The sequence below is a fragment of the Strigops habroptila genome, chromosome 11 (genome assembly GCF_004027225.2).
Source record: "Strigops habroptila isolate Jane chromosome 11, bStrHab1.2.pri, whole genome shotgun sequence".
Taxonomy (NCBI): Eukaryota; Metazoa; Chordata; class Aves; order Psittaciformes; family Psittacidae; genus Strigops; species Strigops habroptila.
Window position 1 is genome coordinate 29,684,333 of NC_046360.1, and position 72,089 is coordinate 29,756,421.

The window sequence follows — 72,089 nt, forward strand, 5'->3', positions numbered from 1 at the left end:
TCAACATTTTAGCTTTGGAGTCTAACTTATTTGATCTAAACTTTGAACAATTTGGCTTTGATCCTAAGAATCTGCTGAGCAACTACAAATCCTACTGAAATCAACAAATGTAGGCTGGGTAGCACCTCAATAGCAGATGCTCTCAATAAAAGGAAATGTCACAATGTTGGCTAGTGTCTCAAAACAGTTCTGTCCTCCCAGAAGCATCACTTCCATGTTATGATATACTGCCAACAAGTACAACTTCACTCAAGTTTCCTTTCATCTCTGTGAAACAGCAGCTGCAAAGACAGTGCCCGCAGCATGTACAGGAGAGATGTATATTTAGTTTTCTGTTCTCTGCATTGGGTTCATTTTGCTTATAGGCTTGGTGGAAGCATTCATCAGAAGTGGAAGCATTTACAACGCTTTACAATTGGTCTCTTTATAGTTGTACAGCTACCACTGACAAAACATTTGGACATTCAATTACTTCTTGTGTACTACGAAGAACATGATTCCAAGTTAAGGGGGTTTGCTCCGGGCAAGGTGGAGAATACCATTATTTGCACAAATCACCACAATGATCCGATTATAGCTGGTGCGGGTGTGTTGCTATCATTCAGTTAAGTTAAAGCTTTTGCTTTTTCATTTCTGCTATTGGTGGCTGAGTAGATTGATTATGTATGAGATGAAAGAGCACGTAGGAGTATGCTAATGCTGATGTTAAGAGCACGCTTTTATCTTGCAGCATTAAGCGAATGGAGGAAAGAATGACAGAACTGGCTGCTGTGAGCTTAGGAAAGGTTCCTTTTTTCTTTTCTTTTGGTCAGTCTAATGTTTGTAACTCACCTCAAACATTCATAACAGACAATTCAGACTCAATTCTAGTGTCCAGGGTACAGCACCAGGGAGCTCACAGCAGCTGTACCATAGCACACACAGTTGAAGGCTCCCTTTTTTCCTTTGCTTTTCTCTTTACAGACGGGATAGTACAAATAAGCTACAGCAAAAATGAAAGCCAAGTCCCATTGCTGAGACTATGAACGTTCATAAATTCATTTGACTCCAACTAAGAAGCCAATTCTCCATATGCTTTCGCACTTACCTCACCAGAGCTAATGGAACTAATCCTAACGCAGAAAGGCAAATAAACGCATTAATGCGTTTTCTCTGCACTGACATTTCCGTGAGACCTGGGCAATACATTCACAACGAATCCTTGAAGATTTTCACGTATCATCATACGATCCCTCCAATTAAAAGGACGTCGTGGCTTCATGAAAAACACACTTCCCATATTCTGAAACAACAGCAGCATTTCTATGCATAACTTTTAATTAGACGGTCTGTGTGGGAAAAGAAAGAAATCAAATACACTGTTTCCCAAGTTTTCCATTACCTCCCCACGGCTCTCCAGTTCCCACCCACACCGAGTAGCTATACGCATACTGAAGGGCAGTCATTTGGACAAGGTCTGCTGGAATCCTCCCACCACTTTGTTCTCCTCCAATAATTCAGTCATCATAAAACTAGGTATGAGGCAATTTATCACAGGAATGGAGCTGCTTACTCTTCTTTAAAGTTCAAAGCAGTAAGAAGTAACTGGGAATATAGAGCTTTGTTTTTCAACAAGGTGTTAGAAACATTACATGGCATTCTAGCAATTTATTTCTAATGGCAGAGGGAGGAGAACTTCACCCAAGCATGCAGCAAGCTCTCTGGAGTTGCTCTGAGTACCATGCAAGCACGTAGCTGCAGGGCTGCAGCCTCTACCACCTTTTAGTTACACTTCAACAGCAGGTTTATGCTGTTATCCCAAGATGAGATAAGTATCATAAAAATAATTTGCTGATATTCAAAACCATAAGCAGCATTTGTAATCGCATAAAATAGATATTTGATAAAGCATAATACAGAAATATTTATCTCTTGACAACTAGAGAAATTTTAAGCACAACCATAATAAATGAGCTTTTATTTCAACTTAAGATACCCCCAAAAATTAATGTGATTTTTTTATCTACCTACTTTCCAAGGAAAAGAGCCTGGTTTAAGTTTCAAAGAAACATGAGCCATTATCTCTAAGCAAAAAATGTCTTTGTCCATACAAAGCTTTCTTTAAAATTCTTCACAGCTGTGAAACTGCAGAGATCACTCTGACTGATGGTACTTTATGGTTTCTGTGGTACATTATAATCTGTACACTCTCGTCTTCTGAGAAAGCTTTAAACTTTCGGAAGCAAGAACTCCTTTTCTGCTTTATCTTTGAAGCTCCTTAGGATGTAAGCTCTGTGACTGCAACTCAAAATACAACACTAATACAAATAAAAACACTTTGTCTGAACTGTTTCACTGCTGAAGTAAACCTCTTGTTTTCAAGCATCTTCTAGACACTGGACATGAGCTGAAACAGCTAATTCTGAGCAAGTTAATAGTCTGCTGGTGGTGGGGTTTACAAGAAAAAGAAGTTATATCCATTCTGGTTATCTATCAGTGGCACTTGTAATGCTCAAGTTGTGGCTTTCTGTTCATATTTTCTGATAACAAGTATGATAGAAGATGGAAGCCTTTCCTTTGGTTTCAACCAGCAGAGAGGGCAAAAGAGATGCAAAGCACACTCTGTCACACTGATGGAATACATGAGTTATAATGGAGGACATGAAGGTTATAAGAAATCTGCAGAAAAGGATAAAGGACATAAACTAAGCAAACAATAAGAATATGAAATAAGGAATTGTATTTTTGAAAGCAAAATGCAATTTATTTGGAAAAGAATTCTATAGTGATGGGATGAATCACCAGAGAATATTTTACCTACAAATAAATAGAGAGGTGATAAATTGGCAAATACTGGTCTCTGCAGACTTATCACTGACACTGGAGCTTACAGCAGGGAATCTAATCAGCAGGTGTAAACAAAGATACTGGAATTCATTCACTCAAAACCTGGGAAGTTACTATGTTGTGTTGGGTGTGGGAAAAACACAAAGCTTAGGGACTCATTTCAGTGGCCTCATTTGGGTTTGGATTCAGGTACACACCAATTCAACTGCAATAAGCACTTCTCATTTAGTTATTTCGTTTGTATACCTTGATAAGGCTTTTCTCAGCCATCACTAGAGGGAACACTTGGAACTGTTTTTTTCTTTGATTGCAGAATACATCCCTCACCTGCCAAGCCCAGGTCCTACAAGATGCTAAGATGACCATGAGACCCGAAGGCTCTGTTGCAGCTCTCTGGCGCTTGTTATGTTAAATTTCTCTACCTTGTTCCACTTCCCCAGCTAGGACAGCATTAATGACACAAGATTTAAATTAAAAGAAAGGAAGAAATTGGCCCCTCACACTGTTTCATGCTTCTGCAGTGACATCGATTCCCCTGCATTTACTCAATGCTCTGCTCAAGCGCATCTCATGAGGCCAACTTCTGGCTCCTGCTGCCAGCAAAGATTTATTGTGCACTGTGTTTTATTTCTAAACGTGAACCACGATGCTCCCATAGTTCAGGAGCCAAAGCATTAAAATAAAATAAAAATAAATAAAAAAAAAAGACAGTAAATAAAAATCACAGGGATCTGTATTGTTGGTTTGCAGGATGGGCACTGAGATCAGCATCAGCTCCTGATACAGCTTTTCAGTGCATCACAGGGTGCCAGCTTCGGACTTGTAGTTAATACCTTGCCCTGCAGAAGACGTTAGCCTTCAAGACAGGTAGCACAGGCAGACTCTGCATGTCCTTTCTCTAGTTTTTTTTCCTTGGCAAGCGCTAAGTTTCATGCACAGTCACTCACTGGGTGTCTGCTTTTCTTCAACACCTCTCAGCAAGGGCATCCAAACTCCTCACCTATTGACCAGAACTTGTCAGCAAATCACGTGCTGCATGAACAGCCCTGAGGAACCGTGACACGGGCACTGCAGAAAAGGCATGACAAGCATGGAAAGAGGCTTCACACCCGCCTGCTCCTTCCCCCAGAGGGTTTGGTCTCTGTCAGTGGGGCTGGTGAGATGCCCACAGGAATCGCCACGCTCAGACGCATCAGTAAAAGAAAGCAATGCTAACGAGCATTTTAATGTCTTGGAAACGAACAAAGCAATAAAAGAGCTAAAAGCTAAGCAAATTCTTACATAATTAGTTAGAGCAAAATACCCTGCCCTGTATTGAGGGAAACACAAAATCCCATTAACCTCTCGAACATGAGCCTTGCAACCCTGGAAAGCAGAACTGACTGGGCTCAGGTCATAGCCCAGCACCCCAAGGCTGCCCCACCAGCAGTGTGGGTTACTGCAGAGTGGGGAACAGGACATTTTTAAGACAACTCAGTCCACTGCATCAGGCAGAGCTGATTCAGACCTTGGCCAACTCAGCCCATCCCCACAGGAAACAGTTACTTAAAGTGCTCCATTTCTCTCCCTGATGGATACAGATCCCATCAGCTCCTTGGGCCAGGCCACGCGCAGCACAGAACAGGCTAAATGTTGTAGTAAAGCCAAGATGTGGGCACATGGCAGACAGGGCTCTGCCCTCAACCCCACAGCACTCCAGACAGTGTGGAGCCACAAACTCCATCACCAGACAAGGGTTAGTTGCCTCCAACCTCCACTTCTTATTGCAACTTATTCCACAGGACTGTAAATCATTTCATGAGCCAAAGCACAATGGATTTTGCTACTCTTCATGTTAGTTGCAGCATCCCACTGAGGGGAGAAGATGATGAATTAGTTAAGGCGGGTGCAGTGTCCCAGACTGTACAACATTATCACTTAGCAGTTTGAAAGTAGCATTACAAATAATACACATTTCAGAAGTAAATCTCTAAGGCCAACAATTCAGGGCAGTGTGAAACTGGTCTGACCAAAAGGCGCCTGGTGGATTTCTAAAAGAGAGTAGATTCACACTAGATATAAGGAAGACAGATGTTTACGATGAGAGTGGTGAAACACTGGAACCGGTTGCCCAGATAAATTGAGGATGCCCCATCTCTGGAAACATCCAAGGTCAGGTTGGACAAGGCTCTGAGCAACCTGATCTAGTTCAAGATGCCCCTGCTAATAGCACAGGGTTGGACGGGATGACCTTTACAAGTCCCTTCCAGCCCAAACCATTCTATGGCTCTATGATATGCACCAGCCGAATCAGTGTCCCTTTCGTTTTGCTCACCTGCCCTCATCCTGCTCAAGATCCCACCCCACATCTCCCCAGCGCTGAAATTTAACCTGGCAACCACTCTTAATGCCTGGATTTGTTTTGTAATTACAAGGCAATAGCATGATAGAAGCCATTTTTGCTAGCCACAACCTTATTTCTTCTCTAGGGCTGCTCAGGGTTGCTCCTGGTTTATATCAGGATGGCTGGAGAATCATGCCCCATTGACCACATGACAAATGAACCCCAGAGCACAGGCACAACAGCACAGAAATCTTAGAGAAAGCAAACAAAAATATGTTATTACACTTGTAAAAAATTAATAATATTAGATGGCATTAAAATATTACTCATGAAAATGTGAAACAGTAATACTGTGTGAAGATCAAGAAAATATACAGAATAAATGAAAAAACAATCTCATCTATCCAGACACTGTTACAGCATCAAGGTTGTGTCTGTAGAGAATATAATCTAATTCACCTGCTTTCATTTGTGTGATCTTTCACATTTCAAAAGAAAACAACAGATGAAAAATTCGATGCTGCATTTACTTTATAAAAGTGAAGAAAAGGTCATTTATTGGCCTTTTTCATTATTAATATCTGTCTAGGCTTATATTTTAAATACAAAGAATCTTTGCAACAGCCATTTACATTCAAGGCCTCTAGCACTTTTACAAGTGGTTGCAAATACATCTGCTAAGTTGAGACAAATCTCATCCTTTCAAATTAATCATGCTTGTTTCAGCTTTTTGCAAGTAGGAAAAAAAAGAACACTATCATAACACAATGCAGATTTTCCAGAACTCTACACAGTAAAAAGAGCTGAACTGAAGCAAATGAGATGGCAAAGGCAATACTGAATCCAATACAAAGTGCAATTTGGGGACTAAGCTCATATTCTAGAGCCTTTGAAAAACTTAATTATCAACTATTTCAATTAGCATTTATTGAATTTAGGCTTTTTAACATGATCCAGATCTTACTCAAGTTAATAGCAACAGTCCTCATTACCACAAAAGAGCATGGATCAAGTCCAAACAAAAAAACTTGGAAAACCACTGATTTTCAAGCCTAAACGTTTGCCTCACCTCTCCCTCCAGCCACAGGCAGAGCGAGTTGAAGCTCTACCCAACCAGGAGTGCCCAGGTAGCACAATCCTGCAGTACCCTATTTTCATCTCTCAGTGTTTCCTTCCTGCCTGTAGCATTGATGTCAACATCATAGCTGAGGGAAACAGTACACACAACAGGGAGTTCTCTGAGATGTTACACACACTATGGCCTTACTAGTCAGAATATCTTACAAACTGCTTAAAAATTCACGAGTGTGATGGGAAACCCCTCTCCCTCCAGGGCTGTTTGCTCAGTACCACAAAATGTGTCATACAGCTCAGATGGTTGTGATAAACAAAATATAGAGGTAACAACATGACATGGGAAATGGGAAGGCAACCACCCTTATAAACAGTCATGCTAGCACAGGGCAAATTTAAGGAGAAAAACAGGAAAATGAAAGAGGGGAGAAAAAGATGGTCAGCAGCAGCAGAAACAGAAGTCCCTCATCCTATATAAATAATTCAGTAGCAAGATTAATTTCTAAAATACCTATTTACATTAATGCATTGAAAGACACATGCTCCACCTCGGATCTGGCTTTTATTTTAAAGAGGAAGTTTGATTGATCGTAACATACAGACTACTGAAACTCCTTGTATAATTTTGGCAAGCACAAACATAAATCTACAAGCTGCAGAGCTCATGTATGCATATCTTCAGAAATAAAGTCATATAAAAAGAAACTGTGGATTTTTAGGAGCTGGTTCAATAAAATACCCCTTCTTTTTGGAACAGAGTGCAGTCACGCAGCAAACAGTTGAATATCTGTGGGGTTTTCTATATGTATTTTTTTGCATGGGATTCACATTCATATTCATAATTTCCAATGAAAGTCTCATTAATCAGTGTGCGAAAAGAATGAGACAACTTTGATTTAAAAAACTTCTGCATATTACAATAGTGCATATAAACATAGTACGTACTGTCATTTTAATACAGAACCAGTGTTTGCTAATGGAAGTTCATATAACTAATTCATGTTATATTAGATCAGTCCATAAAATAAGTGAAAAATAAACTTCAAATTACACACACTATAATAACAATATAAGACAAATTTCTTCCAAGATATTTGGAATCAGATGGAAGTTAGCAGTTTTGAATTTGCAGGATTCCTGAAGACAAACAGACTAAGGTGCAGCCTTCCTAGCATACCATTAGCACCCTTAATGAACAGAGTGTAATCTGAAAGATGTGCCATGTTGCTATAATTTTGTTTGCATCAAAATCAGTGGCTGTTTTCTGTTACCTTTGCAAATTCAAGGTGCAGAGACCAGTTAATTCTCACTCAGCTCTTCTTTACATTAGCAGATTTTTGGAAAATGAAGGACAAACATGAAAGAAAAAAAGTTAATAAAACTTGGCCAAAGTCAAGCTAAAGGAAATAATGCCGGTTTTTTCTGACTCTGGAACACAAAAAAACCCAACAACTAATAACCCACAACTCCAGAATACACAAACCACAGAAATTTATGCTCACTCTGTTGTGAAGTTGAAGAAAGTGAAAGCTGATCAGTAATGAATTAGCTGGTCACGTACACCCAAATAAACTTCCACCTGCAAAATATATTCATTATGATAATACCAACTGCATACCTAAATGGGAGATTTCCTAAGGTTCTAAATCAAGGACCACATTATAATCAGGAAAAAAATTGCCTTTGACTTTCCTGAGTATATGACCACATTCTAAAAGAAATTACTAAAGTAATTAAGAGACCATTGCCAGAAATGTGGCTGCTGAGCATCTCCCAATGCATAAGTCCCCCCTGAACTGGACTGAAGACTTCCACTGTATTTAGTCAGATATTTTTGTAGAAACTAATATTATTTTCTTCTTTAAATAACTTGCTCAAAATAAGTGGAGCCATTCACAACATAGAATACACATTATGTTGGATAAGGAGTCAAAATCTTGCCCTTCCAGATAACTTAAAGTTTGGATTTGCATCTCTCATCAGGTAGTTTGCTCAGCCAGATAAAATCTTCTGTAGATATGGGGTTTTTCTCATTGCCTTTCTAGTAAGTGAATCCATGTAATAGTACATAAAACCTAATCATTATCCAGATGAGTCCCTACTTATCAGGTCATTTGATGACATGCTGCCTAAACGAATCTCATTTGTAAAGTCTTCTCTTATCCTTTCAATGATGTGCCTGAGTGTGCTGCATTCATAATTAGAAGTCCATGTACCAAACAATTCCCAGATAAACTGAAGAACAGGGAAGTGCACCTCGTGCGATTCATAGAATCACACAACAGGAATGAAGTCGTTTTGTTTGTGCTGCTATTATCTGCTCAATGGCAACAAACTCAAGTACAAGACTCCTCTGTTGCACCAGACATTTTTATGACACAACAGTAATGGCAGAAAGTCATCACCTCTCATCATTGGACAGGACCCTCCTCAAGCACAATAATATCAAATATCAATCAGGGATGAACTCCGAACCAGTAATTTACTGAACCATTTTTTCCCCTTTTTGTGGTTGTGAATTGCCCATGCACATATTTGCCATAATCTCAGAGGGATTCATCATTCAAAATATTTCACTTATATCAGCAACAATGAATTTTGATCCATCAATAATTTTCAAATTACAAGTATTCACAGTCAAGATCTGTTCTGTATTTGTAAGAGCTCTAAGTTACATGAGACACGACACAGAAACATAGAGCAGTCTACCTTCAGTCATCTAAAAAGCATCATCTATACAGCAAAGTAGTACTTAGATTCCTCTCCAGTTCATACACACCCTCAGTACTTTTCTCCAGTAGAGATTCATCACATCTTGAAGACAGACAGCAAAGGCATATAGGGAATCTCCCCCTTCGGAAGTTCCTCTTTCTCCGCTACTCACCGAGGACGCATAGATGGCCAGTTTTGCCCAGGTGCCTGTATTTTGGACAGCTAAAGCTAAATACCAGCCGTATAGTTTTGACCCTTGCGAACAATCTTGTGTAACAAACAACTGCCATGAAAAACACTATAGTCAAATGTAAAATGTATTCCTTTCTCAAAATCCAGAAACATAATGATTCTATCTGCCCAGCAGGAACAAAGTGGCTCACTCCAGAGCACAAATTGCTCCCATACATTACACTCAGAGCTATGACTACGTTCTACCTATTTTAATTCCTTTAAATCTCACTTTAATGGAACACAACTACCATAAATAAAGATTTCTGTTTCTGACGATACTGCATACACATGTAGGTCTTTGAATACAATTGGGTCAGAATCTTCAAACCTCTCTACAACCTGAATTTGCTGTGAACATTACTGATTAGAGCATAATTCCTTACACTTTCCCGCTATTTGCATGTTTTTCCAGAAACATACAAATTTCTTTTTACCAAGGAGAGGGCATTAACAGAATTCTAACCTAAAAGCAGTTTATTTAGTAGACAGTGATGCTCCTTTCCTTGTCCAGTTGTGCAGAACTAATCTACAACACATCCTTTCATTTACAGAAACAGATATTCTTTGTCATGGGCATAAAATATCACTTTTAGAAAACCTAACCTGTTTTTAAGAAACTCTTCACATCAACAGACATTACCATGCAAGTCTTGTCTTGATTTGCCACCAAGATGAAGCACCTCTGATAAATATTCCTAAGGGGAGTCTTTGCATCCTTATTTTAATGCCTTTTTAGCATTGCCTTTAGAGATGCAGAGATGATGATATTTACTCAGCCATCTCACCTTTCCCCTCTACTTCTGTGAGTGGCTCTGATAAATACTGGTAATGTCAAGATTCAATTTTGAGCCACTCCTCCCCTAACAAAAATGTTAATGTCATCATCCACCCCAGGGAGAAGATTTTTGCAACAATATTATCTCTTTCTCTTTTGAGACAGAAAGGCTGTTTGCACGTTGATAGTAAATTCTGTTTAGTATTTTATTATGCACAATGAAAAAATATTAAATAGATCAATAGGAAAATGAAGCTGTTGCAAGTTGATCTCCATGGAGTGAGGAAAAAATGCTGGCGAAATAAGAATTATTAGGAAAAAAGAAAATTGAATTTACACATTTGAGATAATAAGGCATGTCGCTTATCCTCAGTGGTTTCTCTAATCTAGCTTTACTTAATTGCATTCTTTGTAAAGACATATTGTTTCATTTCTTTCCCCGATGGATCTTTTTTGTTGGGGGAGTATATAGTGTAATTACTAGCTCCCAGCATTATCTCTACTTTTATTATAAAATGTCATGATTCTGAAAAGAAAAATTTCATGCGCTATATGATGTCAATCATCTGTCTTTATGAGATGGAACAGCATTCACTTTGTTCAAAATGGTTTTTAAGGGGGGGGGGAAACTGCCTTTCATGTACGGTCATTTTTTAAAAGCTATATTCCAATCTGCTTAGCATAAGAGTAGAGTCACAGTTATCATCACCCACTTTAAAGGAGATCTGTGTGTGCCAATAACAGCTTTTAAGTCTGGACGTACAAAGTCATGCTGGTGAAGAAACAGGAGAGCAAATTTTAATATTTTCCTCAAACTTCAAAGCTCTGTTTTCATTTTAGAATCTTTGTGATTAAAATCAAAGCCACTGTTGCTGCGCAGCATCTGAATTCTACTTTGGAAAATCTGACACTTCCTTCCCTCATTATTTCACTTACCAAAGAAATTCCAAAGACAAAGCTAGCACCTGTTAACAGCTCTTCAGCCTTTAACCCCCTCAAACAGCAAAGACTTATTGTGTTGATTGGGCATTCCGACCATACGTGGTGTTATTACACGACATAAAGGAGGATGATGCAGAAACTAAGGTGCAGCTTTTATTCAGGCAAGGGGCAGCACTGACATCCACACGTGGGGCTTGGCCACCCTCCAGAATTCTCTGTTGTTTAGTAACTATTTCTGGAAATGCTGTTTGGCTTCAGAGAGTTGATCCTGTAAGCTATACTCAACTAAAACTCCCCCTGAAGCCATGACATTTTGTAACAAAAATGCATCAATCATCGGGAGTTCTACATTTACACATCGACTAAAATGGGCCCCGAAATGTCACTGAAAAGACAGAAATCTCCCAAACCAAACAAGAGAGCAAAAAGATAACAGATCTTAAGAACCGATATCAAGCAGAAATATTTTGGTCTTGAGTCTGTGGCCTTCTGAACTGGATTAAATCACACTACAACCTGATGAAGCTAATGGAATAGCCATGACTTCATTAGAATATCAGGAAGTTTTTTGAATACTCACAAAAATAAGGGAAATATCTATTCACAACTGTTTTAATTATTAATATCGTAAACCTACACTTGTCACATACTCACAAACGCATATTTATGCATAATTCATAGTATAATACATTTATTATATTTGTTTTAATTGATTTACTTGGATTAAAGATATTTCTCACTGTATTTTCCGGGAATTGTATGCAGAGCCCAGAACAAAACCCACTGAAGACCACTGACATTAACTAAGATTCTGCAGCAGTTCCCGTTACATTCCTGTGATGAAGAGGACACTTTAGTAGTTTTACTACATACAAGTTCTTTCAGGCCTGCATTACCATATTCTGAAGTTTAGAATTTCACAATTTTAACCACAAATTACTATGGGAAACAGCTTCATTTTAAGAGCTCTCTGGGATTTTCTACATCCCTCAGAAATTTTCATGCTATTCCAGGTCCTGGAAAATTATTTACATATTCTTGTATGTACTGCTCTGTAAACCTGGCTGTTAAACACCACATTGCAGACCTGAGCTTATTCTGCGAGTGGTGACTGTGTATTCGAACACAGCTTATGCCAGATCACACATGTGCTCCAGTTAGCACCGAACCCTCCTTATGAGCGGTTTTGAAAATGGAGAAGACAACTAGGGCATAAGCAGCTCGGAGATAGCCTGCCAACAGTTAAAAGCTTTCACCTATTATCACATCATTCAAAAAGGTGGGATTATTATTTTCGGTTCTTGAGCACCTGTATCATACAGTTAAAAAAAGGCAACTCATGCCTTTGGATACAAGACATTTTTTGAAACTCTCCAATGATTAAATTCAAATCTGATGGGAAGCTTACCATCTGTAAATTAGCCTTTGGGATTTTATCCTAAATCTCATAATATTGCAGCACCAGTTGCTCAAGACAAATGATTAACTGCAGAAAAACTATGTGAAAGAAAGATTGCAGTCATTTCCCACACACCTGAGCGGAAAAGATTAACCTAAGATGAATACTGAAAAAAATTAGAGAGCATCTAGAATGGCAATATAAAGGCATTCTTCAGACGAGGTATTTTAAAGGAGCTCACTGTGCTGGAGAACATTATCTAACAGTATATGCCTGGAGTGATTACACTTCAGACAAGTCACATTCCTGGGAACGAGGCATCCGATTCTTCTCATTACTGAGGTTATGCCATCTTACAAAAAGTATTAGTCAGGCCTGCACAGCAGTGTGCCTACACCTTCTGTTTTCCTGTTGGATCTGCCAAGAGATCACGAGTTTCTCCTCTTATAGGTGACAGCGTGAGTTTGAGGGTCACTGAATACAGGTATTTTTCAGTAAATCACAATTAAAGGCCAGTGCTATACAGACCATGTCACAGGGATTTGACGAGAAACTGCCTAATCATTCTTACTTCATTTGCTTCTCAATAAAGGTGTCTAAAAGTTAAATCAAATTAACTTAAAAGTTAATTATTGTTCAATGAGTTTTAGAATAATGTCAAGATTAATATTTACATGCAGGTATGCAAATGGGAAATACAGGGAGTTTAAACCTGTAAACACATCTGTTTGAGTTTAGGAATTGACTTGTGTTTCAGCATGTCATAAAAGTTGTTATTCTGCTGATGGAGGTGAGGAGGAGGAGGAGGAGGAGTGCCCAAGTTGGCACTGTGGGATGAGAGCAGTATTTTGTTTTCAGACATTTAAGAAAAGCCTCATTGCAGGCACAAGATACATAGACCACATACCTCGCCTCAGTAATAAATCAGTACTAGATCAGTATTAAACGAGTCTCTGGCCTACCAGAATACAGTCCTGACAACTTGCAGCCATTAAATATCAGACAGTTTATTCCCCCGAAGATCCTTCGCTCTGTCTATGGAAGGACAAGGCATTTTGCTTGCCAGCTATAATTTAAATGGAGCAGGGTTAATCTTCTGTTATCAGTGCCTCTTTCTATTGGAGGAAGCAAAATACCTGCCCACCCGAACTAAGCGTGCAAGGAAAGGCAGGATGGGCAACTGCACATCGTTACTTTCCTGTGAAGTCTGCACTAGTCTCATGAGGTAAGACAGCAACCGCAGACTTTTATGGCAGAAAAGTCCAGGCCAGGTTAAATTCTTAGCTGGTCTAAAGGAGTCTTATACCTCAAGTCAGTAAGGTGGCCTGATAAGCACTACCAGAAGAGCTCCAGTTTTATATCTTGTCAGGAGGATTTGGGTGTTGTAAAACCAGTGATCTGCACAGACTCCAGGGGCATGAGCTCAAACAAGCCAAGTTTAAGCTTGACTTTAGGCTGTCTCTAACACCAAGGAGGCATCTGCTCCTCTGCTCCACACTGGCAAGCTCCTCTGGCCATGTTCTGCTATTTTGCCGCCTCCACTCAGTTATCATTGCCAAGTGAGCTGGCCAGGTAATGGCTTGCCAGTGCACAGCTCTTTTTTTATTTAACCTTTCTGCCTCTGTCCAAAAATGGGTTATTAAGCTACATGCAGGAAAGCACGACTTGGTGTCTTCTCCAGTAACATTAGCACCAATGGAATTACTTTGATTTTCCCAAAATATTAGAAAAACGACATCTGAGGTACACAGTGTGTCAGCCCAATTACGTATTTTCCTTGGTTGTTTATGAATATTATTTACAGGACTTTTGACCTCTGAATTTCTGTGCAATCTCTGGGGCTCTTTATACATTACTGCACTGTAGTTTATACAGTTCACCAGTGGTAAAATAACTTCCAACTATGATTCAATCACTTGTGGCTAGAACATGATTTTATTTTATTACATAAAAAAAGAATTCTTTCACTTGAAGTACTCATTCCCTTGCAGATTTATGGCATATTTAATTAGTCATTTGGAGTGCAGATCACTACATTCACTAAGAATCAATATATACTAACTGACTGCAAGCTGGTAAGAAAATATGGTTGAGTTTATAAGGATAGCTGAAGCTCAAATCTAAACTGAGAGGGTACAGAGAGGAGACATGGGAACACAATCTGCCCCCAGGCATCTGCTGTTGATGCCTCTAAGTGAAGCAACCAGTTCAGCCCAGCAGCAGGAAGGCTGGGTGATGCTGGGTGATGCTGGCCAGCCTCGCCAAGCAGAAACCACACATCCTCATGGAGCAACTTGGCTCTGCTGCCACTTTCTGTTCCCTCCAAAAATGGTAAGCAGCTCCACGAAAGTCTCCACGCGTTCCAAGAGGATTGCAAACCTCTGTTTCTCTTCCTCTTTAGTAACTTACATATTTGGATTGTGGTCTGCTGCACTTAATGTGACAATGGAGCTGCGACCACGTAGAATTCATAGCCACAGCCATCATCATAAAAACAAACCGACTACTTTATTAAATACATTTTTGAGTATTAGCATGGATTATCCAGTATATGAAATATGACTGAAAAAGAAACCTCAGCAGAATATTCTCCTTCCAATTGCCTACGATTCCTTATAGTGTACAAGAAACAAAAGCAAAGTTTAACACAAAATAAACTGTATTTATGAATGCATCCCTAGGAAGAGGTTTTTTTTTAAGGGGCCAGAAGTTAAATTGCATTCTAATGGGTAATAATAAAAGCTATATACTGTAGTTCCTGGTAATACTGGCTTAGATTTAGACACACAGCTAAGGTAACCTTCTACTTCTTTCATATGAAAAGCTACTGAGAACACTAGAGAATAAAAGAGACTGTGGTTAGTTGTCATACTGTGTCTATAATTACTTACTTTGTTCCTGAAGCCATCACCATGATAAATTTGCAGTTTTTCCCCATCTGCCAGAAGTAGTAATGCGCAATACATTTAACAACTAAATTTGCATATAGAAAGTATCATTGACCTTTGAATTTAAAAGGACAAAGATTTACAAGGACACCCTTTTGAAGCAAAGTGCTTAGTTTAGGAAAAGTGAAACAGAACAAGAGGAATAAAACACACTTTCTCCTACATGTAGGAAGAGTTGCAGTTTTTACAAATAAGGCATTTGAAATCTCTACGAAATAGCTCCCTCATGAGTGGCCACGTAATAAAGGAAACAACTGTCAAATATAAGGAAAATATTAAGGCAGGATTTGGAATGTGTTTAGCATTAGCTAAATTGGATGCTGCAGTGCAGGGGACTTTGCTGAGAGGCCACATCTAGACTGGTGACTTGAGTGAAGGCAGAGTGACAGTCTGTGCTCTGCCTGTTAGGGTTTATTTACAGGGCTGTCTAGTGACAGAGGCTTGCTCCACTCCTGTGCCGAGCTGTGCGGACCTGCAGAGATGCACACTTAGTGCAGGGAAACGCTGAGCTTCCTGCAGTGCTTCCCCCCGCCAGCTCATCATGCTCTTGGTTTAAAGCTGATCTGCACCCAAACAGTGCAGAGCATGGGCAAAGCAAGCTCAGGCCAGCAAGCAGCTGGCTTCCTGAAGAGAATGTAAAATGCACTGGGGTGAGAGAAGGGGACTAAAAAGACTACTAGCTGCACCAAGGTCTGGGAAAGCCCTTTCCCAGTGGAAGCAGCTCTACCACGCCAGACTATTACACCCATTGCAAACTCACTGAACTGCCCCCTGAACAGCAGCATCCCACAGGCAGCTCTCCCGATGCCAGGTTAGCCTCGGCACAGGCTGCACATCCACCCCCTTCATCCCAATACTTCCAGAGAGTTTTCAGAAAGTTTTCAAGAGTGTTTTCCTTACTGTCTATGTAGGGGCATCTTGCTGGACTCCCTCTCTGGTCCCCTGTAGTAATGTAAAAGATGAGCTGGATTTGAAACCCACTTGTGAATCAGCAGGGCTCCAGCAAGAACTGTAAACCCTGACTTAGAAAAGTACATTTGAAGAGAATTTAAATTGATACTGATTCCAGACTTTAACATGAAATCTGACCTTCATTCACTCTCTAGCTTGCTTTGGCACCATGTTATTAAGAAATGGAGGCAAGCAGTGTCTCAGTATTCACTAACACCCAGTTGCTTATGCAGTGACACAAAGGAAAAGTGGAACTTAATTAAAACAGAGTCACACCACCTCAAAGTTAGCCTTGTGACTTCAGCTGAGGTGTTATGCGTAATGCACATCCTACTTGTTCCCTACACAGAAGCCATTTGGACCCGTGATGAACACTGTCCTTCCCTGAACCTTTCAAATTCCATATTCTTTTTCTTAAGAAAGGACCAGCACTTCACACAGCATTCAAGATACAGAAAAAACACCAAACCATTATTATGCCACTGAGTAAAATCTCTTTTATTGTTAATTCTGTCCTAATAATTTCTACAGTTTGATTTGCTTTCTTGACTGCTGCTGCCATTGAATTAATGTGTTTGGGGAACTAGTTCCATTCCCAAATCTTGCTCCCAAGATCTTGCTAATTTTGAATTTAAACAAAGAGATTCCAAGTAATTCTCACTTTAGCAACTCAGCCCTTTTGTGAATCTGTTACAGGCAACCAGTTGTGAAGCTGGCACACCTGGGATACAGTACTGCATTCAGATTTCAGAATGTAGTTAAGGGGTGGGGAAGTTTTGGAGGAATATAAAGTACATTTCATATTCTGGGCAATATTCAAATTAATGAAAAGTAAGAAAAAACTATAACTCCCCAGATATTCCCAAGAGGCTATATGCAGACTTCCTCTCTCTCTTCAACCACTCTCTACTGATGTCCTTTTGCTAACATTAATTTTCATATTGTCAATAGCTCTTCCAAATAACTCTTGGGAAGAAATTGCTATAGTTCTGCTTACCATGTCATGAATAAATTATTCATAAATGCCACTTTGTCTCACAAAAACTTAAGATATTAGTTCAGAACACAATCATAAATACAACTTTAACACAGACTGCACATCCCTTAACTCCCACACTACAATACTTTCCCAGGAAGCTACAATGATTCAAGACAAAATGACACTTGCAAAAGCAACTTAAATTCTTAGAGACAAAGAACTGTTGAATTAGGAGTTTCTTAGAACATTGGTTTTTTGTCATTCTTAAATGAGTTTGCATCTCCTTTCCATCCTCCCTGGAGCACCATGTGACTTCAATGGACAACCGAGCTATATTTTTTCCCCCCTCTCTGTTTACACCAAAGAAAGCAATCAATGCACTATTTTCTTACAATATACTCCCTTGTGACTCAAACTGCACGTGTGGTTTTTTGTATATACTTTAACAGTGGCTCAGCAGGCTGAAGAGTGGCATTAGCTGCATTGTAAATCAGTCCTGGATAGGAGATAAGAGCAGCAAGCGGTGACTACCACAGACACTGAAATGGTTTCTGTTCCCCAGCAGTGTAAGATACGCTGCAGATGCAGGGTATTTCCATTATTTCATTTCCACACACTGACTGAGAAAGAACCCTTCCTCCAAAAGGGCAAAGAAATAGGAAAAAAAAAAAAAGAGAGAAAATAAAGGGGTTTTTTTTAAAAAGACAACCTGAGAAGGAGAACAAGGTGAACAACAACCAGGAATTGCCGTCTTCTCTCCAGCTCTAAATAAGCTGCTATGAGAAAACAGTTCCTGTAAAGAGAACATGCAGTTGAGAACTTCCTGGAGGTATTACATCTGGAAAAACTCAGTGCTCTTTAGCTCCCTACAATTATTTTAACAAAGTCTACCTACAAGCATCAGCAGATACGGGAAAGAACAGACAGCCTACCAACTACTCATTTAATGTTATGCTTTCAATTGCTTTTCCCATGCTTGCTTTTTACAACTTGATCTCAAAAACTCAAAAGATTTTACTAATACCCCACACCCCCACCCCAAATTTCATTAATAGTTTCAGCAAAGAAATCTTAGGTCATATATTCTTAATCCAGTGGAGTACCTATACATTGCCTCAATTTGTTATCCGCTTTGCTGTCCCTCAAAAGATTACATTGCATTAGCACTCATGTTAGGTTTTCTGGCACACATTGCATTGATCCATTCCTACAGAAAGATTGCAGATAATACCTGAGCAGCATTTCAGTTTAATTAGACCTGAAGACTTTCCCAGATCTAGCAATTTTTTTTCTTAATCCTCATATTCAATAACTGCACCTGGTATAAACCACCCTCCCCCCCCCACCCATACTGAAATCTACTGTTCACTATTTCTCTAATGCTTTCTGCATTAGTAAACATCTGCTGTGAAGAGTGTTTTCTGGAAAGCACACAAGAAGCAACAAAAGGGACAAGAGTTTATGACAGGAGGAATAATCAGGGAGAATTGTCAGAGGCATCTGCTTAACTTGACAAAGCAAGACAGGACTGTGGAGCAATGGATTGGGTTGAGTAACGCTGGTAGGTGTAGTTCCACTCTTATCTTTCACCAGATGCAAGTTTGGCCCACTGACTGGAAGATGTGTCATGGCTTGGGCTCATACACTGAACATATGGTGGAGTTAGATTACAAGCACTGAGAGAAACTCTGTCTCCACACAGTAACTGTGGTCCATTTTCCCTAAATCTGCCTGCTATTGGCTCGTTAACAAAAACAAAATCAAACACCTGTGTACCAGATATAGAGTTGTTTAAGCGCCAGCACTGATCCATCTGCAAAGCACATCATTAGCCAACTTCTTTTCTTTGGGTGAGATGCAAGACAGATTCATCAGAGCAAACCCACAGCACCACTAAAGGAACATTATGTGTTCCCAGCCTACCGCTCTCCACTTCTTTCTTTGCCTTTTCATGCAGCCGTAATGGTGATGAATAGCTATAAAATATTAATTTCCCTCCTCTTCATCAGGTAATTCTCCAGGCCCTGGACCAGCACACTGTGAGCATCATCCCCACTTCTTTATTGGCCCACCTGCCACTTTATTGGCAGATCCTTCCAGCGTGCCATTCCCTCATCTGACTTCTCCTGCACTCCAGGCAAGTGAGATTTTTCAGAAGTATTTAAATGCTGCTGTATTGAGTCTGGCTTCTCTGAGAAGGTGCCAGAAGCATCCACCCCTTCACATCTGTCCTCCGACTCACCCTGGGAGCACAATGCTGACCAAGTCATCACATCTTATGCACAGTTCATGATATGATCTACTTAGGCTGGGATTAGTTTAGAATTTTTGACTGTCTGTCCTCAATAACACAGGCGCATCCTATATATTTTTACTATTCTTTCAGAAAATGCTGTAATGATACACAATCATGTAAGTAAAGGTTTATTATAAGATAGTATCCTGTTCGCTCTGGCAGAGGCTGAAGAGGAATATTTCTCTCAGTTATGTTTTCAACATGAATACAAAGAGCAGAAGTGAACAACTTGTGCAGTGCTGATGAGGCACCATCACCCTTTAATTTGCTAAAGCTGAGACTATTCAAAAGCTTGGAAAGATCTTGTTCATTGCAGGTGCACACAAAACAACTTAGGCAAGAAGCAGCAGGCGTGAACTGACACAGAAGACTGTTAGCTGTGAAAATGCAGATGTACAATAGCATAACACATTTAGGTTGTCAACTGCCTTCTAAAATAGCTGTCATTGTGCATGCTTTCAAGGACCAGAGCCAGAAAGCTCCTTGCTGTTGAGCACTACATGTCACTGATGGTTTTGGTCGATCCCAGAGTTCTACAGCTACAAATCCCATTAAAAAAACCAAACCCAAACAACTCCTCAAACCAGCCTCACCCACAACTAATAAAAACACAATCTGAAATCACCTGTAGGGACTGCACTGTCCTGAAGCTGTGACCCTGACTCAACATCTGTTAAAGTCACAGCAGCCTCTGGCATGAGGCATAAGAAGTCCAGATGTGCTGGCCACAGCCCTTCAGGATCCCAAACATGTCCTCCCGGCCTTGCTCTACCCTTTCCCATGCCTTCCTTGCATCCCTTTACATGACAGAGAGCTTCCCATTCTATGAGAAATATGTATGTCAGGAAACAGATGCACCCAGGCACCAGCATGTAAGCACTCCAGGGTACAGCCCAGCATAAAATGGTTATACCAGCCTTCATTCCCAATGAACAGACCCAAATTCAGATGTCTTTATTTCACATTGGTTTGGCTTCTCCTTTAACCTGTTGTGATCTTGTAACTACTGGCCTTAAATTACCATGCTTTTTCTTTCATTGGTTTCAAATTTATCTGTAGTAGCTTTCATTTGGTGGAATTCCTATCATCCTCCTAGTCAAGACAGCATTAAAAAGGAAGCCTGAGCAATTTCTATTGCGTCTTTCAGAGTTCTAAATGCTTGTTACCTCTCTGAATGCTAAATCAATCCAGGCAGTACAGCTAAATAAGTTAGCTGCATGCCAAGGCATTTGCGAGGAATTCAATCCACCTCTGTCAGAGATTTTGTAAGTCTCATGCACCTAAACATGTAATATTTGCATACAAAAAATACTACCTGAAGTAAAGCAGATACGTGGAGTACTCCCTGTGTATGCAAGAAATACCAGCCTAGGTTTGCTGAAAATTAAAAATAAGTAGAGATTCTCGTGGAGGTGTTGTTTGTTCATCTCTGTTAAAATTTAAGGTTACAGTTCAGTTTATCTTCTGCCCCTCACTCCTACTTTCTGACACAAATCTGCAGTATCCGAGCTGTCAGGCTGGGATTACTTTTATATTTACCCTAGGATAAAAGATAAAGTTCCTTTGACCGGTTTATGAATAAGTGGCAGGTAGCTTTCTTATCTGCTTAGAATTATTCAGTTGTTATAACTGCATGTAAACACCAACAACTCATATATGGGGAGGGGTGCTGTTAGGGAAGTGAGACACTTTCTCATCTCTGTGAAGAGTGATGAAGCCCAAGGCTGAAGAAGGTCACAGTTAAATATGAAAGGCAGAATGAATTAAAGTACCCACAATCTCATATTTGCTTGAAACATCATCCAGTGAAGTCAGCAGAATTTCTTTCCAATGCGCTAGGGACCAGGTCCAAATCCTGTCCCCCTCGCTCTTTCACAGGGACCTAACACACCTTCCAGTACAGAAAGACAAGGTAGAATTTGCAGATAAAACACAGAGTGTGAGTGTACTGGAGAGAGAAGGAATAGTAGTGAACAAAGATGCAAATTTTACCTAGCAATTTCCTTGGATTAAGCTAAACTAAGACAATGTTACTGCTCAAGAGGGCTGTTCTGTCACACTCCCCACTCCAGTAATCCCCATCGCCTCTCCTTTGTCACAGTATACTTACCACACAACTTCGTACAATACTGGCCTAGTAGCAAACTAACCCAGAAAAAAAATCCCACCTTTTCATGGTTATTACTGTATTTAAACCACCAACTCTTTCTGAATGGGTACACAGCAACAAAATACGATTCATTGCGTGGTCACAGTCCCTAGTGCAGAGGATGCAGCAAGGCTGAGGGGCTACTCTTACTGGCATCATGGTGACCTTAGGTCTACTTCAACTGGCTATTAAATTTTCCTCTTATTTGTAGAAGTATTTTGCTGCAGTGTACAAGACATGTACGGGATGGCATCAGCTCACTGGAAAAGAGGCAGACAAAAAAATAAAGGAATCTACTGCCAGAAACATCCATCCTCCCTGCTTTTCCCAATCCCCATGTTCAAATGAGCTATTACACACTGCCTGCTTTAGCCACAGAGTAGCCACCAGGATTTCATTCTACACAAACTACTTGAATGATGCTATGAAAAGGCTTTCATTGACTCACTCTACTTAATTGGTAGAAGAGCAAACACAGAAGAGCCTGGGGTTTTGAGATAGCAAAAGACATTTTGTTCAAAACAGGATTACTTGATAATAAATCCATTTGCAAGCAGATAAGTACCAAAGAGACTAGAAATAGGAAGTGTCTGTTAAATAAAGCAGGTTACTGACCAAAAGAAAAAAAGAAAAAAGAAAAAGGAGATTTGGATTTAGTTTGAACAAATAAGCCAGGGTTTAAGGGTTACTGTACTAAAGCAGAGCAGAAAACAAAGCAGACTGTTATCCTATTCAGTGTAATATGCAGTAAATTGAAGAGTTGGTATTCCTACAGTACATATTATTGTGTACCATGTTTTGTGTGGTAAATATTTAAGCACATTATTACTCTTCACAGGATACAGAAAAGAGCACTCAGATTAATTTCAGACTTCACATTTAAATTCTTCTGCCAGACTGAGAGCTCTGGGTATACGAAAGGAAACTTCACAGTAAGCTGATTTACCCAGACAAGCAGAGATACTACACTGACCTAAACAAAGAACTTAACCTTGCCAATATTCTGACTGATCCCTCAAAGTAAACTGTAATGAACTCAAAAGGAATAGGTCTATGGACCAACCCCAACGTTTATAAGATACAGGCATTATTATTTCTATAATTACAACTTGAGAAATTAAGATAAAACACAGCTAGAACCATTGTTACTAAAAGAAACATAACTTTCCACTGATGATGTTCAGATCAATACTGTCAGATGTTCAATTTTTGCTCTGCACTAGACACCCTTTTCAGTTCTGCAGTTATTCCCACCACTTCTCCACCTTTTCCCTGCAACCATGTTTCATTCAGAGAAGCTATCCAACATCTACTGTTAAACCCGAGAACATTGCTTTGTCGTAGCCCTGCCATTTACTGCTGTTATTTTTCCCCTATATAGATGGAAAGAAATACACAATCGAATATGTATGTGCATTTCTGCTGGGTATTTCCAGGCAGTAGCCAACTTCTGCATTATCTTTCCCATCAAAGGAATACATATGATGCACATCAGAGAAATAATACATGCAGAGATGAACAGAACCATTCAACTTCCACCTAAAATAAAAACAGATAGCAAAAAGAGCTGTCCACGCACCAAGCTCTGCAAATGGTATGGGGGGACAGGGAGAAAAGGCATTTTTTTACCTTCCTATTCTTAAGTGCCTTTCAACAACATGCATTAATTTCTTCTGAAATAAGGATAGGACAATTACCTGCAGTCTCTACTCTTAATTGCAATGTAAGCTGTTATAAAAAGGTTTGGTATCTCACAACTCCCACACAGGTAAGCTCAGTCGAAGCCACCTTGTTGGCCAAGGTAACACTCCACAGTAAAAGATGTATTAAATCAATAGGCCAGCAGTAAGACCTCTTTTTAAAAAACCTTGCTTATTGTATGTGATCTGAATACAATGAGCCAATATTGCTACCTGCAATTGAAGGAGCTTTTAAAAAACTGTGGGATAGCACCACAGATTAAGGCATACATATCAAAATATTACTTTCCATAAGATATTTGACCAGTCTAGAACATAAAGAAGTTCCTAGGATTTCACTTAGAAGTTATAAGGACGTGTATTTACGATTGTCTTTAGTTTTCATCTTAACTGGTGCTAACTACAACATTATTTAGTGATTCTCTCTCTCAAAAGCATTCCATTAGATAGCATAGATGTAACTGGAGCCAGAATTCAGTAGATGGAATGGACAACCTGCAGAGCCTTTGGCATATGGGAAAAGTATAAAAGGTTGGGGTTTGTCCTAATTCAATTGAAATAAACAGATACTCTTTTTAGCAACAGACACACTTTTTAGACACAAGAAGGAAAATGAGAAGGTCAGAAGGATCCACCAACACCTTTTGGTCATTCTCAGATGCACAAACAAGTATTACAGTGACTCAGAGTGCAACAATCATCTTGCACATGCAGACCTGCATTTCCCGTGCTCTGGTTGCAGCTCCATTTTCCTGTTCTCCACACAGCTTGTTCTGCAAGCTCTCCTCCATCTCCCACACCTCTTTGCAGAAATCACTCTGATGGCTTGTAATTACAATGGACAAATGACTTTTGATTCAGCAGACAAATGACTGTTTCAAAGCACTTGATCAGGTAGGAAGATGCCTGTAATTTTGTGTCATGCAGCTGACCCTCATTTGCAATCAACAGTCCTGTGAATTTTTAATTGCAGACTCTCTCTTTGTGCTAAAGCTGCCAGCTGGGTTACAAACCCACAGGACACAGCTCTCCAGGTGTTCAGCACACCAAGAGGCTCTTGGCACACAGAACAGAGACTACTCCAGAGTGCATTGTATGGCACAGTATGTTTCACAAGAAGGGGGGAAAAGAAACAAACCACACACAAAAACACCCCCAAAATCCCACACCTATACTTCCTCCCCATTCAAAAAAGGCCAAAAAGCCCTGCAACGACACACAGTCAAATGACAGAATATTTCCTGTACAGTTACAGAAGTGATAAACCTGACCTATATGTTAGACTGGAATACACCAGAGAGATGACCACTGCTGTATTCCAGTGATTTATCACCAATTAATGGTGATTCAGAATGAAGAATGGAAATGCAAGAAGCTGTTCAGCTGCAATCATATTCCCAGCCTCCCATCCGGGTTCCTACCTATCCTTTACGCCCCTGTGACTGCCATATCCAAGATATTGCTTACTCACTTTGTCCAAAGCAACACCCAACACCGTATTTCTAGTGCTATCTAGAAACTGTCTAAAATACAGCACCACGTATCTTGGTCAGTGGGTTTAATCAAATTCTCCGGACCCACCTCTTCCCTTCTTACCACCTTTACATGGATAATTTGGCTGTTTCTTTATTTACAGGTGCCAATACAGAAATGACACCTTGGGCATGAAGGGTGAGTGATGTATCACTCTGCAGAGCAGTTTGTTTCTTGTATTGCAAAGACTTCAATTTTTGCTGCAACACTTTACTACTTTAATACTACACTTTACTACCGTTCAAAACAAACTGTTCTTAGCAGTGCCTACTACAACCAAATATAATATACTTGAGCTGTCACCTTACTACTCAGTATTTATTTGAATTAGATCCCATTGTACTCTCTCACTATTTAAATGGAAGTCACTCCTTAGAGATGCCAATGCAGTTCTCTGAAATGTGTTTCCATTTTCCTAGGGTCCTTTCCTCATCAATACCTCCTCTCTTTATGTGATCAAATCTTTCCCTTTTGTCAGAAAAAGTGTATTAGTCATCTGCTGTAAGAAAATTGGAAAGTCTGGAGATGTTGTCTCTTCATCTACAGACTGACCACGAGCCTTCAGTCATGATAAATAATGCCGAAAAATTAGCCTAAAGTCCTTCTCCTCCCACCCCCTGCTTGAAAATTCTTTGCTGAATTCTATCTCCTCTCAGATTTATCTATCAGCTCTCAGTAAATCAATTGCTGTTAAAGAATGTTATCCATCAACAGAAAGGATTACAATAACAATTAAGTTTCTGTTAGTGCTGCTTGAGAAATAACAAAGAATTTGAAGGCTTCCCCCCCCCCCCAACAAGCAGCACTGAAGTTTTGTTAAAAGGAATTTTTGGGAAAAGTGCTAAAAACTTTCAAAGAAATAATATTTGTAAAAAAAAAAAAAAAAAAAAGAATCCAATTTAAACTGTACTTTAATAATTTCTTGGTTCAAGTTCTGAAACAAAATAAACCTGTACAAAGAAATTCCAACATGGTTAAAAACCGCATTAAATGTCATGTGAGGATAGTGGAGACTTGGAGAGAACAGTAATGTTTTACACTCCCTCTCAAGCCAATTTCAAAATGGAACATTAACTACAATGGGACGAGTATCTCCATAATAATTGAATAAAACAGTCATTAAGAACCTAATTTCTTGTGCAGCCTGTAAGATTTAGAATTTTTAACTGAATGAGGAATCAATGTTAAGCTAAATTGTGAGAAAAATGATTTGATGTTGCAGTGCTAAACTCGGTGAAAGATAAACTCACAAATTAATTTCAGTTTATAAGCTAATAGGCTCACAAACGCATCCTTACCCACAAGGTAAGAAAAAGCATGAATTGAGTCAGTATTCATGAAGCAAACCAACCGTTCAACAAGCATCAGGCACTCATCTCTTTGAGGCAGGAGGCCGAGACACAGCACTCAGCATCTCATTACCTTTTTATCTGGGTGCAGCCAAGAACCCTTTCCAGCCACGGTTACTGCCCAGTGCAGTCCAACACAGAGATAAGTACTTCTGAGGATATTTGTAATTCATCTACAGACACTCAGACCACGATACCAATGTGCTCACAAACCCACCCAAAATCCTCAGGGTCACCACAGACATTCCTAGTCACCAAATCAAGCTTTCGGGGGCCAGGCTGGCTCTGCCAGGGAAGTAGCTCTGCACATGGGCACACCAAGGAACCCTGGTGAAGGTGCCACATGGATACAACAACCACACATGTTGAAATACTGATTTTACACAATTTAAGAGCCTGATTAGGAGGCTGCAGCAAGATGTCCTGTGTCTTGGTGAGTTTATGAGAAGCTGGTAGCAAACCACTGTAACACATTGGGAGTGGTGATCAGTAATGACTTCTAATAACCAGCAAGGGCCTTTGGAGAGAGACTACTTAACTTAATTTTAGGTGGGAAAACACTCATATTCCAGGACTACAAATCGAGTCAGTTATAAATAATTCAAAGGCGCTTGCTGTGAGAGACAATATATGCAGCCACTGGCAGTACTCTACAAGAAATTGTGGTACCAATAAGCTGAGCACAACTTGATTCTCCTAAACTCCTTTTGCTGCAAAACCCCGGTGTTAGCAGTCGCTGGGCTACTGTAGTCAATAGCACTTCCATATTAAGCCTGAATTTGGCTCTTTGACCTTACAGCTGACTGAACTGACAATTCAGGGACCTTGTTCATACTTTAAGCTCATGCTGCCAGTACTCCTGGCTGTCAGCAGCCCCACAATAATCAGGGCAGCCAAATCCAATGCACACTGAATTCTGCTTCTTTTCCAGTTGCTGCTCATCGATCTACTAATCCCATTTGGGATAATGAGAAAATACCAAGACAGCCTGCAATAGGTCAAAGACAACATTTAAACAGTGAGTGATGCCTCCCCCCAGTGCCCAGCTACAGTATTAAATAGATAGTCTCTAATAGGAGGATTTCTCCTGCTCCTTGAGTCAAAAATGGTCAGTACTGACCAATTTATTCACTGCATTACTATCCAAACAATGAAACAACATGATAAAAAGGCACACTTGAAACAGAGTTTATCTCTGATTTCTACTCATGCAGGCAACTGAATAGAGTGTGGTTTGGCCCTAGAGCTATCAATGAGCATCCTCTCCCATTGCTATAAGCCCACCTGAAAGCAGGACATGCTAGACTGCTGGAAAATGCATACACCAAATGCATATGTAAACCAGCACATACATAAGCATGCAAAAAGAAGGTGAAGATTGTGCTCCTGCTTTTACACAACCATTCAGTCTCTGAACTGCTCTTCCAGGGCAGCGATGACAGAGGTTTGGTGCCTTCCCTCCACCTCTCTCACGTACCTTGGTGTCGTTCCCCAAATCATGGCTGCAGACTCTAGTACAGAAATCATCTCTGTAACAAGTCACTTAAGTATTGTTGATGTGTGCAGTGAGTTAATTGCATCTAAAACTCATTTTATTAGCAAGAGACTGCCCAAGATGGTACAGGAAGCATCTGGTAGCGCAAGAAATACAGCTTGTGGTTTCCAAGCCCAGGAAGCAGCATTTAATTTGTGCTTTCAGCAGGAGCACATGTGACTATGGCCACTCACAGCTAGAAGAAGATGCAGATTATTATCCAAGCAGTTCTGGGGTACAAATGAATAATAGAGCTATTCCAATTTAAAGTCCCAGATGGAGAATTGCTTACAAGCGCCTGATAGCATAAAAGTTTTACCCTCCTATCACACTCCCTAAGGGAAGCAACATAAATGCTTCTAACTGGAAGTTCTGCTACCAATAGCTAGTTTTCCCTCATGCCTTCAGAAAGCCCATGCATCATACCGCTTTTAACTAGCGGTTTATATCACATCCGCTTCTAATGGCTCTGTGAGAAAATACCAAATTAAAACAGCAAAACACCAACCGCTTGCAGTGATTATAGCTGCAATTAACTCACTCTATGTATCAAAAATACTAATCAGGCAATGAATGGGGGCAGTCCTGAGAGCAAGCACTGAAGAACATCAGGTGCTTGGGCAAACAACGCAAAGATTGAAGTCCGAGTGACTACAGAAAAAGAGAAATGCACTTTTTCTGAGCTGCTTGTAACTTAAATGCTGAACAGGGTAGAAATATCTACCTGCTGCCATAGCTTACAAAAAGCTGTTCTCAGCGGAACTTAAACATTTCCCATGCACAGCCTTCAACCGTAGAAAGAAAAAAGTACTAGAGATCCTATTCCCAATTATAACACGCACCAGTGATTTCTGAAACAGCAGGCAAAGCAGATGTTGTACTAACTTCCATGCAATGGCATGTGACAGCCACCTTGATTGTCCTTTTCCAGCTATTTAATTCGGTTACTGAGGGAAGTGGTGTTGCAAGTTCCATGTGTTCCCATAAATCAAGCATTTATATGTCTTTTTTTCCCAGGAAAAACATAAACTCAATTTGGAAGATACTTAATGGGATATCACAGTAGCAGAAGCACCAGCAGGTGTGATGTAACGTGGCTCCGACATCTCCAGAGCAAACCAACTGCCTGATGACACTGAGCATCTGAACATGCCTGTGGATTCACATCATTGTGGGATAAGTGAGAAATGGAGCCCTAGCCCTCTTGAATCCAGGAAGATTCAAGAGGGACACCCAAGAGGAAATCTGTCAGCTGCAATAAGCCGTCAGCGGTTCTGTCCAGAGATCATCTTCACTCCCACAGCCCAACATCAGTCACAGGTAACAAACAAGAACTAACAACCTTACTTTTTCAGCAACAGTTTGGTGTTCAGATATCTACAATGCAAGAGTTAAAGTAATTTACTTTTAACCAAAAATAACCTGCACAAACTGTAACACTGTGCTAGTTTCAGAGACATGGAAGAATCTAAGGTAGACAAAAGCTTCAAGGTGTTACTTTCAGATAAAAGGAAGTTGCAGAAGTAATGAGCAAAACCAAAATGACATTAAGAACAAAAGAAAGAAGTCAACTTCACAAAGACAAGAGTCTCGCTTTCCAAAGCTGATAATAAGGAGCAAAATTTTCAGTGCAAGACATTCTCCTTTCCTGTTCTCAAAAGCCCTTTAGTCTTCCCCTCTCTATAATTTTTCCTAGAGTGAAAACTGGATAAGAAAAAAAAAACCTTTCCTTTTAACCAGGCAGAAATAAATGTATCGTGCAATATTGCCGTTGAAGTTCAAGAGTAGGGGAATCCACTTTGTCACAGTCACTTTCAATGAACACTCCAGTTTATGATAAGTTTCATAAAAATTGCTTAATTCAACATTTATGAAAGTACTGAAGATAAATGAAAGGTGTAGAAATAGGAATCTCACCAATCAATCATCCCGTTGGATATGAGCACCCAGAACGATAAGAACGAAGATAGGCTTTTCATGTACATCTGGTTTGCCAGATAGAATGATTGAATATTCTTGCATTTTTAATCAAAATGTTCCTACCATGGCACTATCACATTCAAATTATTTTCTTCCACCACTGAATATTAGCACTTTTCCCCCTTTGGGATTAAGTTGCTTGCAATGTTTCACGTGAGGAAAGGAAACATCCTGTGTGGAAAAGTGCTCGATAAAAGATTGACTGAGGAAAACCTTTTGGGTTTTTCTTCGGTTTTTGGTAAAATATCTTTTCAAAATAAATGCTCAGAAGTGAACCCAGAGGCCCAGCTTCCACATAACATAACAAAGGAGAACAAAATGGTATTGCGCCAGACAAAACAGTTTGAATCTTAAACTACTTATGCTAGAAAAGTTTTGGGGCAGAGCCTGCTTTTTAATAATGATTTTTTAATAGCTTTTTGTACAAAAAATCTTTGCCAGAAATTATGCTCTTAAGTATAATCATGCTACAAAACTATTGATTACAACCTGAACATTCAGGTGAAACTGTGCTAAAAATGCCCAGCCAGGGCAGATTCTGCCTTTTTCCTTCTAACTGTGAGGTTCTTCACGGGCGAAGAGCCCAACCTGTAATGGAGCTGGGAACGTAACTCAGCCAGCTCTTCTCTCAGGGCTCCCACCTATAAGCAATGCAGAGAAAAGCTTTATTTATAAGTTCCAAATCAGGAATGAACTTTTTCTGTCCTTTCTCTACAAAAACAAGCATGTGAGATCAGCCTAATTCAGTGCAAAAGGTAGCTGATCAGAATTATCCTATTCCTTTTACATTTTTGTGGAGTCCAAGAAATACAAGTTTCTAAAATAAAGAAAAAACAAGCCAAGCTCTTCTGATTTTAATATTAACCTAGTTCAATGAAACTGTAAAAGTTTCAGTTCAAGACTCAAGTGATAACATATGGTACAAGAAACACTGTTATCAGCTTGATGAGTTATTGCAATAACCACCCAGATTACCAAACTATTTCCATGGAGTTGAACAGCTGGAATTAAATGTCGATTTGCTGTAATTTCACAAGTGGGAACATTTATCACAGTGAAGTTTCAAATTATATCTGCCAGTTAATACCCTGTAAGTGCCAATGTTTTCCTTCTACGCTTGGAATATCTAGTTGAAAGGTAATGACTCTCTTAAATTTTTGATTGTTCCCATTTGATTAATAAGACAAGCTCTTAGTTTGTAAATAGGATGAGACAAAGGCATAGGTACTGCTACTTCAAATAATCTGCACTGGATTCTTAAGTACTTCTTACTCCTCTGCTTCTTCAGTTCTACACACAGAGCAGTAAAGCTAAAATAATAATAATACTCAATTATTACTAGGGCTATCTACGGTCTTTCATAAATGACTCTGCAGAATGGCAGCTACCTCTGTCCAGACAAGCCCCTATTGCCTGACTCTTCATTTGGTACAACAGAACAATTTGACTCCATTTGTTTCAAAAACTTCAAACCTCTAAGTGAACAGTATTCACATTAGGACATCCTATAAGATACATTTAACTGCAACTAATGAAAAATTACATGGTTTTGTTCTCACCAAAGATGCATATTCATGGAAATAAAAGGAGGAAAATATTCTTTCCATTTCTGGCACTTGAAGAGTTTTCCAAAGTAACAGAGAAGAGGCAACCTATTCATGAAGGTTTTCAGAAGGTCTGGCCAAGACAGATGAGGCAATCCATCACCTTGGAGTCAGTTGCTCCTCCACTGAATTGATATTACAAAGTAGGTGCACAAGTCACAGAACAAGCAAAGCCTCATGGGCGTGTGATACTGTGTTGGATGCTTTAAGACCCAACAAGTTTTGTGCTCTGGTTTGGGTTTTTCTTCTGGATTACAACATCTGTAGCCTCTATAGCATCATCTTCAATTGCAGATTATCTGTTGTCTAATAGGCTGAGCCCGTGGTTTAGGTTTCTGCTTGACTAAGAGTACACATGGAAAAGAGCAGAGAAATCCTAGACATTTAGGTTCATGAAAACTATAGGAATTTAAATTGTCTGAAAGCTCCACCTCTTGCTGCATTTGGCCAAAATCAACCTGCAGATTCAGTGCTGGTTAGAAGCAGAGCACACCACTCAGCACAGACTGCACATGGGCACCTTGGCCACACATTGCCCTTCTCCGTAAGAAATGGTGCTAAAACCCCCAAGCAGCTAACCTGGCCTTCCTGCCACAACTGTGCCCCTGCAAATAAGACTCATGGACGGCACCAAGCTCCAACACATGGCAGAGGAACAGGGCCACCACACACCAGGATGGGCTCCATCCCCACCTTCCCTGGGATCTTCATGTCCAGCCATGTACCACAACAGGGCTCAAAGTCACATAGGTCAGCAGCAGGGACAACTCTGGGGTTCCTTTGGCTTTAAGCAAGAGACTACCCATCCTCCTCACATCCAAAAATACCACAAAATGTGACTTGCTTGCATCTTCTGAAAACCATTTCTATTTTATAGAGAGGAGGAGAGAAATAACTAATAAACTAAATCCAGGCTGATTATTTTGAAAAGGACAAAGACAGCAGAGGTGACAGAGGTGTAATTGTTAGTCACCCTTACAGCACTTTCCAGTAGAGCTATTTAACATTTGATTTCACTGATAAGAAAAATAAAGTTATTATGAAACTGTTCTGTCAGCCAAAAGTCCAGTGAATCATTTATGAACATGTACCCAGGGCTTCTCTCCCTTCAATTCTCTCTTCCCATCAGAAACAGAAGCTAGTTACCTTTTTTAAGCTGTCGCTTTTATTTCTTAAATCAACCTGAAAAGAATAAAATATTGCATGAGCAAAAATACAAAATAAATGTTTGTAGTTCTGTAATTCTTCGAAATGTCAAAGAAAAACACAAAAATGTATGCTCTGTAAGTTTTCAGCTGAACTTGGCATGACAGTCTATCTATTATTTAAAAGATGTTGAAGCTCAATTCATGAATTATTAAATTTTTGTTACATTTAGTTTCCAAGTGAAAAAAATATTTCATTCAATAAAGGAAATGCAGGCTGCTCTATGGTACTTTCATAAAAAACATGGGAGTTAAACTCCTGAAGTTACTCTAAAAAAATGAAATTACTAGCCCAAACTTCGTAAGTAGCCTTCCTGCCTCATTAGAAGGATGTTCTGTATATCCAATAACCATCAACAATCCTTCAGCATTCCCACATCCACTGCACAAACATCCTGAATTTACCTGCAATGCAGTAGAGGGGTTAGCAACAGCTGCTCCATGTGAAACTCCTGAACCTCTTAATTCATGCAAGCTGCAGAAGTCAAAAGGATCCTCTGGATCCTCCAGCCTGTGTCCTTACCGTATTTCTCACAACCACCCTGCAAAGACTGCTCACACCATGCTAAGGCACAGTCAGGTCCAACAACCAAAACAAAGCTCTCTGTTGCACTACTACATCTTGAGCTGGCAAATTTTGATTACAAATTGTATTTAAGAGCACTCAGAAGGTACCTCGGAGGTGAACGGCCACCCACCAGAGAGACTCCTGGCTGTTAGCTTGATGAAATGCAATGAGTCTTGAATTTAAAGGAATGTGTCACTCTTCTGAGGGGTTTCCTGTTCGTGGCCACCAGGATCATTTCAGAAATCTGTTACTGGCCGCTTCAATCAGTGCAAGCTGCCAGTAGTTTCAGTGGCCACTTCTGCTGCCAGCAATCAATGGGACATGAGTGTTGGTCACCGTGCCAGAGCCACTCACAAGGAGTGTCACAGAATCACAGACTGGTTTGGGTTGGAAGGGACCTTAAAGCTCATCCAGTTCCAATCCCCTGCCACAGGCAGGGACACCTTCCACTGGACCAGGTTGCTCCAAGCCCCGTCCAACCTGGCCTTGAACACTGCCAGGGATGGGGCAGCCACAGCTTCTCTGGGCACCCTGTGCCAGCATCTCAAAACCCGTAATAGAAATTCCCTGTGTCAGTCCAGGACAGCAAACCAGGCTTGATGCACAGCAGCCTTCACCCACAAGGAACCTAATTATACCTTAGCTCAACCAACAGCATCTCTGCTTTAGACTTTTGAAACTTTATATAGTATTGCCAATACCAAATTGGATCTGCTCTAGAATGAGGTTTAATAACTATAGGGATTCAAAACAAACAGCTAACTGAACTGATTTAATAAGACAGACAAAAACCAAACTCAATGGCACTACTTATATTGCCTAATAAAGTTATTTCACTATACTCTGGAGGCAGCTATTCAATTAGCTTCTAAAAATCTATGCCAGTATTCTTAAAAGGCTCTGAACAAACTGACACAAGTGCAACGGTTACTCCCTGTGACAGGTATTTCAAAGACAGCTACTCCAGCATATGATCCCACAGATAGAAAACAATAAAAGTTTATTATTATGAACTGCCCTAACTAGCAACCAAAACTGCAATGACTGATTAGCTTACACAGATAAATATCTCAACAGCCACTGGAGTGTTTTTCCCAGTGAGAAGATAAACTCTGTGTTAGTTTGCTGCATTTTTCGAAGAAATGGTTTAAACTACCAGCATTTCAAGAACAATCCAAAAGAAATGTTGCCATTTGACAACCACAAATCCTTCTATATAAAACAGTTAAGCGCAAGCCTTGTAAAGTAGTCATTCATTAGCAATGAGCCAATAAATGTCTATCACAGCAGATTTTTACATGATGTCATCATAAATGCAAACTACCACTGAAATGTTAGAATTATTTTCTGAAAGTGCTTTAACCTCTTTAACAGTGTTGGCCTCCTGACATTTCCTCTGTGCTCTAGCCCTAGCTACTCATCTCTGTGCCCAGGCACAAGGATGTTATGCGCCAGCCCCCTCCGTCCCCAGGATGCATGGTCAGAATGGGTTCAGAGAGAAACTTCAAAGAGCTTTGTCTTTCCTACCCATTTGTTCACCTCCCAACAACACTCCTGAACAAGGAAATATTCACACAATGCTCCCAGTCCTGCATCTTGACTGGAAGCAGGGAAGTCACCCTGCACAGAGTTGACTACTGGATGAAAGGACTTGGATCATTCCAAAGGGACCAAGGATCTTGTCAGCATAAGAATAGCAGAGAAGCACTGGCTTACCTTCTTCTCATTCAAGATATAAAGTTTGTGATCTATGTATGAACAATATACATCTTGGTAACAGTAACCAGCTTAATAACAGACAGACTTCTCCAACTCCTGAAGGAAAACTCTTCTGGCCTTTTTAATGCAACATGTTTAGTTTCCCAGGTTACATCATCAACTGCCAAGGAAAAGGCTTCCTGTTTGACTGTTATTCTTTTTATTGTGATACATGATGTCACTCTCAAAGAATAGTGATTTAGTCTTCTTTGTAAATAGAGTTAATGCCTGGAATGCATTTTGCCCTGCATTGCCATTTGCCTTTCATAGCACTTTTAACACCTTTGCTGCAGTCATGCTCTATAAACCGATGAGCCATTTCTGCTCTGAGGTCTTTGCCAAGATTCTTGGTATAACCCAATCTTCCAGCTCGGAAGCATATTGAAAAAGAAATAAAGATGCCTGTTGAATATAAAGTATGGTTGTTTCTCTTTAGACATTCTGCATTTCAGGTTTGAATCCATGAACAAATCCTGGACACGCCTATAGAAGCAGGAATAGCTTGTCTCTAGGCAGGTGTGATACTGTGTGATTTAGACACATCAGTGCCCCCACTCCCCACACTTAGCAGAGGGCATCTCAGACAATGAGCTGGTATGAGCCAGCCATGTTCTCCTGCAGTGCCAACAGCATCCTTCCTGCTAACGACAATGAAGCAGTGTGCAAAACCCCATTTATTTTCTAGGGACAGTGCTTGTGCAGACTATGAAGCAATATTAGTAATATTATGGCAATACTGGGTACAGTATAACCACCTGAATTGTTTAGAAAGCTCTCCATGCTTTCTGGTCTATTGTCCTGGGTTCAGCTGTAGCAGTCATTTTTCTCCTTCTTAGTAGCTGGTGCAGTGCTGTGTTTTTTAACTTTCAGCCTGGGAACAACGCTGATAACACTGATGTTTTCAGCTGCTCCTAAGTAATGTTTATTCCAACCAAGGACTTTCTCAATCTCATGCTTTGCCAGGGAGGAGGGAAGCCGGGAGGAAGCAGAGACAGGACACCTGACCCAAACGAGCCAAAGGGGTATTCCATACCACAGCACGTCATGCCCAGTATATAAACCGGGGGGAGTTACCCGGAAGGCCAGATCACTGCTCGGGTCGGGCTGGGTATCGGTCGGCGGGTGGTAAGCAATTGTATCCTCTCCTCTTGTTATTTCACTAATCATTATTACTATTGGTGGTAGCAGTAGTGGTTTGTATTATACCTTAGTTGTGGGACTGCTCTTATCTCAACCCGCGGGAGTTACATTCTTCTGATTCTCCTCCCCATCCCTCCGGGAGCGGGGGGAGGAAGAAGTGGGGGGAGTGAGCGCGCAGCTGCGTGGTTCTGAGTTACCGGCTGGGCTCAAACCACGACATCTATCTTGGGACATATCTTTCCCCTTTAACTGAAGCATGTTGTAGGTTCCTGATTTGAAGTTGCACAAATCAAGGTTCACTGCATCTTTGCTCCCCTCTTACTAAAACTACACAGAAGTATTTTTGGTAGCTTTGAAGAATACTGAAAAACATTACTTCCCAGTGAAACAGTAATGGCACAAGCAATAAGCATTCCTGATGTGAGGATTTTAGATAACTGAACCAAACAACTAGCCAGGACAGCTTAAAAGCCAAGATTTGTAAAGAAAGGGCATATGTGTTGCCTGTGGGGTGTCTGGTAGCTGGAACTGAACTCTCAAGAAGCAAAGGTTTCTTTTGAAAGAGTATTACGTTGCAAAGTTACCACACAATTTCCCTACGAAATGCTACCATCTCAGTGTTTATTAGAGAGTTCAAACTTGTCCTCTAACTTGGGTAAGAGGATACAATGGACAAAGTAGCAGCAATCGCATTCTCTCAAACAGTTAGAAGTTGGAAATGCCAGAATCAAGATTGACTGTGCGACCTTCGTTTACCCCCTTGTGCCTGTGCATAATGATATACCTTTAATTACATGAGCAGGAATTTCAGCTCTAAGATTCTGCCTTATTCAGAATGGAATGGATGAGGACTGATGTCTGTAGGACCATCTTATATCACAGAAATGGGAAATCCTTAACAGGAGGCATGTGAGGGATGCAAAAAGTTGGTCTCATGAGTAAGTTAGTTCAGCATCAGAGTGAATTTGTCTTCATGGAAAACCCACAAATAAACAAACAAAAAAACCAACCCAAACTTTAAAAAAAAAAAAAAGTTCATTTGAACTTGAAGCAAAGTAAAACATTTCAAACCAAATAATTTGGGAGTTGCATTTTTTTGTGCCTTTGGGAAAAACTGCAGGGGAAACAGACAGGCACTGGTGTCCCCTCAAGCAGGTCTAATTCATGTCTAATCTCCTAATAGGAAGCTACTACCTAACCTGCTACCTGCTAGCTTGACACTAGCTTAAACCTTATCCATCTCAAAGGGACCAGATGTGACCAGTGGCAGGTACAGAAGATTGGCCAGTGCAAACTCTTCCCTTACTTAAACCTCACTTATCTACTGGGACTTAACTCTAAAAACATCTAACAAGACTGTGGCTGGATGGTGCACAGTATGAAGGACTCCACCATACACCAAACAACATCACACTACTTGAGACCAGGACACAGGTTTATCTGTTTGTATGAAAGATGCCCTGCATCCCAGGAATGGAATTAAAGGAAAAACCTCAGTCTCTTTTGTCTCTGTTGCTGCCTCCATAGTTGTGAGGCTCGCACTCAGTAGAAATTTCTGTTCTGGTTGAAATTGTTGAAGGTTTTACTCTCGTGCCAGTATTTTTTGAGAACAGAAGCTTCTTCCCAATGATGCAAATTGTTTCGAGATTGTTTTCTCCTTACCATTCTTTACACAAGAGTTTCCAATCCAGGCCTAAAGTATCCACTAAACCAGTGCCCGGTGGCAGCCGGAGGACTCACTGGTCTGTAACCCCTCCCAGCTCTAACCACTATCTGCCTCTAGGATGGGCTCTCTTTGCTTTAGTTTCTCCATTTAAGAAACAGGACAAGCAAAACACTTTTTGGTTGAAATCAGAAATAACCAATTGGAAACGGTAAGTAAGATAGTTAACATTATTTAACACACACAGGCTGGTTTTCCAATTAGGGCTCCAGTTCAAAGTGTGATCTCCATGGTCCCTCTAGCATCAGTTTTGGGTTCCCGCAAAGAGGGTTGTGCTCTGAAGTTTGCTACAATTCAAAACCATTTAATTCTTAAGACTTTATGTGCTTTTTCTTTTCTTCATTTATAAAAAGAAATAAAATACTACTGTTCAGTTTTAATTCAAAGTCTAAAAGGAGCAAAGTGAGAAATGCTTTGTATTATCCAGCTTTAAGTGCTACCAAAGTATTTATGGATAAACAGAGGAGTCACTCAACAGGACATAACTGGCACACAAACTTTGGCTGGAGAATGTTTCTAGAAATTCTTCTGATTAAGAAAGAACCATCACATCCCTACCACCCCTCCTGGCCAGAGACCAAACTCTCCTATGTTGCTTGTCCTTTCATCTCATACTTTTGAAAGCAGGAGTACACAGCATCCATCCAACAAGGAGTGAAATCTATCCCAGTGTAAGCCTGATGCTACCGAGGAGCTCTGCCCTTACCTCCAAAATGGGCTGCAGCTTCAGAGTAATTTTTTCCACCCCCTGAAGATCTTGTAAGAGCTACAAATCCCTGGTTGCTTTTGATTTACAATAGAGGCAAGGCCATCCTTATAATGAAAAAAACAAGGTCTGTTGATATAATTTATCATGGAGATCAATGACACTTTTATTCTCTATAGAGATGAAATATCCATTTTGCAGTAAGATTATCAGAGGGGTTTTCTCCTTTTTTTTTTTTAATCGTTTTTTTTAAAGGCCTGTTGCAGATGCTCCATCATTTGAAAACCAACATGTAACAGAACATTTTAGCATTTGCATCCAGTTCTCCCAGTTGCTTCTCTAAAACATAGTTCACTTATGTTAATGGCTGGAAGAAAAGGGAATGGTGAAATCAGTGAAACAAGACCTGTTCGGATGGTAAAAGGTAATACTAATGGTATCCCCAAGTCAAGAGTATTGCTAAACCCTTTTAGTTAAAATAATTGTCCCTTTCCAGCTCCCGGTCTGCACACCAATGTACTCACCTCTGCAGATTGCCACCAGTTTACACCAGACTGAAGCAGTCATGGTGAATTATCCATGTGGTTTCTATTAGAAAGAAGCACTGCCTTCTAATAGGACTTCTTTATTTTTTTTAAGTCCTATTTGAAATTCTCGCCAAGCCCAGTGAAATGTTTCACACCTCACCTTCAGCAGCGTTTCTGGGCATCCAAAAACCATACCAGGCATATTCGCATACAAAGACTGGCTACCTGTCACAAGCTTTTGAGTTTAGGTACTGCTCGGTTGCCTAGCTTCGCTGGAAGAACACAAATACTGTGTAGGTATCTTCTGTAAGATATACAGCCCATCAGATATGCTTATTGTAGTTGACCCCAACACCATATGCCAGCGGTACATAAGGCTTAGCCTTCACTACCGAGCTCTACAAGGCAGTTGCATCCTCTCCTGCCTCATGGAGAAAAACCAGATACCCATAAGCACAGCTAACACGCTGTATTGACAAGACCACTGATGTAGTTATAACTGTATGAAAAGAAAATTTGTCATCTTTTCAAACTGCATGGACAAAGCCATGAAAGATGTGATAAACAGGTAACATTTGGTAGCATACACCGTACCTGCACCAGAGAGCTGCATCAACAGGAACTCTACAGTACAGATAGCCTAAATGTTTTGAAAGGTAATAATCCCCGCTCCCATGCTGTTTGAGTTACAGCCTTTGTCTCCTCTGCACACTTTATCACATGGTAAGATAAGTCTATTAGGAAGATTTCTTTCTTAAAGTTACTCCTTTAAAGCACATGAAACTCATGGTTTAATTGGTGGCTGCTGAGGATTAAAATCTTAGATTAATTTCCCTTAAGCTATATGCTTGCCCTAAGCTACCATCATAATTTCAGGAAAGGTATTGTAGAGCTTTTCTAGTGTTTCAGTTCCATTGGTACCGATTTACCACAGATGTTCAGTATTTTCACCTTATCTGTACTTCCCAAATGGCTATTTTCTGTTTACTGATGTTAGGGCTGCTGAAGGCAAAGTAATTTTGTGTATCCAGCACTCCACTGCTTCTGTATACGTTTCTAGTCAAATAGCTATAGACAATAACACATTTGGAGATATTGACATAGACAGGACAACACTTGTTCATAGGGATTTCCTTACTTTGATGATTTCCACTTAATACGAGTTGAAAGTTTAAAAGGAACCTTTTTATTCCCTGGTTAATCCTGCCAATTATAATTACTTAAAAAAACCCCAAATAAACAAACACCACACACATTAAAAAAACACCCCAAAACCCACAACCAACCCCACTGTATGGCTTTGCCTTAAGCTATTTTCATTTACAGATTTCAAAACACCATCTCCAGGCAGCAAGAAAACAATCCATGTGTTTATGATGATATACATATACATCTTGATATATATACATCTCGAGGCACTAATTCACCTTTTTTGTGCACATCAAGAGGAATATTTGAGAGGAAAATTACTTTTCTCATGTTCTTTTTCACTGGCATTACATTTCATTCATGTTTGCCCAGATTTGGAGGTCAGCATGGACCCCATGGATGCACTTCTGGGTGGCATTTTAAAGAGCGAAAAAAATGCTACAGAACAATAATGGGAATGTCTTAAATACTCTGAACCTTCCTGAATTAGTGACTCTGCTGTTCATTGCACCATAGGGATTTTCAGTGCTACTATAATACACAAATATTTTTCTTCAGATACACATTAAAAATAAACTCTTCCAATAAAATACATGATTGGGGCCCTGATTCAGCTCTGCTTTGTACTTTGTTCATTTGCAGCTACAAGAAAAGAGTTTAAAATGAGCACAAAGTACCATCTGAACCACCTGCTTGTTCTATTTTGCAATCACTTTACAATCAGCCTACAAGGTATTAAATGACTGCAAAAGTGCATGACAATGGAGAAGCAAGGAAAGAGAGACACAATGAAATCATAGGCTCAATCCAGCTGTGTCCTGGGCACTGTCATTTTCAAGCCATAAATATGTTTGTAGGAGTGAACCACTCAGCTTTTAGAAGTGAAGAATATCAGTGGATTTTCTCTGCCATCATAGATCAGAAACGTTTTAAGACAGTCGCTGTTCTTGGCTGAAGCATTGCCCAGAACAGGAGCACCAATCTCCCCAGAACACTCTGCATCCCAATGAGAGAAGTACTGGAGCTGCTCCTCTGCCATCACCAAAATACTTCAAATTGTGTATTTCATTACTTTGGCCAAAACAAAACCCAAAGCAGAAGCTATTTAACGTTCCAAAATGAGAGTCATGTTTGACTTCTGTAGAAGTCTTGTGGAATTCTTCTAGATTTCCCGAGACAAAATTGCCTTAAAATGAAGGCAGCAACGGGGCTTCTGCAAATTGGGATTAGGCTAAGGGAATCAAACATCTAGCAATTTTAAGGAGGAAGGATGAGTTAAAAATAAAAATGAAGCTGTATATTCAAGAAAATAATTTTTAGATTATTGGCTTTTTAAATTACATTATGTTTTCTCCTGTACTTGGAATCACTCCTTATGACAGAAATAGGAAACTGAAGCAAGGCTTTGTCTCCAAATGAATATGACTCACCTCTGTGCACAACTTATCCCAAACTGCTTCTATGGATTCACAAACCCGACAGGACGGAGCCAGCTCCTGCCAGCACCAAGATGTCTCCCATGGGCTGGGTTATACACCAACATCACAGTGTTTCCCCAGAAATGGGACTAGTTCCAGCCTCCTCTCCAGTGATTTGTCAGTTCATGCTTGCCTCCTCTTAGCCCAGTGCCAGGAGCTGGACCAGGCACCCATAAAACCAGTGGGGAGCAGACTACCCTCAGTTGTATGCGGTATCTCTGCAGTGATTCAATGGCAATTTGATCATTTACCTATCAGGCTGCTAAAAAATTCACATTAAAATGAATTAATACAGGAGAGACATTATTAATAGGCTAACAGGAAAAGTGGGAGGGTTTGTAGGCTTGAGTTTTTTAAATCTACAAATAAACCATGTTTCCTTTCCCTTATTTAACTTCCCCAAACCTCCTGTCATTTCCATATTTCACCAGCAGTCATCCACAAGAGGGTCAGCCTACAAGATCTACTTGTCAAGGACATGCCACAGTAAAGCATCTCAGTGCTTCAGTATTCAGGAGCCAGCATTCAATTTATCAGAGGTAGCAGCAGATGGGAGATCATCGCACAAAGTATACTTTTTAATTCACAAAACATATGTGCTGATGCAGTGCAGCACAGTTGTATGATTTTTATGCAACTTAGAAAAAGTTTCTGTACAAAAGATTCTGATTTTCATTCATGTTTCACAGCAAAACTTTTGTCACAGATTGTATTTAAAAAACAATTTCAAAACATGTACCTTAAAGTACAATGGAAGGAATAGAAGGCAGTATCTTGTCCACACACCTTTAATGCTTGCTTTTAGATACAACCAAGAGCAATGCTCAGAGCAAAGCTTGGAGATGGAGTTAAAAAAATAAAACTATTGAAGAAGAAAAAAGACTCACAAACAATGAGATAAAAACCTCAGCAAAGCCAACTACAAGCTGCTTGCCGGTTTACAATACACAATACAAGCAGGCAGATGGCATTTCACAACTCCTTTAATTCAGTGCCTACAGCTTAGCCATATGTATTCCTAAATCTCCTAACAGCTATATAGAATAGCTCACATTCCTATGGACTTACACTTCCAGGTGCTAGATATTAAAAGCAGAAAGTAGTTATTAAGGCTACTCATTTGTTACGCTGCGAGCTCCATATTCTGGAAATTTGAGCCCTCTGATGATTACTCAAAGCTACAACCAAATACAGTATCTCCTAAGAGAATGTAGAGCAGTCAGACGCCTGATCCTAGCCTACACTGTGAGGTAACTACACCCTAACAATGATGCTTTCAGTCCATACAGGCATCCACCAGACCAGAATACCCTGTGCACAACCAACCATTCCCTTCCTCACCTTCTCCTTTGCTATAAGGAAATGAGAGATTAATTGGTGCAAAGCTACTTACACAGACCCCCATGTTACTTGATCCTGATGGAGCGCTCTCTGGTCTTGTGCGAGCTGGAGAAGTGGACCAGAATTCAACTTAGCCTCTACTCAGCATTGGCTTGGAGCAGCTACTGTCTCGGATGGAGCTGGCAACTTAGCCCACTTCATATCTCAGGCAGCCAGAGGGGTCTTGGTGCCTTTTTTTGCATTCTGTATGTGTTTTATAGACTCCTTAAAACCTTCAGCAGAAGTTTTGGATTAAATTCTATTGATTCCACCAATGATTCATAGTCTACAGATTAAAAGAGAGACTTCCTTCCCCCATTGCCTGGCTCAAACAGAAGCAGTAAAGCTCCTCAGAGAAGAGATTAGAGGTGGCAATAAACAGGCAGCAAAATTCATCAAATCATCTTTTACAAAGCTGCCCAAAGAGACAGGAAAATACTTGCTGTGAAACAACTGAAAAGTAAATATATTCCTAAAGGTAGCACATCATATAGGGTAGAGGAGCCCACAACCACTGCTAAATAATCATCTGGGCACGATCTCTGCAACGTAGTAACATGTAAGACAACTGAAACAGTGGGTTGGGAATATACTGAATAATAAAAGCAAGTGGCAGGCCTTCTGCTTTTGTATGTGTTACTTTTGACAGTCCTAAAGGAAGCAGAAAAATCAGCATAGATAACTATGTCTAGAAACTTTCTGGCAGGGAACGCAGAACTGTGGGAATTCGGAAAAGGCTGCTCTTGGAGCATTACCAGATGAGCCCTGCGTCTGGCAGCAGCCCTGAGGCATCACACAGTGCTGCAGATCAGGGTTTTCCTAGAAACAAGGAACACGAGCTCCCCCTCTCCAACACACCTTCTGCCAGCAGACATCCTCCTGGCAGATACCTGGATCTCACAATCCCCAGGCAGCACATGCCAGCAAACACACTAAACCGGCCTCCCCTTTGCCCTTCCCACTGGGAAAACAGCCCCACAGCAGAGCCCACCACGGCCACTTGCTTTACTCGCTTTCCTGTAGCACAATCTGATTTCAGCTCTGGTTCATGGTTCACTTTATATGAATCACAATTTAATAGGTTTTTCTTGGCTCCTTTTTGCATTGGAAACAGTTGCCACCACTTCCTTACGCTTTGTGACACACATACAGGAGTTTTGTGCTTTTGTCCTCGTTAAATCCTTGTACTGTGTTATGCAAACAGATCAGTAAAAGAAAGAATCAAAGTCGTCATTCTATGCAGTGAAATTTTTCATTTGTCTATTACTCATCTTTCATTAATGATGCACGAAGTCTTATCTTTCCCTTTCTCAACACTTTACCCCTCTCTATTCTTTGTATTTTGTGATGTACACAGACTTTTGCGTTACAAACTCTTCAAAGACATCATTATTCTTTACATTTATATGCACTGAAATAATCTTTGTAATCTATGATCAAAGACTTGCTATATCTGGCTGCATTCATTTTCTTTATTTACTCTTCCGAGTCAGCCTTTTTTTTATATATGTATTAATTTTTGCTACAAAAACAAAGCCATTGCGTCAGAAAGCCAAGGCAATTCCAAGTTATATTAGTCAACGCGCTGGTGATCTGACTTCAGTGCAATACACCACTATACAGAAGGACAGAGGTTAGTCAGTAAAAAATTGTTTTCACCTATCAATATAACTGTCACTGAGCCTCAGTAATCAGTAGGCATTATCCCCCCTAATTCATGAGAATTACAGCAAAGCCTTTCCTTGTTGAACTCAAGGATTTACAGTTTGCCCACACACACATTGCTCAATTAACACGTGCCATCAAGAAACGAGTTCCCCCTCTTTTAAAAGCAGATAAACCTAAGCTGAAGAAAACCCTCTTCTGAAACAGCACCTGCCAATGGAGGCAATTTTCAAGGCCTTTGATGGTCAGTCCCTAACATGCAATGCTTTAGTCAGTCCTCAGGTCATCTTTGTCCCATGAACCCATCCACCAACATCTAATTAATAGATTCCAAAGTACCAACTTTAATTGGACTTCCTTCCATAAAAAAAACTCTTCTGTGTAGAGAAGGTGATGTTTAGGATGCTGAAGTTTCATCATCACTCCTATTATTGCACTGGGTTTTAGCTTTCCTGTCCCAAATCGATACCTACCTGTTGCTTTTTCTTATATTTAGGGTTGTGTCTTTATGTAGCACTTGGCATTGTTGAATCCCAGGCCATAAATTAATTAAAATAACCCAAATGATCCATTCTGACAAATAACACCAAATATTTTACTAACTTTGTGCTCCTTTACCCAGAGGCATCAAGCAGTGCCAGCAAGACAGACAGACACAAGAAAATAGGCAGGTGTGCAGCTCAGCAGCAGCAAAGCTCATATCACACTAGTGGCCTTAAGGAAAACAGGAATGAACTCATGTCCTCAAATCACTGCCCACATCACTTCAACCTTTCTCCAAAGCCCATTAGTACTAAACCACATCAACTTTTGGGTGTGACCCGTATAATATATTCATTAACACACAAATGCGTATCCTTACATCACAACAAATACAGATATTTTTGCCCTTAGCATGCTCCCAATGCATCACCAAGTGATTTTGGGCATCATTCTGAGGGAGGACCAGGTTTTTAATCAGGGTATCTTTTCCATAGGCATTTTCATTTTTGGTGGTAACCTGAGTGAAGGCAGAGCACAAATTAACACTTAGCCTACTAAAGTATGTGGATGGTCACTGCTATTCCACAGCTAGATAAGGAGTGCAGAATATAATTCTTTTTGTTGGGCTTTTAAATCAGTAAAATACTGAATTCCCTTTGTAGCTTTAATCCACATGCACTCCTTTTTATTGTTTAATATTTATGTTCTTCTGTCATCCATTTCAGACCAGTTTCCCTCTTTGCTTTATTTCCTTAGCCTTCCATTTCACAAGGCTGAAATTTCCACTTACCCCACGATTGCCTCAACATTCATGAATTCACCTTGGATGCTGAACTTTGTCATAAGTGCTTTCTGAACCCAACTTTTCATTCAGAAATGCGCATCTGTGCTCTGAAACGTTTTTCAGCTCCTGAAGGTTATGTTATCCAGCCATTTGATTTCAGGGTGAAGGTTACTGTAGTACTTAGATGCCTTCCACATCAATATGCCTGGTTTAAACAGGGGCTTTAGGGGTTTTTTGGTCAAGATTTGGTTGAGATTTGTTGGTCGGCTGTTTGTGCAACAGGTGACTAAAATACAGTTTTGCAAGTAAACAGCACTAACAAAGGTACCAAAATACATTATGATTTCATAAATAAAGTGCTAAATAAACATTATTACTTTGCAATTTACAACTATTTTTAAAAGCCCATATAAAAAACAGCACACATTTAATGGATATCAGGACCACATTATTAAACCTCAGGAACACCAGAACAAAATACACATAAAGAATGAACAGGAACATCAGTGAAATTATGCACCCATATGTTTTCAACCCAAAAATAGGAAGTACAGAACTCTACAACCACATTCAAAACCCTGCCAAACACAGATCTTTTGAAGATTTCTCTATCACTAACTGGCAGGTTGAACAGCTGCTAATTTTAGCAGCATTTGGTCTCCTTTGTTTACAATCCTGTTGTTTTTAATGCAATTCCACACATTCAGCACTAGAGCAGCAGTAAATATTAGCTATACACTGCACTGCTCTATCAGGCACCTGAACCTCCCGTTACATGCCAGTGAAACGGTATTTCACCCTGAAGACAAGCAAAAAGTGACTATAGTACTTATTTATACTCTGATGTAATGAAAGCCATTGAATAGAAAATGTAGTAAAACGCCTTCCTAAATTTAACTACTGCAGGTAGAAAGCGTGCGGATTTTATTGGTGCTCCCTACCTGCAACTCCACAAACACATTGCAAATAGCAATACATTAAGTCTGGCAACATGTCTTTGAAGTGCTGGCCCTGCTGTAGAGGGTCAGGAGCTTGCTAGAGACACCAGAGATGCTTCCCACATCAGGAAGCACAGATCAATTTTGGGTCCCTGCTGTGAGTCAGTACCCTCTATCAAAATCAGTCCCAGGATCGATATTCCTGGATACAACCCTCATACAATGCTCCTTCAGCTCTTTAGAAGCCAAGTAGAATGACATATATATGGGGCAAAATTTTCTCTGCCTAACATAATACTATAGATGATCAAGGGGTAATAGGTTTAAACTTAAACAGGGAAAGTTCAAGTTAGATATAGGGAAGAAGTTCTTTACCATGAGGGTGGTGAGGCACTGGAACAGGTTGCCCAAAGAAGTGGTAAATGCTCCATCCCTGGCAGTGTTCAAGGCCAGGCTGGACAGAGCCTTGGGTGACATGGTCTAGTGTGAAGCATCCCTGCCCACAGCAGAGGGGTTGGAACTAGATGATCTTAAGGTACTTTCCAACCCAAACCATTCTATGATCACAAGATCATCTGCTTGAGTAAGGCAAAACATTAACAACCTCTATAAATAATATTAGCTTAAAAACTGTGGCATAACACAAAAGCCATATTATGTCCTCAAGTGCATTAAAAAACAACAGTAAATAACTCTTGCAGGGGGGTTAAAAACATACTCTTCAGGATTAGAGCCCTGAAAGGGCTAATTATAAAGTGGAATCCAACAATACCAGTCTTTGGAGTTACAGCCCACAAGCCAAACCATGCCCTTGGCCAAGCAAGTTAACTGCAGTGGGAGCACTCTACATGCTTTTTATGGCAAAAAGTTAGCTCCAGAGAAAGACAAATTCAAGTAGTTGTCACTGATGTTGAGCCAAAAAAGCTTTCTGGCTTTAGCATTCTTCTCTGCAAGGTCAGAGGTGATCACAGGACCTTTATTATCGCTCTTAATTCACTCTGAGTCATACAGGAATACAATCCAAGATGCTAATTAAAGACATAAACCTTCTCTGGATTGGATTAAGGGCTGTCATTTCTTTCTTTCCTGTAGGAGGATAATTTTTTACAGCCTGAAGTACAGTTACATATTTTCACAAGACAATACAGAATGAAAAAGGGAAACAAAGAAATACACGCTTTACCAAAAGCCAATAAAAAGAAGACAGATTAGCTTTCAATCACATGTCAAAGAAGTAAATCTAACTTTCCAGAACTATAAAGAAAAGATCCATCTTTGTGGTTTAAATAAAAGTTTGACAAGAAAGTTAATAGTATGAAAGGGAAAAGGAGGATTTATAAAAATCTTTTTGCAGAGTAAATAATTGAAACAAGCCACAGACCTCAGAAATTATTGTAGCTCCACTTCAACATGAAAAAAACCCTGCTGAATATAGCACAGCACGCAGAATGTCACAGAGTGCCAACGCTTCAGAAAGCCAGCTTGCATAAAGATGAAGCAATTCTGGAAGTTTCACTGCTACAAAACTTAGCCAAAACTTTATTGACTTCAGCACCTTCATGTCTGTGCACATGTTCAAAGGAGGGGTAATAAACACAAGACTTTAAGCCCAAAGTTACCCTCCAAATTGCCTCTCCCTTGTCTGCTTTGGTGCAACACACATCTTTGTAACCCATTTAATTAAACCCCACTGTCCCTCCTTCGCAACAGGCCCACAACAGGAGGGATTTGCCAAGATGAAGCTGTGCCTGCAAGGGAAAACCTTTTCTATGAGAAGGCCCCTGGCATGCATCCTGAAGAACAAAGTTGCTGAGAAAATGACCACGGCTTAGGTAACAAAGTAAATTTCCTTCAGCTATAACTCACATGGTCAATTCTTTCTGCAGCCGCAGCACAGAAAGGTTTATCTCTGGCCCTGTTACAGAAGCAATTTCCATAAAAACCTTTCAAAAAGGTATTCGCTCCCCTTAAGCCCCAACTGTTAAGCATTTTTTGGGAGACAAACCCCCCAGAGCCTCTGTCAGGAGCTCGCCTAGTCCATCTCACTCACACACTCAGGAGTTAAATGGACTGCTCATAGAAGGAATTATCCTCCCTGGACAGCCTAGGGGAGACTTTGCAGTTGGGAAAGCAACCCGTTCCTTAGCACCAGCTGGACTTTTTTTAGCTAAGAAATTTGCTGCTAATTCAGTAGTTCAAGATATCAGGAGGAACTTCCCACCTCCTGGTTTCCCTCTGGCACATCACAATTTTCTCCACTTTTGTGCTGAAGGTATGGAGTTTGTTACTGTGCCCACACCAGGCATGTGGTGAGGCTTATTGGGGGAGAGCCAGAGGTTTGTGGAGCCTTCTGGACTGGCTTTAAGGGATCAAATGGTCTCCTTTAATCCCAAATTTTTACCTCCATGGCCATTTCTATCTCTGCACGCCCCTAATTTTCTAGTAGGATGAAGAATATATGCATTCCTTGGCTGTGAGTGACTGGTAAATCACTCCAGCTTCTGCTGTTGCAGCTTTATTCTCCCACCTTGATTAACTGAGTCTTATATTCCTCAAAGCTGCTTAGTGCAGTATCTGATTCCCCAAGATCCTAAATTGTTGTTCAGAAATGAGTGCAGATTATTCGGCCTGTCTACTTATCAGCTTTGAAATGCTAATCTAAGGTGATGACTACCTCACATTTTTATGTTTTCTCTTAGCCAAGATTGTAACTTCAAATATTATCTGATTATATTCTTCCCCTGATGAGTTCAAAGGAAACAAAAGGCAGAAACTAAGATGCAGGCTTTAATTGCAGGAGGAGAAAAAAAAAAAGACTCTGGAAGTTTCATGAGGCAAAAATCAGCAACAAATGTAATTTCTCAGGAAATAAGCTGTCGTACCACAGAGTGTGTCTGAATGAGTATCTTCCACAAGAAGAAAAGTGCTTGCACACTGGCTGTGAGCTCTAGAACTTATTACAAAGAATTGAAGCACACACACAAACAGCCATCACAACTGAAACACTTGGTATTGACAGAAGAGCAAACAGGTGAAGGGGGTAGGGAAATGTCATTGGAGCTGTTTGGGTCCGAATCACTGTAGCAAAGTACTAAGATTGGATATTGCTAAAGCCTGGGTTAGAACCCCAATTTCATTTCCAAATGCACATTCATTTCCAAACTAATATTTAGTATTAGGTTTAATTTTATCCAGGACTTCTGTTACTGTGGAAGACCAATCTCCCAGTTAGAGGAAGTAGTATTTAAGTCACAGCACTTGTTTATTTTAAGCTTGATAGCAAACATATTTCAAACACTCTTATGGAGTCAAAAGCAGGTGATGGATGCTATTTTAGGCACTAGAAAAACATATTCTACATCTAGAGGTATAGACTGACTGGAGAGAGTAAAAGGAATGCAATGAGGCCAATCATAGATCTGCAAAGCATAATGTGAAGGAAGATTAAAAACATTAAGGGTTGTGTACCCTAAAAAGAAGACAACTCAAGGGGGTACCTCAAAGTCTTCAGAGACAGAGTAGAATAGAATCTTTTTCCCATACCTGGGACATACAAGACAAGTTACTCAGTTTCCTTGACTAATTACAAGAAGAACAATTCAGGGTAAACTTCAATAAAACCTTTCTAATGGCAGAGATGAGGAGACAGAATGGATTAGCTGAGCATCTCTCTACCATTGGAGATCTTTCAGAACACATTGAATAAATATTTGTCAGGATTAATATATAGTTGATCCTGCCTTGGGGCTGATGGATGAATTACACGACCTCTCTGATGTCCTTCCAGATTATTTCTCTACAATTCTGTTATGCAGTTGCTCACAAAATCAGGAACTGGATTTAATAACTGAAAATGCTGTTTCAGAGATACTTTAGGAACTCACAGCTGGTACAAGATAAACCTAATTTTCAGGTAGCACAGAGCTATTGGTTTCCCTGCTGTTGCAATCACCATCTTTAGTTAGCTGGGAACATACACAGAGGTTAAGGTAATTTCCATTATTCAGCTTGGAAGCCAGTTCTGAACGGTGGCAGATTAACTGTGTTGCAATTGTGCTAAGGAGCATTTCAGCAAAGTTATACCTGTTAAAAGCACCCTTGAAATGCAGGGATCTTTAAAGTTGTCCCCTTGAAAGACTTAATTTTCGCCGAAGTGATAAAGGTTTAACTAACACAGCTTGATACCCAACCCGGGAGATATCGGGGAAACAAATAAAGAGCTTAAACACCATTTTGGAGAATTTAAATGCAAGATCTCCTCCAAGTCATTTACTGGCAAGGCTCCCAAACCATTCTTGCTTAATATAGAATCATAGAATATCTCGAGCTGGAAGGGACCCATAAGGATCAATTAATTTCCTGGCTGAGTAAGTTATTCACACCTTTAATGTAGTCAGAAGGCTCCCAAGAACCAGATTACTGAAAAACAGAATCTTCAGCATTTTTGAGATCCGGTTCACAGCAATAGGAAGATTTAGTAGCTTTTAAATAAAGATTGTCTCAGCTTGTAGGAGTCATTTGTCCAAGAAAAGTATTCTAGAAAACGTTGGCAATAACTTTAAAGAATCTATCCGCCTAATGATTCTTGTCCTGTGTACGCACTGACCACCTGTGCTTCTGAACATCCGCCATCTGAACTCTCCTAAATCTGTCAGACGCTGGGAAGAGATGGTTTTAGAGTTTCCTGAATCAATGGCCTCTGTGACTGTAATATATTCCTTTCTGGACATCCTCAGGATGAGTAAGTTTTGTTTGTTAACTGAGGCTAGAGTTGACTTGCATTACTATAGCCCACAAGAGCACTTCAGGTACAGCCAAATCAAAGCAGTCCTTCTGCTCCGGAGGTGTATATGGCACCACATGAGATTTCTATATCTTGAGAGGTATGCAGTTACATCTCCGCTGCCTCTGCCCTCAAGCAAAAATATAAGAGAGCTAAACTGCCTACAGGCTCTCAAAGCTCACGATTGAAGACCAGAAGATGAAAAGCTGCCTGCATCATGCCCTGCACAGTCCTGCTGTGGGTTAGGATTAGGTCCTGGCTCTGAGCTCCTCTCACTTGGCATTGCTCAGTCTCTCTGTGAGCCTATTTACAATGCAATATGCTTTGATCACACAGGCCACTCATCTACATCCCATGCAAAATAAGTTAAAGCAACAGCTTTCATGAAACCAATCTTTGTTGGTGTTGCAGGATGCGTATTTTGATCTCATCATAGCCCAAGCCTTGAATCCCTAATGGCACTTTGCCACAAGTAGTACCTGGGATTGCTCGCCTGTTCACAGCTATCTCCTGAAATACACTCTTGAGTATCAGAGAAGACAGCTGCTTGTTGCTATTCCTTGATTCATGTGAAAAACAGAGAACACAGGACATCCCCTGTGCCCTGGGAGTTTGAGGGCATACCTCTTTGGAACAAGAGCCTGGGAGACAGACACAGAGTGCCAGGTTGGACAGGCAGGGAGTAGGAGCAGCAGCAAGAGGCTGCAGCACAGCAGAGGCAGGCAAACAAGCAGAGCCTTTCCATCACCTCTGCAAAAGGCTTCTAGAAATCAAGGAAGCTTCTGAATTTGAAAACACTACTCCAGAGGAAAACAAACCTAAAGACTTTTCCCTTCCCTGACACAGTAAGGGGCAAAAAGGAAATATGTCAAAAAAACAAACCCCCAACAACCAAACATACAAAATCCCAACCAAACCAAAATCAAAACCACACACACAAAACATCCCACAACAACCACAGAAACAAGAGGAAACTGTTTGTTGGGGATGCTCCCATTAGGACTCTGCACCCATGTCATTTACTCTCCCAAAGTCTGTGTTGGTGACAAATAACTGCCATGAGTGAATTAAAAAACAACCTGCAACCTGGCTTTACTCAATTATTTGGTCTTTGCAATAATGAATTTTTCTTTTCCCTCAGTATTACAGATAAAGGTGTCAGCAGCTTTTAGCACAATCAGCTGCAGTGACCAGGGCAAAAGTTCACGCTAAAAGCTCAGTTCTTACCTCATTATGAGACAGTACACAGTGAAAAGCATCAGCCAGTATTGTACAGTGACAGTGATAGCAGTAGATACAAATCCTTTCCCAAATCCTAGTTTTACACCTTGTTTTACCTGGCATTCCTCAGCAGAAGGGAGCGGTCACATAAGCTGCTTTCCAAATCAGCTTGACTAACAGCTGGTTGAGGAAGAGGTAATGCTGGGTAATGGCTTTACGACTTCACCTCGCTGCTGCAGCTTTCATCTTAGTTACAAATCCCTTTCAGAAGGAGGTTTTTACCTCCGCTAGCTCACTTAGCTCACTAAGCTACCGTGCTTTGTATTTTCCATCCTTTCCCTCCAAGGGCAGGGGGGGAAGTCATGAAAAGTCAACACATTAAACCATCCAACTACTTCAGAAGCATAATGCAAACTCACACATCCGAAGTTTTGTTCTAGTTAGGATTTTGAGAGGCACACAGCACTGTATTATGCAGCTCATGGACTGAAACGGTGCTTTTGAAGCTACTCTAGCTTATCAGTTAAATATGCATTGATTTTTTTCCTTTTTTTTTTAAAGTGATGTATTATTAATTAGGCAACAGAGCAAAGCAGCTTCCCCGGAATTATTCCCGCCTGTGACTGAAAAACATATGCAGGATGCTATCCAGAATAAAACCTCTTAGTAACTCAAGGGGAGGACTTCACACAGCAAGCTCAATTGCTAGTCTTTCAAAAAAGTGTATTAGGACACAAACTCATCTCTTTCCAGTTTATGCTGGGCACAGTGGAGTAATTCAGGTCATAGGTTAGAGATAGGTGACTGCCTGCTTAGTCCCCACAAGTTTTAAGTAGCACAAGGGCTGCTTGTGGGGTTGCCCAAGCAAATTCTATCCCTCTCTCTTCTCATACCCAAACCACAGATAGCCTCATGGCCCGCAAAGACGACAAGGAAGAATTTGCAAGTTCTCAAACATCACCATGTATTTCAACAGCAAAGTAATGTTACTACTTGAAATATCAAGCCCATGGTCCAATTTGAGCTGCTGAACAAAGAACAACTTACATAAATGCAATGACTTCATTAGAAACTTGCTCACACTTACCTTGTAGGCCCAGCTCTGATCCTGCTGGCCAATTTCACACATGCACTGCAGAGTTGGAAACCAGGAGCTCTCAGCTCATTAGAGGAAGGGAGCAAAGATGCTTTCTTATTCAGGGAGTCAAAGACAGTCTTCAGTGCAAATCTACATGGCATCCTGGCTTGTGCTTGCTGACAGATGCAGAGGTAACTCACCCCAGACCTGTAAAGGAATGACAGGGAGGGCAATTAGCACAGCAGCCAACAAAGAAGTACTTCAACCTTCTTTAAAGTGTTTAAATTGGTGTTTAAATAGAAACGTGTAAAATTGAATATTCACTTTTTGCACAAGTGCAAGTGAGAATGCAAGTTTCAGTTAATGAAGCATAAGCCATAGACTTCTTGATAGGGCACAAAGCAGAAGCCTGTTAGAAAAACTGCCCTTTGCCTGTTTGGCAGAAGCCAGCTGGCAGTCCAGATTCAGCTAAGAAGTTGTGACAGCACAACCGAAACACGCACCTATGACCCCTCCTCAGGGTATCTCTGTGAGGCTGTTACTCATGATGCTATAACAACTAGCAATTAACACCATTTATTCTGAAGGGTGCCTTCTGTATGCAACCTCACACTCATACACAAATCAAGTAAGCCCAGCTTAAGCAGTTACTGTGCACCAGCTGTCTACATGCACAGCCTTAGACTACTGCAAATGCAAGGAAACACAACTTAGCCTCACCGGCAGTGAAAGAGCATCAGCTCACGCGGGTTATAGGCACTCTGTCAGAGAGCACAAGCCCACTGCAGTTGAGCTGTGCTAGTTTGAGCCTCAACTATTCCAATTGAGAATCTTTTCACTTCCTGCCATTCCCAGAAATAAGAATCAAAAATCCCCTGAAACGTCACATTCTGCAAAAAGGCCATTGCCAGCTGAACCATCGTACGAGTCATCTGCTTCCCTGCAGCAGCCTGCCCTCAAACCTGCCTGATGTGACCTTGCCAAATTCCCTTTGATAGTGATGCATTAAAAGTATATCACATTCTTCATATTGAGCTCCTGTATAACACAGGGAAGAATGGGCTTCCCATAATTAATCTTGGAATTAGAGCTGAGCTTCCACAGAGGTATCAGATCTCCATTTGGACATTGTTAGTCATGCACACTCCACCAAAACCTGTATCAGCTGCTCCCTTGCTTCGTTCTCTGCAGATGTGTCATTTTTTGGCATTTGGCCACTGGGCCTTGTACTAGTGAGACAGAAAAACCTTCTATTACCAAAGCTTGATCGTTTTTGTGGATCCAGTTAAATTCCCCTGAACTTCAGGAGCTCTGCCTCATTACACAATCTATGACTAGAAGAATCAGTCCAAGCGCCTCCAAAGACCAACTGAGCCCACATAAAGTCTCAGGTACCTGAACTTAGGGTGATATCAGTCAAATTACCCCTTAGTCTTCCCTTTAGAGACGTGAGCTCTCAATACCCATCTATTGGTATTTCACAGAATTAGGGATTTTTACCAACGTACCCACCACATCAGATGCCTGCAATGCAGAGCAGTGCGTGCTCCAGCTGAATGTTTCCATGCACAAACCTCAAACGTGTTTCCATCTGAGCGCCCCACACAGAATCCAGATGCACAGATGTGCTCCACAAACACACTCAGATGTCATGTCTCTTTTTGACAGGTGCTGGAAGAAATTCAGTAAAGTTGCTTTAGTGCAACTTTAAAGCAAGATGACTCCAGGCTAAATAAAGAAATCCAGAGGGAAGCATACACAAGCCAACATGGCTCTTACGCTGGGCCGGTCATTTTGCCTTTCTCCTCTTCCTTTTTACTTTTCCCTTCCAGAGGGACTCAGGCATTAGGCTGAGTATTGAACTGTCGGTTCAGATTTTCAGCCTTAAGAGATGAATTTCCCTTCCGTCTTGAGTCATGCCCGAACTAACCTTCTGCAATTGTGTATGTGTAGTTAATCATATGCAGCTACACTGAACCTGATTGTTAAAAGGCTGAATAAATATACCTACACCATTGTTATCTTGTTTAAAGGTAGAAAGATTAATTTGAATTCTAACTAGAAATACTGATTCAATAAATAAGCCTGAAATGTAGCGGGTTTCAATTACACTAAGAAATTGGTCTTTTGAATTTCCAAATTATGAAAGGCAAAGCAAGTTCACTTTAATCTATACGTGGCGTTATATTTGCCATCTTCATAGTGCTCTGTGTCAGTGGGTAATAGCTATGAGGCAAGTGACAAAGATGTAACGTTGGCTGTTGGTGCCCTCCAGGGGCCAGGCCGGGTATAGCTGTCAGGCAAAACAAAAGTTTTGAGCATTCAAGCGAATACAATAAATATCGCATATTATCACCCCTCTAGAAAAAGGTGCGAGGGCCATTATTCATGCTACCCTCAGCGGACATTTCTCTCTGCAGTCCCACAGATACTGGGATGCTTGATCAAGCAAGAGCAATCCAATGGACACATGCATTTATGTTTGACTGCTACTTTCCCTGCCTGGATTCCTATGAAAACAAGGTTTATATTTGATCATGTTGTGCATCTGTGCCCCCTTCCACTAGCGTGGAAGCATTTGCCTGGGTTCCAGGAAACCTGAAGGATAAGTAGAGGTGGCAAATATACTACATGCTGACTGAAAGCAACTAAACTTGATTCCCCACATGCTCTGAGGCTGGAGCACCAACTCAGTCCTCACACCCACCACAGACTGAACCATAGGGTGAAAAAAAACCAAGAAAACTCAGTTTGTAACTTCCATCCATGGCATGAGTTCTACTTAGTGTCCATTTTTGGCTGCAGGCTTACTCCAGCTTTACATCAAACGACTGATATCCTCCCACAGGCTTTACACCCTCTGGAACAAGACAGGAAGCATACTCTGGCCCTCGCAGACTGCAGATTAGTTCCTTAGTGTAGGGACTATTAATTTACACTTTCCCATGCCATTCTGTAACACAGCTGCTACAAAACTGGACATCAGGGAGGGCAAGTTAAAAAAGAAATCAGGACTGTCAGAGTACAGGAACAGGACACACAAGTCCAGAAGACAAACTGCGCATCCTATGCATCACACACCTCCAAGGGAGAGCTACCTGATCCAGGATTTCTCTGGAATTCGCAGAGCTCTTCATTGCCTCTCAGCACACACAGCTCTAACAGCAGACAGGATGGCCAAGAGCAAGAGGAGGTGTATTATCAGGGCAGGGTTATGTTAGAATTTCTCCTTAATGTTCTCATAAATTAGGAAAGCATGCTGCCAGGTTTACATTACTGTCCAGTCTTACCCACAAAAGTAGCTATAACTTCATAAATACTTTTTCTGCAAAATTAGAATTCAAAGTTTTGGGTATACCAGAAGTGTTCATACCATACCAAAACCACATTTCCCTTCTCCCCGCAGCATACATCTATTCAATAGAAATCTTAGTTGTGGAATGCTCCTCTTTCATTGCAGTGGGTATGGCACCACTACTTTGTTTCGGGGGTTGAATTTTCAGTACCTGCTATTAGTTTTCAGCTCACTATACATAAAATGGTTAAATGAAGAGATTACATTTTCTCACAGGCCTAAGTAGGCAGGACTACACTGGAGTCTGTGAGTGCCTAGCAGAACATTGTGCTCAGCTCCAAGCCCTGTGCTATCTTCTCCATAAAATCCAGTGTTAACCTTCCGGCCCAGACACTGCTGACCTAACACACCAGTGTGATATTTGGAGATCTTGAGACTTCCAGAGTTAAAGCTCCTGAAGGATGTTCTATGATGCCTGGTGGACAAGTCATCTTCTGACTGGAACCACTGAAAGAATTACCCTCTTGCTCCCCCTTGACCTGCACAAAGCTCTCTGGTCATGTCAAGAATTGAGACTTTAAAGACATGGAGAATCCAGAACGTCTTTGACATAATTAATATCAGATAACTGTTCAGAGTCTTCTTTCATCTGCCAATTACAAGTGGAAATTGAGTCTGGGGAGCTACTGCAGATCATCTTTATGCAATTACAATTTATGATGAACTACCCAGCTCCAGCAGCACTCCCTAAGCTACAGCGCAATGATTCTAAATGGAAGACCTGTAGCAGCAATGACATAACGTCAATTCCAGCATTTAACATGCCCACAAGCTAGAACATACACTCTTGGTTTGCTGCTGTATTTGACCGTGTAGCTCACAGATGAAAAATTACTTCAGAAATCAGAATGGCAGGTAATTAGCAACACATGCTGTCTTCCATTACTTTCTTTTGTTCTCCTTAGATCATTTCCCATCCATGCTCTTTCTCAGTGTTTTCAAGGTTTATTTATAAGAAGCTTCAAGCTTGAAAGGCAGCTTGGCTTCCAACACCACCCCTGTGCTGGTTTTGCAACCTGACACATTTGAGTTCAGACTGAGTGTAGTCCCAAATAGCTGAAAATTTGACAATGAGCAGTCAGAAACCTGACTGGCTTCACTGAACTATGCACCACTTCACCCTTAGCAGAAATACAGCTTCGTCTTTCTACTTCCCAGACCAACTGTAGGATATCAGCCCCCTATTAAAAGAGGCACATCAGTTAATACATAAGCCAATACACCAAAGCATCAGGGTTCTGGACCACGGGGGACCTGAGGCCTAGAGCTGCACATCATGTTTTCTGTGAAGGCAACAAGAAGGAAAACTATTCTCTGATGATCCTGCTTCATCTGAGCCATTTTAATTACACTCAGTCAAGAGTGATTAATATGGGGATTCTAGAAGAACAATCTCTATTATATCCTATGCCTTCCACTCACTGAAGCATGGAAGAAAACTGAGCCTGTTTATTTTGATCCCCTGCAGACCAGAGCGAGAGGCAGCTCAGCAGGTTTGCCAGCACTGGACACTGTTGGGAATGCAGAAATGCACCCCTCACCAGCACCTGCAGGTGGCACGGTCTTCCTGCAGATCTGCAATCTGTGCTCCATAACCACATTCCACGGGAAAAAAACCCCAACTTTCTAGATGAAAAGAGGTTTCAAAGTTTATGTACTCATTTATGATTTATTTTGTTCAAACCCATCAATTTAAACAATTGCTTTATTTACCAAAGGCTGTGCTGGATTAGATTCAGAAAACATTGACAACAAGATTAATGCTGGAGAACACAAAATGAGTTAAAGGAGATTGACAATGAAATACACACCCAGCACCACGCTCAGAACTGCAGAGCATGGAGGCTCATGAGAAGTACGGCTCATATTGATCACACCAGTAGCAAACATCTTCAAATAACGAAGCAGGCGCCATTTTTAGAACTAAAGTTCAACAGTATTTGTAGCTAGATGGCACTTCAATGAAAAGTTTTTGCAGAGTGACTCAAGGGAATTAAGAGAGAACATTCTCCTTGAGACAGAGGCTGCTCCATGGGTTTCCCCACAAATATATTACACAGCTTCTGAGGGGATTTCTCCCACATGAATTCTTACATGAAATTCTTACATAAATTCTGATGGCAAACAGGATCTCCAAAATGATCCAACCAGGGGAAAAAAACAAAGAAAACCCAACCAACAGTTTTTTTTCAGGTCAGGTTTTCAGGCTGTACAGCTGCAGGGACACATCAGCCAGTACAGCTAACAGGGATGGACAATGGGACACTGCAGAGGCAGGATCGTCAACCCCAGTCCCAGCACCGACATAATGGTGTGCCTTGGGCTTTTTAGTGCTCACAGCATCCCCTTTCCCAGCCCAACAGCCAGTGTCAGATATAAAATCTCATGGTCTTTACATTGAAGCTACTAGGACATTGATTCCACTAGGATGATATGCATCAATATACTCACACTTGGTTCAGTTGCCAAATTGCCTCAAATGAGAATGAATTTGAGGCCTAATGCTAAAACTAATGGCTTTGTAGCAGGCCTGCGCTCCCTTGGCCACAGAACTGAGAGATTACAACATTTCAGTAATCATAACTGCTTTCGAAAATAAACTACAGCTAATCAGGGTGGTCATGTTTCCTCGAAATATATTAAAAAGTCATTACCTCAAGAACTGATCACATCAACACAGCACTTCTTAAAAGGACAGGATTAGGCAATGCTGAAGGGCTTTTGAGATGCTGATAGTCCGTCCTTCAGTCATTTCTGTCACGGCCCGGTTCTTTCATTCAACAACTAGAAACCTTAAGGTTCTATTTTCTCTGTTCAAAGCTTCTTGCTGCCCTTTACTGGCACAGAGTCATGCTGAGCTTGGGAAGGAAATCAGACTACTCATATGTATCAGCATATTTTCTCCCCTGGGCCTAAATTTAAAGCAGACGACATGTTTCATAAATATTAATTTACATGAGATATTTTAAGTGCAGCATAGGAGTTGCCCAGAGTTTTCCTTCTCATTCTTCCAGCTTCATTAATCAACTCAGCCCTGACAAAATATATTACAGGAAGATGTCTGTAGTCACTGTGGTCTAAGGCATAATCATACCTCAGAGATGAATATTTACAAGCCAATGTCTCCTCTTTAACAATAACACAAGAAACCAAACTGCGTGGCAGTTGTACAACGCTGCTGTTAACTCCTCTCACACCGAGAGGATTCTTGCACTGAAAAGAGAACAAAGCTAACAAAGCAAGAGAAGAGCAGCACACAAACTGGGAAGAGTCAGCACCTTCATGTGCAAGGAAAACAGCAGACCTAGAAAAGAGCACATTTCAGGTGGGAGAGGCCTGAAGGAAAAGCCATAGCTTGCGCAGGAGATACCAGGGAGCCAGCCTAGCCCAAGTGCTTGTGAGCTTCCTGATAGAGGTCAACAACAAAGGAAGAGGAAAGCTCCCCTCCACCTTTACCAAACTTCCTCTAAGCTCTTACTGCATTACATATCATGCTTTTGAGAGACTGCAAACAGCAGAATACCTGCTGTGGCAGCGCTGCGTGCATCCCTCCCTACTGCTCTAGTCAAGAAGATGGTTCCCACACTGAAGAGCGTATGACAAAAGTCTGCTGTCACAGAGCCACAGGGAGGAAATAACAGAATAACAGCAATAACACCAACGATGCCAAGAAGCTCTTAGGATCAGCAATATTTGAGCCAGAATAACACAGTTGTCAGTGCTCTGTTCTCACAGAGCAGAGCACCCGTAACAGCATGTCACAGCAAGCTGTAAACACAAGCCAGAAATCCCCTCCCAAACTTCACGCCCCTCCAGAGCCCTGACACCCACAACACGTCCCCCACACCCCGCTGCTCTCAGCTGGGTGCCATCAACACCAGCACTGCCTCCCTCCATCCCTCCTCCCCTGCTCCTTGTGCCTGTGGCACACCTGAGCTCCAGCCATCTTGTCAATCCCTGTCTCAGTGCTTGGGCTGAAAGTAGGCATGACTGAGTTCTCATTAGCTGTACACAGAGCATAGCTAACAGGCAATACTGTGGCATTTCAATCTGAAAAGGCTTCTTGGTACCTTATTTTCTTCTTGCTTACACCCCCCATGTTTATATTGGTGTTGGCCACCAGAATAACAGCAGTGTTTTTCTGTTTATAACACCCGTTGTTTCTGCTACAGCAGCAGCAGGATCCGGCTCCATGCTCAGCCTTTAAATGACAGAATAGCTTGTGTGGTCATGCTAAGGCATGCAGAAATTGCTAAATGCAGCCAAATGCTTCTTCAGATCTGGACAGAAGGATCTTTCCAATTTCAATACATTTGCACGCTCTAATCTTTGCATGCCACAGCTCTTGCTTCTCAGCCAAAAGCGGAGAAGCAGAAGCAGGTTTTGCACTGCTTGTTCCTCTTTGCAACAATCAAATCCAAGAACTACCAGCAAACCAAAGAATAGGTTTTTCCTCCACTGATGGATAGTCCAGATTTCCAGATGCAGTTCTTTAGATTTCTCCCAACAAGACATACACAGTGTTGCTAAGAGCTCTGCATGTCATCCCGAAAAAGCCATTTGTGTTGGATAAAGAGATGCATTTTAGCTAGTAATATTTTTTCCAAGTCTTATCAACTCAGGATTGAGAAGTGATAATGACAACCTGTATTCTCTTAAGCTTTAGGAAAAAGCGAAGTCTGTGGTCCACACTTCTAGGATCCTCCCACACTCTTCTACAGAGAACACTCCAGTTAAATACTTGCACCTCCATAACCCCTTTGGTCCTAAACCCAGGCACTGCCTCCAAGAAGTGAAACATTTCTTGATGAATTCTGCTCCCTCCCAACAGGCTACAGTTCAAGGTCACACCGAAGATCATCTGTCCACATGACACTAGTAATTGTAACAGACAACATACCCAAATACTGCTCCTTGCAAATACAATTCCAAACCCATGAACCGAGACCTGACCTGTTTCCTTAACCAACTGCAATAACATTGATCAAGACTCTCCCCTGAGCGAGAGCCCCAGGGTCCTTTGGCTCCAGACCCACCACCCAGAGGGATTACTGCTCCCTCCCTTGGCAGGGTCTTCTGCAGCTGCATGGAGAACATGTGGCAAGAGGATGGAAGGAGAGAAGGGGACACAGCAAGAGATGAGAGAAGCCTGTAGATTTGATGTCAAGTAATTGTGTTGCATGGGGTTGGAGGGAGAAGGGCCGTTTGGGGGATTACACACCCCAACATGCCTCATGGGGGGATGAGACAGGCTGGGACAGGATGAGAAAACCCTTTGGTCCAAAACAAACTATTCAATACTTCCCCATTGCATGATCTACAGTCACACAATTTGATTTTCCAGAAAAACCACACCAAGTTACAGCTCCTCTCCAGTTCTCTAGGGTCCACATCTGCGGCAAGAAATCATTCAAGAGTGAACACAAGACCTTCTTGTCCACACTGCCTCCAAACGAGCCAGCTGTGAGCACTCCCAAGCACTGCAGTGGGACAGAGGAGCCATATTTAACAGTGCTAAGTCTAAAACTATTTTAAATAAATCCCCCCTTCTTTTGGACCAGTCCTTTCCATTTACATCACCATCCACCTGGGTAGCGTGAAGTACTACTCGAAAACTGGTAATTATGTTTTTACAGAGATTAGATGTTAAATGCTTTCTGATTGTATTTAGGGCTCAGACACTTCAGATCAGTTCAGCATAAAAAGAAAATTATTCCCATTTTCCCCAGAGAAAAACAGTAGTTTCCATCAAACAGAAAACGTATTTCCCCCCCAAAAAACCTGCATTGGCTAAAGACCAAGAACAGCCAGATTTCAGGCTGTACCAATAAGAGACTCTCAAATCTAATCTCAGAAATTTCTCCTTTAAATACCTCTGAAAGAAAGGAAAGCGCTCCTACTAGTACTACTACTAGAGCTGGAAGGCCTTCAGATATCAAATCCTGGAATTACTCAGTTAATCTGTGCTGAAAGAGCAATTTTGGAGTACTTGTGGGGGTAGGTACTTAAACATTAATTAGTAAGCTTCTCTTTCCCAGATCTGCATTAATATATTCTGCACAACTGGAATCAAAGCTAGGCTTACAGTAGAATTAACACTTGAAGCCATTTGAGGCCTTTTTCCTCTTAAAACAAAGCCACGGGTCATTCTCACAGCAGCACCTACATTCCACCCCAAGGCAGCCTGTGTACACAGCACCCACCACACACAAAAGCCTTGTACTCACCCAGCCACATGGCCCAGAACGCAGGCAGCATCCAAGAAGAAAATAAGCTTGCCATATTGGAGGCAAAAATAAACATTACACTTTCACAGCACCCTCCAGCAGGACAAAGAAACCCTCAAGCAGCTCACACCCCAGTGGTGGCTGGGCCGGCTCCTCATCATCCCCTGCAGCTGTGGGAGCCCCAGCACCTGCAGGTGATCAGCTCATTGTGCCCACCAGCTGAGCACGTCCCCATGCCAGGCAGACCTGAGGATCCACCACCCAGCACCTCTCCCTACGGGGAGTAGCTCACAGAAACCCCAGTGTACCCAAGGAGCTTGGCACACAGCTACGGGGGTCACGGTGCTGGGGTTTCAGCTCTCCATAAGGCATCGTGACCTTTCTATTCTGTGACAGTTATTAACATTGCAAGGTTTTTCCCAACTCGGAATCAATTGCTGAAATACTGTATTCTGAACATGATAAAGTGTTTAAGATTTTAAGCACTCTTTTTGATTTGTACCAGGAAGAATATGTAGTACTTGAACACAGACAGCAACAAAAAGGTTTAAGAAGTCTATCACTTGCAAAGTACAAGTGTTCACGTAGATGGGTAAACACACTAAAACTTGGTAAGTGCCACTGATGTAATTTAAACGGTGCAACAAAACACTCAGCTGTAACTCAAATTCAGCAGCACAGCTCAATGCACACCACTGCTTCTAAAGCAAAAACCTCCAAATACCTGTTCTGTCCCTTACTACAGCAGTTCCCATTCCTGTTGCTCCAACCCAGTATCACCATTTTCAGTTGCTGCAGAACTGATTTGCAAGGCAGGCTGTGATGCTCATCAGTTACTTCTAAGAATTACTCTGGAATCTTGGCATTTGCCATTTCCTCTGCAGGACAGAAGACAACTCATGAACGTTATTTTTTCCCTCTTAAACAACTTCCTTTAAATCCTTCCAGGTTTCCTTCATTAAATGGCAGACTACAATGCATGTGCAGAAAAATAAGATAAGAATCTGCAAGAACCAAACTTTTTTAGTGCTGCTAGTTTAGAACAAAACCATATAAAGCATACAATGTAATTCACATCAGATGGAAATTCTGCTGACTTATAAATAAAACTAAAGTGGCATTGAGCCCTTCCCTTACATTTCCTATTTGCTTTTCAGTCACCTAGAGACAATAGTTCATTTGTGAGAAACACAACTACTGTATATGCTATTAATTATTAAAATGATGTAATTTGCAGGCAACATCAGCACGAGCAGGGTCAGTTCTTATCTGACAAGTAGTACCGAATGAAGTCTTTAAGAAAATACGCTTTTTAAGGACAAAACAAGCAGCAGGAACTGCTTCTGTTTGTTTGGGAATCTCCTCCTTTGGAAATACTGCGACCAGTGCAAACTGGTTTTACACCGGTGCCCACTTCTTGACCTAAATCTAAGAAGGTGCCAAGTGGTACCCAAAATGCTCTTCCCTTCCTCAAGTTATAAAAACAAAGGGAACAGAGACATTGAAAGCAGCCCGCTGAAACCATCCAACCATGTTTGCTAATGGGCCACATTCCAGCTTTCAGCAAGGCAATGCTATTTACGTCCCTTAATCCACCTGCAAATCAATGATGATTTTGAGTCGCTTTCAGCAGCAAGATCTGTGTGCACAGACTGAGCTACCTGACGAGCCAACCACCCGTACATGATTGATCAGCATCCTACCCCAGCTGTGTCAGAACCACAATAATATGACAAATTCTCTTCGTCACGCTTCAGCTTTTGCTGGTTGTTAACACAAAACAGGTGTAAAGCAAAGGAATGAAAAATACCAGCCGTCATGGGAGATATTGAAGAGGACTGTGAACAAAGGGCTAACAGAGAGAGCCCCCAGAGACCAGCCTTCAGCAGAAGACACCATCTGAAACGCCCTTCCCTGCCTCCAGCAGACAGTCAATCACAGGACAATTCCCTCCAATTGTTTCACATGAAACTGTTGGTTATACTTAGGGCTGTGTTTCACTAGTCTTTAATGAGGTACAATAAAACTGCCCACTATAAACTTTGGTACCCATCTAGTACCCAAGTAGGATATGTATTTTCAAATACACTAGGTTTCTGCCTTCATCTATAGGGTCCTGATTAGCTTTTGAAAGCTTGATCTGCAGGGAGACCAGCCAAAATCAGAGCTTTGGTTTACGGTACGTACCGCCACATACCATCTACGCAGACCAGTAAGAGGAATTACTGTGTCTCCACTTGGGCTGGCAATCAAAACTCAAGAGTTTGAACTGCCTGACTCACTATTACAACCAGAAAATGTTGCCCAGGTATCTTCTGCTGACAGTCAGCTCTGGAATCTCTGAATTAGCAGAATCTGAGAATTATACCCATCTCTCCCATAAATCTTCTTCAGTGTAGTCCTAAATTAAAGTCCACCGAGGCTGACAGGAACCCTTTCTTCACCAAGTTTGGGAAGAAATACTCCGTGAGTTCCCTGAAACCTACTGAAGTCTATCAAACCCTTGATCCTGCCTTTAGTTCTCCTTCTTCATGCTTGATCCATGATCTATGCTCTATGCTGAACATGAGAGCTTATCTGCAGCCACATCTTTCCCATTTCGGCTGTCAGGCCTTTGTATAGGATGTTTCCAAATACAGTCCACATGTCTTTTAATATAGTGAACTTGAATTTCATTTTATGGAACCCAGGCAATTTATTTTCCCTTAGATCTATCCATCCGATTTGATGTTGTTTTAAATACCAGCCATGTACTTACTGTACTTTAATTTTCGGATGTGGCCTCGCTTCAAGTTTTGACATTTTGCTGAAAAATTTCAACAGCAATTAGTCAAAACACGATGATGTTTTGGTTTTCAGTTTAATCCATACCAGAGCATAGACCAAAGCTGTTTCCTTCCAGTGAACATAGATTTTGTAATTACACTCACTAATCACAGGAGGAGTAAGAGCTTTTTCAGGGGAGGACTGCCTCTCTGAGTTCATGCTCCAGCCTAATGAACATGATTTGATGCTCCTTCACGTTAAGTGACAGTTTCCACGTCAGCAGCTGGGTGCGAGGCAGGGCTACTGTGAGAAGCCTTGTCTCTGGTTTACGCTCCTCAGTGACTCTCACCCCCCTGCATTTAGACTCCTCTGTTTCCCCTGGAATCAGCTTTGATGATGTCCCAACACTTTATGATTTAACCTTTTGCTACTTTTAAAAAATATGCTGTCACCAATAGAATTAACTTACTCAGAGTCAGGCAGTTAGGCAGTTAGTTTCCAGTGGTTATGGCACAAGGCTGGGAGACCAGAAACTGAGACCAGTGCTGCAGGGCTGCATCTCAAATCTCTTCTCCTCACAGCTGAAGAAAAAGTGACATATTTAACCCTACCTTTTACTGGTTTTGAGTTAATTCTGGGTCCTGAGCTGTTCTGGCCCTCTCAGTGCAGAGAAATGAGCGCACCTCTCTGTTTGCTCCTCATGCCTCTCCGAACTGGAATGTAAATGTTGTGCCTAGGGGACAATTGTGGACTAAGGGACTCCAAATCTTTGTCACTCAGCACTTCTACATCCCAAGTATGTCATGTGTTCAAAGTTTCAAACAGCCAAATTGATCTCTGTTGTTGCTCCAGAAACAACTGCTTTAATGCAAAGGTGGTAAGTGGGTTCATACCTGCACCTCCAGATGTGTGCTGGAACATCTGCTATTGAAAATATCAACCAGGACCCATAGCAGTATATACACAGACAAACAATTCTGACTACATACTTAGAGAAAAATGAATTTGAGTATAGAAAAAAAATCCCATAGTTTCCATAGAGAAAAAGAAACATCATGAAGGCTATTGGATTATTTATAATATTATTAGCATTTTCACAAATATTATCACCATGGCAGCAAGTAATTACTTGGCATTCCTTAGCTCAACATAAAATTGTGTCAAATGTTATCACTAAAAGTAAAACAATAAAACTTAGCTGCTTTAACATCTGGAGCAAACATTTCCAGAGTATGACATTTTTCTTGTCAATCTGGGAAGATAATAAACCATTAAATACTAAATATTAGAGAGCAGGGAAATGTATCTCACACATATACACCGTGACAGCACCCATGAAAAAGGATGATTGTTTCACAGTGACTGCGTTGCTGATTGCAATGTGAGTACATGGCACAAGCTAACACCCTAAAAACAGCCGCAGTGACTATCAGAACACCATTTTGTCTCCTAAGTCACTTAAGAGCTTATTAAAATTTTACTTAACTTACAAACTTGTCTGAATCATAAGAAAGATCTGAGCTAAAACCAAATTGTACATCCTGAGCCTCTTTTACAGCTTCCTGTCAAAATTTTTACTAACAAGTAGGAAATAAAGGAGAGAGAAACATCTAAAACACAGCATAAAATGCACCGCAGAGAAGCATGCAAATGCATGGCCATTACCAAGCAGGTATCTCAGACTTGCTCTCTAACTCTACACCATGAGCATCAAAGGCCTCCAAGTTTACAAATCCCTGCAGCTGCAAGCTGACTCCTAAGCACAGGAAGTACTGCTTCTGTAACACTGCTCTTGCTCTCCCATTTTGCCAGTAGTGCAGCTGTACTGGACACACACAGACACTCCAGCCCCACCGCAGCTATCCGCTGGAGCAGGAACAGACGCTGGCCCAGCCGAACCCCTGCAGGGTTCGTTCATTGAAGCCCAGCAGGAGCCCGCAGCCCACAGTGCCAGCATTGTGCCACCCAGGGGTGGCGGTGCTTGCAAATACCCTGGCGAGACAGTTTTCCAGGTGCCCTGTGCTGTCAGCCAGCAGCGGGAATGATGCCCAGGCCAAATGTGTCGTATAAGGCAATGCGAACCAGCATACAACAGCAAGACAACGTGATGTGAGACATTCAGCTCATTTGGCTAACAGTGATACAAATCAAGAGCAATCCCATAAAAAGAAAGTAGAGGAACTTTACTTTATACACAAACAGTAGCTACCTAACTTTAAAAATAAGCAGACCTGATATGGCTTGCATCCCCCAGGCTGCAGCAAGTTTACCCATGCCAACATTGTCCAGAATGCATCCCTAAGAAGTCTGTAAATGATGGATAATGAGATGGGCTAAAGCTCCTGTCTTTCAAAAAGACTGAAAGTAGGAAAAGGATGAATCTGGACTTCTGGCTCAGTAACATAACCATCCATCTGCAAATAAGGATGCATATATATATTTATATGTATTATAAATATATATATTTATATATACATAATTGATCTGTGTATATATATACACACACACACTTTTTAACCAGTTATGAAGTGTAAGGGCTAGCTCAGCTCTCATTGCAGCCAAGAATTATCCTAAGGTGACTACAACAGGATGTCTGGGCCACATATTGTAGCAGCAAAGCTCCTTGAGGGCATGGCAGAGACTGGAAAGTTCTGCTAGAGAAACTTTCACCCATGAAATGCAATTCCTGATGCCCTTTATAGGAGAGAGAGCGTGTACTGCTGGCTCTGATTAGCTGGCAAGGAAGAGCTGAATTAAAAGCAAAGCATTGCAGGATAAATACTTGTTATCAGAAAAGCACTAGATGATTGCATCCCAGTCCCAGGATTTTATTCATCAATCTCACCATCTGGCCGCTCAAACCGTTCCAACATCTCTGAGTATCATTGTCATAACATTGTGTAACCATTACAAAACCAAAGAATGCAATGCACAAGGTAGGTGCTGCCTGCATACAAGGAGACAAGCTTTAAAGCACCAATTTTAAGTGGATGTGATACATGGATTACAAGTCATAAGCATGTCTTTTATAACACTGACCAAGTGGCTCCCTTCATGTACTTAGTGTTGCCATACAGAGTCAGCAGCTGCTTAATAGTTAAATGCTTCAGATTACTTCATAAATCCCAATTTTTATGCTTTTACATAAAGTGTGCCTCACAAAACTGAATTACCCCAAACTAGAAGAATAAGGGAAATTGCCCTGAAAATGTAAAAAAAGAAAAAGAAAATACATTACTTGAAATCCTCTTCCTTACTCACCTAAAATATATTCATTGACTTTGAATATTTGCCATAAAATTACATTTCCTGCAATTTATACACAGCTTTTAATAAAAAACCCCCCATTGGTTCTGTTTGTGCTATTAGATAACAATTGCTGCAGATCATTCAGAACTCGACCACCTCTAATAAAATGAAAGGCCTAGGCATGGTCTCACTGATGTCCACACAAGATTTATTCCAGACTTTAAGACGAGTATGGCAGGATGTCTCACAGATGCAACTGTCAAGTGTAGTGGCACTTTACCATCTATGTCTATGTATGAAACATGTAACAGCACGTTTAAAGTACTCACTTCGAAAATTCCAGGGGGTTTATCAAAATTCAAATACTATTGGTTTTTATTTTGCCTTTTGGGGGAGCAGAGATGTGGGAGGAAGTCTGAAGGGTTCTGGCTTTTCCATCTTCTCAAAAGCAAGAACTTTTCATAAAAGACAATCAGTAAAAACTTTCTTTAATGGAAAAGATCTTTTTCTTCACAAGGCATGCCAATAGGGAAGTTTTGTTCAAGCTGAATAGGTACATTTCAGATTCCACTGCAACAGTTTTGGATTTTGATGTATGCTGACTACCTCAGGTATTTGCTAATGTAAGCATAGCAAATTATCTGCTATCATCTAGCTGGAGCTATTAGACTGCAGCTAATAATTTACCCCTCAACTCATCTTTATTCTGAACATGCAAATTATTAATTGATTACGGGTTTTCTGTAGTCATCTGTGCAAATGACTGCTCTTGCCATTCATTACTGCCTCCTTTTCCACCTGCCTGTCAATCAACCCTTCTTGGGGATGCCAAAATAACACTTCAGTTCTGTGCTGCTTGTGGAGTGATGGAGCTCAAATGAAAGCACAAGCAGAGGGGCCCACACAACAGCTCTGTAGCCTCTCAGGTGTGCGATGCTGCCATTTGGGATGCATGATATTCACTGGGGTTTTGGCACTTCTGGAAGACGCTATGAAAAGCACCTAACACGACACGCTGCTGCTGTGCAGGGTGAACAGAGACTGTAAGCAGTAAGTCAGAAACCAGAACAAATCTTAAGCGCTTTGCACGTCTGCTCTCATATTTGCAGGCACAGAAGGTAAAAGGATGGTTGAATCTATAAGGATTCTTAAACACAATGCTTTTCATGCACACGAGGCATAGAGCCACGTCCTTTTTGAGACCCATCTCTTCCTGACTCAGGGGTACTTGGCAGCCTCACACACACAACACAGGGCCGTGCTTTACAAAGTACAGCTGCAGTATCAGCTTGTTCCGTGACTCTGGAGTACTTCACTCACAGGATCCCATGCACCAAGTGTTTCCATGTCTGTGCACAGAAGGCAATGGGTGCCATTGGGCTGCCTGGACTGTCAGCTCCCTACGGCGAGTATTTCCTGTTGTAACCCCTACCCTGTGTAGCAAATAAGGCAAAGATCTTTGGAAAAAAGGACCAGTGGATTCATTTTAAAAGGTCACTTAAAAGAAATCCATTTATATACCATAAGCTCTTACTACTTATAGAGAAAAAAAATAAATAAGAAGAAAGAGGAAATATTGACAAAATACATTGCCATCCTGAAGATTTGTAAAGAAATGGAGCAGTAGCAGGTGCCTCCTCTTGCAAGGCAGATAATAACATATGAGTCCAGATGAGCTTCAAGAGCTAGATCTACAGCAGCTTTACCCTTTTTTCCACCAGGCACTGAGAATGGGTTACTAATAGTTTCCTGCTATCTGCTAAAACAACAGTTGCTTAGGTCATGGTAAAAAGCCAGGATATCTGGCTGTATTTATTCTATTGCGAGCTATGTTTTTAATCTTGTAAGAAATCATGTGATGGCTTTATCTCTAGCTTTAAAAAGACCTACCTCCAGGTCCCTGCACTTGGAACAAGTGTGTTAGAGGAGGTAAGGCAGGAAAAGCCTGGCTAATTTCAGAGCTCTGCCAACAAGGTGGCACAACACATCCCAGGCACAGGGCGAGCCTCGAGCTCTGCAGTAAAGGTCATCTGTAGAAGTACTTACTGCAACATGATGAAGACATGGGAAACGCACAGCATTTGCATTCTATTCTGAAATCACAAATCAACCTCCCCAAAAGAATGACCAGAAATCAGAAAAGTTGTTTGTTTTAAGATAATGAATTTGTGGGGTTTTCTGTTTGTTGGTTTGTCGGTTTGTCATTATGACACATTCCCATTACATATTCAACATTTTTCCTTCCACCCTAAAGATAAGCAAAATAAAATTTTCCCTTGCTGAGTGTCATATAACATCTTCATCCCAGAAACAGAGACCTTAGGAAAACACAGCAAGGTTCAGATACTAATAAGGTATTTGAATGACTAATTCCCCTTAGTTTCAATGTGTGTGAAAGACCTAAATATTTTTGAGACCCAGGGGCTAAATATGAGACTTGCTAAAAGTATGTACCCTTTGCAAAAATGCCTGTAAGTTACTCCTCTTCCCAGCTATTGGTGGGACTTGCTTCAGCTTTCGTTCATGGTAGCAACATATCATAATTTTTTTCAGAGTGCTCTTCACTTCTGCCAAGCAGAAAAGAGGTTGTTTCTTATG

At 40.9% G+C, this 72,089-nt stretch overlaps 1 long non-coding RNA gene across 1 annotated transcript; it reads left to right on the forward strand.

Moving 5' to 3' along the window:
- The first annotated feature begins 31,235 nt into the window (after positions 1–31,235).
- On the forward strand, positions 31,236–52,452 carry LOC115614051. The gene is made up of 3 exons (XR_003993612.1): positions 31,236–31,250; positions 35,496–35,497; positions 51,802–52,452. It is a non-coding gene; the product is annotated as an uncharacterized LOC115614051 (long non-coding RNA).
- Positions 52,453–72,089: the final 19,637 nt, after the last annotated feature.